Source organism: Loxodonta africana, chromosome 1 (genome assembly GCF_030014295.1).
Source record: "Loxodonta africana isolate mLoxAfr1 chromosome 1, mLoxAfr1.hap2, whole genome shotgun sequence".
NCBI lineage: Eukaryota > Metazoa > Chordata > Mammalia > Proboscidea > Elephantidae > Loxodonta > Loxodonta africana.
Window position 1 is genome coordinate 82,282,172 of NC_087342.1, and position 60,948 is coordinate 82,343,119.

General features: G+C 39.6%; 2 non-coding genes across 2 annotated transcripts; both read left to right on the top strand.

Moving 5' to 3' along the window:
- Nucleotides 1-33,179: 33,179 nt before the first annotated feature.
- On the top strand, nt 33,180-33,251 carry TRNAA-UGC (transfer RNA alanine (anticodon UGC)). The gene has a single exon. It is a non-coding gene; the product is annotated as a tRNA-Ala (tRNA).
- A 21,349-nt stretch (nt 33,252-54,600) lies between these two features.
- On the top strand, nt 54,601-54,682 carry TRNAL-AAG (transfer RNA leucine (anticodon AAG)). Its single transcript has one exon. It is a non-coding gene; the product is annotated as a tRNA-Leu (tRNA).
- The last annotated feature ends 6,266 nt before the right edge of the window (nt 54,683-60,948 follow it).

Here is a 60,948-nt window from a genome sequence, read left to right on the forward strand (position 1 = left end):
AGATACTCAGAAGTGACATATTTCTTCGAGGGCTCACTGGTCTAAGTCACTGATAATAATGATGCATCTGGGTAGAGAAATATGAGCCAAGAACTAAATCTCCAATAAAGGATTTAGATTACAGCACGAGAGAGAACACCATATGTTGGTTCATTCACACATTTTCTGCCTCAAAGATGACATGGTACTGCTCCAGGGAGCAAAGTTTGAAAGCTCAAAGAGGAGCTCCCCTTGTCAGAAATGCCAGCTTTTAACATCAGGAAAATCTTTTATTAGAATCCATTCATAACAGAGGTATTAACAAGTTGACTCTCTACCAACAAGGAGAAGAATCACCTGATATGCAGGTGAGCCAGGGTTGTGGGTCCCAAATCTCCATGTGAGAGTGCTCCTCATGTCTTTAGGTGAAGTTTGGAGGTTTCCAGGCTACTTCAAGTAGGGAGAAGAGAGTCAACATAGCTTGGAGGGACATTTGTGTCATCAAAATGCTAACCTCCCAGGTATTTTCCTTAGAATTTTTCTCTAACTTCCTTGGGGATTGAAGAGAAACCCATCCAGGGTGATTTAGTGTGACCCACCAACTATGTATTACATATTCATAAGGTATTATGTATTACATATTCAGAAATTCCTAAAGAATTTGCATTATATATTCAGAAATTCCTAAAGAAAAGCAATTGCATATTCTCTGCTTTCACATATTCTCAGTTTCTTGGAAGTGCTGAATTAATTAGGAGGAATAAACAATAGTCTTATCCCATGCCCTGTGGCATCTTTCCTCCCTAGACAGCTTAGTCTTTCCTTCATCCCAAAACTTCCCTTGTGTTCCTGGATTACGTGTATAGCATTTTTCCAGGTTTAGGTCAAAGTCACAAACTATCTTAGATCACATTATGGATGAAATATCCTAATGTACAAACTTCATCAAGAGAATTATCCTGTTCCTTTGGATGTGAGCAGTAAACAGTGAATAAGTCATAAAAAAGGAAGAGAAGAAGAAGAAGGACGAGAAGAGGGATTAGAAAGAAAATGAAAAGTAGGAGTGACTCACTCATGGTAGACATGTTGCATCATTAAGAAAAGCATGCATAGAGATGCAGAAGATTAAACCACCACCCCCCCCCCCCAAAAAAAGGAGGTAAGGTTGTGTGATCATTAAGATTGTGTGTCAACTCGGCTGGACCATGATTCTCAGTGGTTTGGCAGTTATGATGTAGTTTGGCAGTTGTATGATGATGTGATCACTTCCATGATGAGATTTGATATGTGATGACCTCCATGCTGGGATCTGCTGTGAGTAGCCAATCAGTTGAAAAAGGATTTCCTTGAGGGTGTGGTCTGCATCCGGTATAGGTGGACTCTTTGGCAAGGATCTTAAGGTTTTGCTTGTTCTGGAACCTGCAGCTGGCTTATGTTACTCTGACTTCTCTTTCTTCAAACTTGAGCTAGCAGCTTACCTGTCATCTTGCCTACTGATCTTTGGATATGCCAGTCTTCAAAGCCTGTGAGCAAGAGCCCTACTGTCTGACCTGCCAATCTTGGGTTTGCCAGCCCATGGCTACATGTATTGAGAGAAGTCTCCACACTGACCCGGAGACTTTGGACATTCCAGCCTCTACCACCCCATGAGCTATTTCCTTGGTATGACTACCTCTCTCTCCTATATATATGTATGTTTACATGCTTGACTGGTCTTGCTTCTCTAGAGAACCCAGCCTAAGACAGCTTGCTACACTTAATTTGAATGGGTAATATGATGACACACTCTGATTTATATATACATACTTTTACATACATATAGATGTACATATATGTTGTTTTACCACTAAAAAACATCTATGCAAAGAGATACACTCAAAAACTCTATAAATTAACATGGATTTTTAAAATTTCAAGTCATCTGTAAAGAGACAGTAAAAAAGAAGTAAAAAAGAAAGAGAAAGTACAAACAGAAAACAAAATGCCAACCGCAAGCTCTGGAAGAATCAACAATTACATTGAATGTAAAAGGTCTAAATACACCAATTAAAATACAGATATTGGCAAGTGGATTGTAAAATACGACTATAGGCCATCCCAGGTTATGAAATAGATCACTTTCTGACGGTGTCTGTAAGTCGAATTTGTAGGTAAGTCAAAACAGGTTGCATATGGGTCTTATTTAGCTTTCCTTTAGTGAAAAAAGACTGGAAGTCTTTTCAATGATTTAAAAGCTGTGCACACAGCATGTAAAAGAGATTGTCATGGAGAATTTGTTGGAGTAGGGTGGGTTCAATCATGAAAGTGTGGGTGAATTTCTGGTTTTCCCATTTGGTAATGTTCATATGTACTGGTCATTGTGGAACATTCCTTGGACTCGAACAGACATGGCTGTGGCAGCACATTTTGTCCATTTTTCTGCTTTTGTCTATTCTATAATATTCCTTGGAGTTGGATATGCGCAGATCTGGCGGCATGCTTGTCCATTTCCTACTTTTGTCTCTTTGAATATATGCCAAATCAAACATTCTTTTTGCTTTATTAAACTTGTGGTGTTTTTACCCTAGAACACAGCTCACCTATACTTTTACAGTGGACTTCTATACTGCTTACACCTGGTTCTTGGAAGAGTGAAGTATCAGGAAAGCCAAGGTTGCCACAAAACAAGAGTCCCTTACAAGAGTCAAACAGAAATAAATCCGTGGCTTAGGAAAGAAGAATGCACATGGGAGGGCAATGAAGAAAGTGGGTAGTGGCAAGATTTCCTCCAGGGAGGAAGAGGAATGGTCTATTAGCCACAAAGCAGTGTCTTTCAGACCATAAGCCTACCTAATGCCAAGAAGATTTTAAATCACAATTCCCTCATGTTATAGGCTTAACAACTTAGTCCTAGACCAGAAGATTGGCCTAATCACATGGTCGTGTCTGGAGAGGCAGCCGGGTCCAGGGTTCCAAATCTTTCTGTGAGGACAAAGATCACCATTACAGTCTCAGGAAATGGACACACAAAGACAGAGTGGAGGGAGGGAGCAGGCTGTCACATTAGGGAGAGAGCAATTGGGCATATGTAGCAAGGTATATATAAGTTTTTGTGTGAGAGACTGACTTGACTTGTAAACTTTCACTTAAAGCACAATAAAAATTTTTCATAAAGAGTACAGTCTCTGTTTTGAAACTTGCAGTCTCTTTTAGCTTGGATTTTGAGTTGAGGGCCACTGCGCTGTCTTACTTACCTAGTGCTGCTATGACAGAAATACCGGACGTGAACAGTATTAATAAACAGAGGCTATAAGTTCAAATTCAGGACCCTAGCTCTAGAGGATGGCTTCCTCTTGTCAGCTCTGGGGGAAACTCCTTTTCTCTTCAGGCTTTGTTTCCTGGTTCATTGCAGATCTCCATGTGGCATGGTGTGTATCTTCTCCCATCTTTGCTGGCTGAATTGCCCCTTTTATATCTAGTAAATGATTGACTCAAGGCACCCAACGCTAATTCTTCCTCATGAACACAACAAAAACTACCCATTTCCAAATGTGATTGTAAGCACAGGCATAGAGGTTGGGATTTATGACACATATTTTAGGAGGACACAGTTCAGTCTATAATAAAAAAATAATAGACACCCAAATACCTTGACCGAACTGCAGGTATTTTTGTTACCAGTCACCAATCTGACACAAAGTGTCCTTCTCTTTTCCCAAGTAAGAATACACACAAAAGACAAACTTTAACCTCAGCAAGCTTTATTTTGCTTGAGTCAAGCAAAAGGAGTCAGCAAGGATATAAGCCTTTCCAAAAGACTGGCTGAAAAAGGGAAGCAAGGCTAGGGCTTTTAGGGGTTTGGTGGAGACAATAGAGTAATGAATATTAAGTGGGCTTCTTTCAAGGGGCAGGTATTTCTCAGAATGGCAGTGTATGCTAATTAGGTTGCAGGAGCATCTGGAATCCAAGATAGAATCCCCTGATATTCAAAATGGAGTCCTCTGTGCAGCCCTTGACATGACTTATTATGGGACATACCACAAGGGCACTTGATTGCCATCTTTGGAGTGCTAAGGAAGGCCAAACAGTGGTCACACTTTGTTCTTCTCAAGTGGAGCCTATAAAGGAGGAGAGGACTAGAAAAAAATGCTAAGATGGAGATAGTAATTCATGGCTTGTTTCAATCTTATCTCATGTTGACAAGGCAGGTTCCTGTTTATCCAACTTCTAGGTGGTAATCTTTTAACAGCTGCTTTGTTCAGCCACTGACACAGTAAACCCTATCTGTCTCATTTTCACTAGAGAGCATCACTTTGCTTCTTTGTGAATTCATCCAGAAAAAATAAGCTATGTATTGTGTGACCTCCAAAGTCACCTTAACTATTGGAGGTCTTGAAAAGATGAGAAACTCTCCATGTAAGGCAAATACAACTATGGCTTGAGAATGGACAGCACACCCCAGGAGTCACTCTTACTCCTCAGCACACACCTGGCCCTTAGCATTTCCTTCTCAAATGTAGAGTAGTACTTCCCAAGTTTTACCATCAGTACACTTGGAGGGCTTGAACCACAGATTCAGTGGATCTAAGGTTGGGCCTTGAATTTGGGATTCTACTCACAGCACCCTAATTTCTCCCCATTCCTTACTCCCCTGTGCAGTATTGACTGTGGTAAAGATACTACTCTTTGCTTAAAGGGCCTAGAGAGAACACGTGGATAATAGAAAAAAAAAAAAAAAGCAAATACATGGAATAACAGCATTGCATCTGTCCATAGAATGTAATCTAAAACAGAAATATTTGGCTTCAGAAACACAGTCAACATGCAGCCAGTTAGAGGTACAAGCCAGATCGTCTCTCCACTGAGTACCTGCTATGGGTATTTGTGTTGGAGAAGAAAATGGAAAAGTAAAGGCATCACAGCTTGATAGAGGGTCAGATTTGAAGGCTGGGACAAACATCTAATCCTGTCTTCCCAAAGACCTTTGATTCAAGGAAATATGAACAATATTAGAGATAGTTTTGAAACCATTAAGCATTAGAAATCTTCAAAAGGTGCAATCAGTGGACCAGAAACCCCTAGAATTTTCCTGGTCCTACAAGGCAGATGTGATCAGACTGACCATGAAGGAACAGAGGCAGCATATCTTTCTGTGAAGGAAGCATACAGCATACCTGTGATCCAAAAAACATAAACAAGAAAGTTTGCTGGCAAGGATTTGATTCTGACTCCTAGGGACCCTGTAGGACAGAGTAGAACTGCTCTATAGGGTTTCCAAGGAGCTCCTGGTGGATTCAAACTGCCCACCTTTTGGTTCACAGCCATAGCTCTTAACCATTATGCCACCACCTGTGATCCATTCACCTTTTACTTGTAGCTGTGTTACCAATTGCCAATCTGACACAAAGGATCCTTGTCTTTTCCTGAGTAAGAATACACACAAATACAAACTTTATCTTCAGCAAGCTTTCTTTGGCTTGAGTCAAGCAAAAGGAGTCAGTGGGGATCTAGGCCTCTCCAAAAGACTGACTTGAACAGGAAAGCAAGATTAGGGCTTATATGGGTTTGTGGAGACAAGAGAGTAATGCATATTTAGTGGGCTTCTTTCAAGGGGCGGGTACTTCTCAAAATGGCGATGTATGCTCATTGGGTTGCTCAGGCATCTGGAATCTATGATGGAACCTGCTGATATTCAAGATGGAGTCCGCTTAACAGCCCTTGGCATCCCTTCTAATGGGATATAGCGCAAGCCCACTTGATGTTCAGTGCTACATCACCATCTTTGGAGGGCTAATGGAGGTTAAACAGCACGCTTGCTTTTTCTATGCATGCGGAGCCTGTAAAAGATGAGGAGACTAGAAAAACACTAAGGAGGTAGAAAATCATGGGTTTTTTCAATCTTATCTCATGTTGACAGGGTGGGTTCCTGTTTACCCAACGTCTAGATGATAATCTTTTAGCACCTCTTTTGTTCAGCTGCCAGTACGGTTAACCCTATCTGTCTCAGTAGTCCCCTACTAACGATGATGTCCCAAGTCAATTCTTAAGTAATTTTAATATCTCTTTTTTTTTTTAGTTTACATTACTGTTCCCTTTTATTGTCAATATTTTTGTAAATTTGATCTTTATTTATTTTGTGGGGTTTTCCTGAGAATGATAACATAAGCAACATTGTATTTAGGACATATTATTAACGATAACATGTACAAAATGTGGGTGGTCATTGTGGTTCATTGTAACTCAAATAAGACCTAAGGACCTGGATCTATTTTCCATTTTGACAGTGATTTAGGAAATAATACTGGAATCATTGTTCCCTCTCCTTGAGAGTAGAGAGTGTGACCCAGCTGGAGATGGGCTCACAGGAGCTCCCAAGGACTCACAAGGACATATCAATTGGGCCCTGAGATAGACAATAGATAGAATAATCTTGGAATATATCTTTTTGGGAACTTTCACAAAAGCCAGAACACAAAACTTTCCACTCTTATCTTTTTCTGTTAATGTACAGTGAATAGAAATTTCTTGGACCAATGAAGACTGTCGTTACTGAAACCTGTACCAATCATTGTCAAGAAATGCAATTCAAAATGTAGGATGACAGTTTCTAGCCAATCTGTGAAAAGGTGAAGCTTTCAATGGTTTTGGCCATTTGTAATGTTAATATATACTGATGACTCTGTAACCTTCCTTGGACTCCGACAGACATGTCTGTGGCAGCATGCTTGTCTGTTTTCCCATTCTTGTTTATTCTGTAATACTCTCTGGACTTGTGCACACGTGGCTGTGAAACGGCCTTGTCTGTTTTTCCATTCTTGCTTACTCTGTAGTATTTCCTTGGACTTGGGCAGACAGTAGCTCTGGCACCATGCTTGTCCACTTCTCAACTTTTGTCTTTTTGATTATATGTCAAATAAAACTTTCTTTTTGCTTTACTAAACTTTGTGATGTTTTTTCCCTCCAACAGTTAATGGCGTAGTCGTCAAGAGTTTCTGGAGCTACAATCCAGTCGAACTCGAGGACACATGGACTGTGGAGTAGAAGCCAACAAAAAGAGAGGTCCTATTTTCTGGACCCACGTGTTCCCACTCGACTTCCCTTCCACACTGACAGAATGATTGCTCTTGGAAAATGAGCCTTTGCTTCTTTTTTGTTCTCGATCTCATGTTTTCTTAAGCTTTGTTCAGCATATTTGTTTAGAAAACCGGTTGGTTGATTAAGGAGAATCTTTCTTAGGTTTTTGCTTGATCATTTGGCTAAGAGTGGTACTTGGTAACTCTTTAGGTTAACTGCAATTTAGGTCCAGATTCGGGTGTTTGAAACATTAAAGAGGTAGCTCTGGATCACCATAAGCCACAAAGTTTGGGCCTTTTTGTGACTCAGAAAACCTGGAAAATAGTCATCTGTTTTGCCAGATCTCCAGGGGGAGGTGGGAGCTCCTGACCTGTTTTGCCAAATTCTCAAGGGGAGGTGGCAGCTCCTGACCTGTGTTATGAAATTTGGAGGGAAAAGTGGTAGTTCTGTACCTTCTTTATGAGATCGTTTCTCAATTAAAAAATCACAGTGTTAAAATTAAAATCATCAGTAGCTTCAAAGTACTTTCCAATTGGAAGAACTAGTGTATTCATGGTTTAAAATTAGAGAATAGGTCTCTAGCCAGCAGAATGAACTAAAATCCAAAAAAGGAAACCAAAAGCTTGGACCCTAGAGCTTAATATCTTGGATAAATGAGCTTGGATTTTCCCCTCAGCTCCTGAGACACTGGTTTGGGGTTCATACTGAAAAATGCTATAAACTGAGTATACCAGAAGTAATTTGGAATTTCAGTGATCATTTTGGGAAAATGACCTTTCGTTTGTGTTGTCTTTTCTTTCCTCTTTAGAGAACTTATGCTTGATGCTCAGGTTTTGTCCAAAGTTCTAATATTCCTCCATCTGAAGCTCTGGCAAGTTAATAGGTTTTATCTAGAACCTGTTTTCTCGGTTGAATTGCGTCGATCTTACCAAAAATTACTGCATATACTTTTAGAAACTAGGATCCCCATATCCTTGTTTTGTGTGGTATTGTTCAGTGAGTTCATGTGATTTTTCTGTCTCCTTTTGTTCTAAGAGTTTGCTTCTGGTCTAGAGTGTTGTGTCTAAGTTTCTGTCTTGTATCAGATTAGAGGTTATAGCTAAGAATTATTGGTTTTTTTTTTAAGGCTGTCTTCGAACCTCAATTCCTTCCTTGTTCAGAAAACCTGCATCATGTGTCTATCTTATGATTGAGGCTTGTAGTAGTTATATGAAATGTGTTTTAGTTAAAGAAGAAGGATAGTTTTGTCTTAAAGTAAAAGTAACAGTTCCAGAACAGCAAAAGAGAAAGAAATTAGTTACTTTTGCTTTTCAAAATGTGTAGGTGGATTTAAACATAGGTAAATGAATTGAGATGATTCCCTCCTCTGCCCCTAGCCCTCAGCCACCAAGGTCAAATAGAAATCACAATGAAACACACCTTAAATGGCCTGGGAACAAAGCCAGTTAATTAAATTACTTTGGGAAAATATGAAAAATTGTAAAAGTCAAAGGAAAACTTGGAATATTTAAAGAAACTTTATTTCAATTAGTTATGTTTTATGATGCACAGGCTTAAAATAATTTCTAAGACCTTTTAGGTAACTTAGTGATGTTGAATTAATAGATACTGTCATAATTTAAGCTTGTATACTTTTGCTTTTTATACCACAAGAGAAAGGATGTATATATATTTGTGTGTGTGTGTATATTTGGGTCAGCTAATGAGTGAGTTTATTTTTGCCATTTTAAGGGATATACTATAAGAGATACACAACAAAGACAACCTTGAAGAAGTTTATTAAAAAGAAATTTATTTCATATGGTCAAAAGTTTTATCTGTCTGTCTAAAGTGTAATGGTTTAATTTATGAGGTTTTAGGAGCTTTTATAGCATATTAAACAAAGAATTAGTTTTCTTGCTGTTAAAATAAAATTTTCTTTGATTTCTGAGTTAAAGAGTTAACTTATTAGTGTAATCTGGCTCTAAAACAAAGGTTCTGTCTCTAACTAGAATAAGATTTCTGAGTCAGAAAACAAGCTACGTGGCTTTAGGGGGAAAAAAAAGCTAAGGTTTTTATTTTGAGATCTTTGTGTAAATAACTAAATTATTATTTCATAGTAACTTATGATAAACTCCTGACAAGTTTGAAACTTCATGGAAAGCCACAAAATTTTTATGAGGGAAAAGTGCTAAAAAGGTTTATTTAAGATGTTATAAATTGCATAGAACGTGTTGTTAAAATCAAGAGACGTGCCAATTCTTTCTCTTTGGGTGAAAATTTATATCTTAGTATTTCCTCTTGTGTTTTTGTCTAATCTTAGACACCAAATGAATAATATTATGTCATAATTTTATTATTTCTTCATTTCAAACTTTGTTTTTTAAATCTAACATCATCAAAGTCAAGCGTTGTACTGGAGAATTCAAATCATTTACCTTTCAAGTTATTTTTTATTACTATTTATTCCTGAATATTACTATTCAGGTATTTACAGACTTGATAATCTTGGTATATTCCTAGTATAACCTGACTATATGGTTTTATGTCTCAAGATTATTATGTGTTACACCTGAAGTTCTTTAAAAATACAGTTAAGGGCTATATTTAGAAAAAATTTTTATCTGAAGATTTTTTAATTGTTTTGGCCTTTACACTATGCTCGTAATTAATTTCTATCAGGTCTTTCACTATCAAGAGTTATGTTTATAAATTAATCATGGTCATATTTTCTCATCTGCAGATAAGTTTTTACTTTGCTGATTTTCTGAAAATATTTGAACAGAACATCTCAACAAAAAAGATGGATTATATTGAACTTGTAAAAAAGACTGTAACTAGACTCAGTCAAGATTTCCAGAACTCTAAGAGGCTGATGATTTTACAGACTGTGGTCGATCTAGAGTCACTTGCAACGGAAATTAACAACATAAGACTGAGTAAATGAAACGATACTATGGGTTTTATGTGAGAATATTTCTGATGTTTTAAGGCCTTTCTTTCTGGAAATAATACTTTACAGTCCTACTTTCTACATCTAAGAAACCATTTTCCTCTTTTCTCCTAAATTTTCTACCTAATGCGTTTAGTTATTTTAACTCTTGAATTAGAAGTTCCTGTTGGTAAACTTAGCAAAGTTGTAAATATCATAACCAGAAAAGTGTCTGAAATTTGACCTATGATTTTACAAATTAGAATAGCATTAGATTTTCTATTAGCTCTCTCAAGGGAGTTTGTGCCTTAATAGATAAATGTTGCTGTGTTTATATTACACCACAATCATGGGTTTTGCAGAATGTGGTTGCTACAGAGGCACAAGGAAACTAGTTACTGATGCTGCTTGCGCATAAATGAACACCTCATGAGATTTGTTTCTGTGGATCAAAGATCTTAGGGTCACGGTTTCATTCATTGATTATTTGAGACAATTGGCCTAGTGTTAGTGTTTCTGTTCTACCTCCTGATTTGCTGTATAGTACCTGGGATCTTAAAAACCAGATAGCGCCCAACTACCATTTACTGAATATTTTTGATCAAAGATTCTATAACAACATCATGATCCAAAGGAGGGAACCATGAAAGACTGTATATAATTCTCCTGGAATCCAGATTTCTTGCGTTCATAGAGGTTGGGGCAACCTATATAGGCCATCGCCTTTGGGTGTCCTTCTTAAACCTCGAGCCTTGAGAAACAAAAGAAACTGATTCCTGAAACCACATTGAGTCAAACAATTGTCCAGATAAACTAGCAAGACCATTTTGCTCTGGGCGTTGTGCTTTCTTTTTGAAGAATTCAGTTTGTTTTGAGAAGCTGACTCCAAAGATCAGTAAATAGAGTTATGCTTAGGGTAAATCAGTAATCAGTTTAATCAGTCTTAAAGACAATGTTGTATGAAATACCTGTCTAATGCTTGTAATCAAACTCTTACCCTCTTGCTATACAGAAAATTGTGTAACTTAAAGAAATCAGATTCTCAGAGGAGGTCGACCTCATGGCTCAGACTCCATTTTGTCTTAGACTCCATTTCTGCTTCTTAGTAAGCGACCCATGACTGTTAATAGGTAAACCAAGGAGAGGCAGCTTGCCCTCAGGGAAAACACTGAGTATATTTTGGACAGATTAACTGGAGACCTCCAAAGGAGAACTCCATCCTCTATTATCTTGGTAACCATATGTTCTTTAATAGAAACCTGTTTGTCACATGTAAATTTTTCTATACCTTCTGTTTTCTCTAGACAAACTTTGAGTGCCCTTTATAGATATATATTTTTGTGTGGAGGATCCAGCTGTACTAATTTAGATGATTCCTTTCTAGCTAATAGTGAATTTACATGGGCAATCTCTTATTTAGATTCCTGGTGAATGTGTGGGCAATGCACTTTGGGAACTTTAGGATTATCTTTAGATATTCAAAGTAAATACTAGAAAGTTAACGTTAATTTGTTATCCTTTGTAAAATGAGAGTCAGAAGAAAGCCCATTGGTCCAACACTCAGGGTATGGTTGGTAAATTTAATTCCTATTTATGGTGTATTTGAACTGGAGAAATCTTTAAGAAATTTATCAATCACTATGGGGCAAATAACAGACAAAATTGTTAGTGGGATGGAAGCAAAACAGTGATCTCTGGCCTCATTAAGCCAAGGTGGCATGAGATAACAAAATAGACTTAGATTTTTTTTATTGGTCCAAGAAAGTGTAATATGTGCTGTAGCAAATACCTCTTGTTGCATTTAGATAAATAACACAGGAGAAGAACAGGATATACAAATAGAATTGGAAAGCAAGCTAATTGGTTGCATACTGTAACACCCTTACAAACACCAGTTTTATTTGCACTACTACAAGTAATATTCTTAGTCTACATCCTAAAAGTATTAGGCATAATAACGCTTATCTTCTATTGCCTTATACACCTAAAAGGCAAAAGAAGGCCTCAGGCTAAAATGTCGAGGTACATTGAGTTTGCTCACTTTGGCAATGCGATTGATGAGAAGATCGATTGATGAGAACATCGCTTTTAGGATCCTGGTGAAGAACCGGATGGTATCTGGTGGAAAAGCAGCACTATGAGTTTAAAGAAACTGCCAAGGGCTCCATCTAGGAGCTCGACTAAGTCCAGGTATTGATCATAGATGTGTTATCTCCAATCTCCCATCAAAAGGAGGGAATGATTTAGGAAATAATATTGGAATCATTATTCCCTGTCCTTGAACATAGAGAATGTGACCCAGCTGGAGTTGGGCTCACAGGAGCTCACAAGGACACATCAATTGGACCCTGAGATAAAGACAGTATATAGAATAATCTTGGAAAATATCTTTTAGGGAAACTTTCACGTAAGCCGGAACACAGAGCACTTTCCACTCTTATCTTTTTCTGTTAACATATAGTGAATAGAAATGTGTTGCATCAATGAAGACCCTCCTGACTGCCATTACTGAAACCTGTACCAGCCATCATCAAGAAATATAATTCAAAATGTAGGATGACAGTTTCTACTGTGAAAAGGTGAAATTTTCAATGGTTTCAGCCATTTGTAATGTTCATATATACTGATGACTGTGTAACCCTCCTTAGACTTTGGAGAGACAGGGCTGCAGCAGCATGCTTGCCCATTTTCCCATTCTTGTTTATTCTGTGATATTCTCTGGACTAGGGCAGACACGGCTGGGAATCGTGCTTGTCCGTCTTCCCATTCTTGCTTACTCTGTAATATTTCCTTGGACTTAGGCAGACATTAGCTCTGGCAGCATGTTGTTCTGCTTCTCAACTTTTGTCTTTTTGAATACATGCTGAATACTGCTTTCTTTTTGCTTTACTAAACTTTGTGATGTTTTGCCCCCTACAACAACAGAAAAACCTTTCCCTGCTTCTTCACACATGCCTACCTCCTTTTGATGTTAACCGAGGTTTCCAGTAAATGTTTTTAATTAAAGACTTAAATAAGGAGGAAAATGGAGTGAGGAAATATAGGAAAATTGCTATTATGGAATATCAATTGGGAATGCGTTGATTCTACCTATTTCTTCTATTTCCTTTTTAGGAAGTCTCCTAAGTTCCTTACAAGCTTCCTTCCCTTGTCCAATATCCAAGTCAGTCACTTCTCTAAAAAGACTCTGAATAGGCAGCTGTCCATTCTCTGTTTTGCCTGAGCACCAGTAGAGAAATTGGTGGGCATATGATGGGCTTTACTGCTTCCACTCGGTCCATTGGCGCAGAAAACACAAGACACTAAAGAAAACTGTCCGCGGGGACCTTCCACCACCCCTTTTTCTGTCTTTCTGTCTCTTTAAAAACAGGGCAAATGGGAGACAAGAACCACCTCCTAATGTGCACCTTTTTGATTCGAGTGATTCCGTTGGAATCCGGTTCTTCGTTTCTCGCCTTTCTGAAAGTCTTCCTTCCTTTGTCACAGTCACCTTAGGGATGTACAGGCTCACAGCTTGTGAATGGAGGAGTATTCAAGGCAAGCCACAGGGTTGTTTTTGCTTTCTATGTGTTCAGGAATGGCATGGAAAATACCAGGAGAACTAAATCTGTATGCCTTCAAAAAAAAGAGGTTGCGGTCGAGTGGATTCCGACTCATAGTGACACCGTAGGATAACGACAGAATTGCCGTCATAGTGTTTCCAAGAGGCTGACAGTGGCATTCTGCTTAGCAGCCAACTTCTTAACAACTGTACTATCCCAGGGCTCCATACCTTAAACAGTGGGTTTAAATAGTGTTGGGACAGAGAAAAATTCTGGAGATGCCAGGGATCGAACCATGCACCTCCTGTATGCAAAGCATGTGCTCTACCACTGAGCTACATCCCCCAGCTGGGGAGGCTTTTATTAAAGGTTTTCTACACTTCAGTTCTAGTACAATCCCAAAGACTTGGAATAAAATTCTTACATTAAAAAAAAAAAAAGAAAAGAAAGGATCATTATGTACACGAAAACAAATCTGCTGAAACCCGGGATTGCAAGGGACCTTTAGATCTTCAGGCTAAGGTTCTCTCAACTGAGCTATTTCTGCTGCTTTGAGCATGATTTTTAGATATAACTTCAAAGTATTGCTTAGCCTTTTCATTTACAGAACTCTCCCCCACCTCCAAGGCTAGAGGGGACTTAATTGGATATTGCCCTTGCTGCATGCTGCATGTGACAGGCTGGAGTGGGCTGTGGTTGGATAGATTCCGTCTTCTACGTGGGTTAGGATCTGATAAAATCCTTGTTGGTTAAAATCCTTGTTGGTTAGGCTGTGATAAAATAGTTTCCCTTGAGGACAGAACTGCCTCATAGGGTTTTCCCTTTAAGATAGGGTACAATGCCCCTTTAGAGTCTCCACCACTGTAATCTTTACAGAGACAGAGAGATAAGAGCAAAAGAAAGAAGTCAAGCAGAAGGAAGGAAACAGTAAAAATAAGAACAGAAATAAATTAAATTGAAAATAAATAAAATGGAGAAAATCAATGAAAGAATAAGTTGGTCCTTTGAAAAGATGAATGTAATTAAGAAACCTCTAGCTAGACTGACAAAAACAAACTAACCAAAAAAAAAAAAGGAGGAAAACACAAAGTATCAGAATCAGAAATCAAACAGGGATATCACTATAGGCTGTACACACAAAAGAATAATAAGGCAATACTATAAACAATGCTACACACATAAATTTCATAACTTAATGGAAATGGACCAATTCCTCAAAAAACTCAAACTGCCACTACTCACCCAGTGTGAATACATATTTTCAATAGTATTGTATTAAGGATATTTGATTTAGTAATTTTAAAACTCCTCCTCCCAAAAAAATGTCACCAGGACCAGAAAAATTAATTAGAATATTCCAACAAATATTTAAAGAGTTAACACAAACTATGCACAATCATTTCCAGAAAATAGAAAAGGAGGGAATACTTCTAATTCATTTTATGAAGCCAGTATTACTCCCCCCACATGCAGCTCTCACTTTTTCCTACTGTTTTCTCAAAGTGCCTGTAGAGAGCAAGTGGATAACAGAAAGAAAAGAGCTAACACATGAAATGACTACATTACCTCCGTTGATAAAATTCACCCTAAAACCAATAATTGACCCCAGGAACACAACCAACCAGAGGCCAATCAGACTTGGAAGCCAGGCTGTCTCTCTCCTGAGTACCTCCTATGGATATTTTCTTAGAAAGGAAAATTGAGAAGGATATCAAAGATGGGAGTGCTGTGAGCAACCATCAAATTCTGTGTCTTCCTAAAGACGCTTTCATTCAACAGGAATACATACAGACGTAGAGACAGATTTGAAACCATAAAACATTAGAAAGTTACTAGCAGTGGGCTGGAAATTCGTAGAGGTTTGCTGGTCACACAAAGCAGATGTGATAAGATTGACCCTGAAGGAATAGACGCAGTGGCTGTTCTTTACAAAGAAAGCATTCAGCATACTTGTCATCCACTCAGCTTTTGTTTGTAGTAGTCCCCCAGTAAGTAAGGACGGTGTCCCAAGTCAATTCTTATGTAAGTCGAGTATCTTTTTTTTTGTTTGTTTTCGTTATTTTTGCCTTTTATTTTCAAAATTTTTATAAATTTGTTCTTTCTTTTCGGGGTTTGCATGAGAATATAACATCAGCAACATTGTACGTAGGACATATTACTAACGACAAGGTGTAAAAAAAAAAAAAAAAAAAAAAGGCGGTGGTAAGTGCGGTTCCTTTCAGCTCAAATACAGCTTAAGTCCTGAACTACCTGGATCCATTTTCCTTTTTGACAGAAGAAAACTTTCGCTGCTTCTTCACATGGGCCTGCCTCCTTTTGATGTTAACTGAGGTTTCCAGTAATGTTTTATTGAAAGATTAAAAATAAGGAGGAAAATGGAGTGCGTGAGAAATACAAGAAAATTGATAAATGAAATATCAGTTGGGGGATTAGGAAAGCTTCTAACTCCCTGACAGTCTTCATTACCTTACCCAGCGTCCAAGCCACTCGCTCGCCTAAAACGACTCGGGATCTACAGCCGTCCATCTCTAATTTTTAGACCGAGCATCGGTAAGAAATCGGTGGGCATGCGATGGGCTTCTCTGCTTTTGCTCCGTCCTTTGGCCCAGAAAACACAATGCAGGAGAGGAAACTGCCCGCGGGACCCTTCACCCAGCCCCTTTTCTGCCTTTCCGTCTCTTTAATAATAGTACAACTGGGAGCCGCGGTGAACCACCTGTTAATGTGCATGCTTTTATTTCGGGTGTTTCAAGTGATTCCGTTGGGATCCGGTTCTTCATTTCTCCCCTTTCCAAAAATCTTCCTTCCGTTATGACAGTCTCCTTAGGGGATGTACAGTCTCACACACACTGTGAATGGACGAGTTATGTTTTTACTTTCTATGTGTGCCCGAGTGGTAGGGAAAATACTGCAACTAAATCTGTATGCCTTCAAAAGAAAAAAAAAGTTGCGGTCGAGTGAATTCCGACTCATAGTAGCACTATAAACTCCAAAACCAAACAAAACCCATTGCCGTCGAGTCGATTTCGACTCATAGCGACCCTACTGGACACAGTAGAACCTCCCGATGGTTTCCAAGGAGCGCCGGGAGGATCCCAACTGCCGACCTCTTGGTTAGCAGTTGTAACACTTCATCACTACGCCACCAGCGTACCAAAACGGACTCATGCGGGACTTGAACCCGGGACCTCTCGCACCCTAAGCGAGAATCATACCCCTACACCAACGAGCCAATTGGCTTCATATCGGTAAGGCTCTGATAAAGTATTTTCCCTTGAGGACAGGCCATTGTGAAGAACAGAGCACTATTTTCAACTGGTAACTTTTCCCGCTCCCTTTGCAGGAAGAACCAGGAGATTTTTCTTTGAAGGTCAATGAGAATGTGGTGATGCAATTCAAGGTAAAACTCACAAAAGTCTGAGGCGCCCCCTAAAGCTGGGCCTCCAGGAGTTTTTCTCTCTTAAGCGAGTCTGCTCTCTGTCTCCAGCAATAAACAATTCTAACTCTGGTACCAGCTGCAGTGACCATTTCGACACCTAGTAAGCAGCGATTCTCTGTATCAGCCTGTTCGTTTCTCATTTTCAAGTTGTTGGTTTGATCTCAATTCTCTGATGTATCTATAAAGAGCTGTGAATTTTGCCACTTTTTTCTTGTCTTGAGGATGGGAGAGATGATTTCCAAGTTCTTTACATGCCAGACTGGAAACCAGAAGTCATTAATTTTTAATCGATTGCTTGATAATGTTTTGGATACATCAGTTCAATAAAGTATATTGTTAAAATTAAATTCATATGCTTATTTTTAGTCGTTTAATGTGGCTCCTGGAAAACTGGAAATTGCATAAGTGTCCCTCATTTATGGCTTGCATTATATTTCTGTTAGACAGCACTGGCTAGAGAAGATGGTACCTGAGTAGGTGTTGTCCTGGGAGAACCACTAGGCAGAGAGGACAGAGTAGGACCTACCCACATTTATGTTTCATATCTCACATGGACATGGAAATCTGGTCACATGCACGATCTCCTTCAATCTTTATAGCATCCGTTTTTACATAGCAGTCATTGGACTCATTTTTAAGATAATGAATGAAGGCTAACTACATTTCGGAAATTGCCCTGCGTTTCCCACCTCAATACAATGTAAAAGAATCCTTGCTTATTTAGGCAATAAAACACTCTATGATACTCTGTCCAATTAAGCATTTCTTAAATAAAATGCAGTCGTCTGAGCTGAGATGGGCTGTATGACCTAATGGATAAAGTATCTGCTCCCCAATCTCTGTACAGTCAACGTCCCCATCCTCATGTTGCTTCTCACTTTGTACCAATTTTCCTTTTGCAGCTTGATGTAGTTTCTGAGGTTGGAACACTGTAGGTTATTTTCTCCTGACAGTGTCCCAGTAGTTTCCAGTGGAAAACAGATACCGACTGTGTAAGCAAAACACTGAAAAGTAGAAGAAGAAGAAAAAAAAAGCACATTACCTGTTACCCTGATAAAGAATGTCAAGAAACAGGTTGATGTTAGAGTGGGAAATATGGAATATTTATACATGAGTCTTGATGACTTCACTGCCATTTGCTTTCATGGTTCAGAATTCTAGTTTCCTTCTTAAATGTTCAGCAGAATTTTTCATATAGAAATGTTTATTTTTGTTCTTTCCTCAAACAAAAATAATTTGGAAATTTGAAACAGGTGTAAGGCTGTAGGGCTGTCATCAGCAAGAAAATTCAAGATGTTCTTAAAATTGTTTAAAAATTCAAAGATGTTCAAGAAATTTCCTTATTCTAGCAGTTTAATAAAGCAGTGGACACAGGATTCAAACCTAAGATTTTTTTTATTACAAATTTTTTCTTGCATATAGCATACCCACATTTGTACACTCATACAGTATAGTGATTCTTTTTCTACAGGACTTTAAACATTTCTTGCAATTAAAAACACCCCTTCTCCCCCACCTCCCCGTACATAACATGAAAGCAGAAAAGAATCATAAGTATAACCAAAATGCATTTCTTCTAAGTCGATCCCGAATCATAGGGACTCTGTAGGACAGGGTAGAACTGCGTCCTAGGGTTTCCCCTATAATACAGGATACACTTGCCCCTATAGAGTCTCCGCAGCTGTAATCATTATGGAACCTGACTGCCATGTCTCTGTCCCTGTGAGCAGCTGGTGGGTTCAAACTACTGATCTTTCTGTGAGTAGACAAGCACTTTATAAGTGCAACATCATGTAGTATATTAGAATTTCTTACCCCACAATTTCCGTAGTAGAACCATCCCATAGGGTTTTCTAGGCTGCAATATTTACAGGAGCAATTCTCCAGGTCCTCCTCCTGCAGAGCAGCTAGATAGATTGAACCAGAGACCTTTAGGTTAGCAGCCTAGCTGGTAACCGTTGTGCCACCAGGGCTCCTAGTGTTTTTCCTTTTAATTTTAAATAAAATATTCAACACTTCATGGGAGACCATATCAATATGGAAATAAAGGAGAGGATGACAAAAATATATACGTATACAACCTGGTTGAATTTGCTAAAATCAGTAACTAGTATAGTGACATATATAGGAATATATACATGTATATAGTGACATATATAGGAATATATACATGTATGTATATTAAAAAAAAATTCTTGGCTGCATGGATTTACCACTCTTACTTCTATTACAATCTCCAAGCTGGGATGCAATTGTTATATAAGAAAAGGGTTGGTAATAATTATGCAAAGGTCAACAAAACTGCCAAAACTCAGGATTGAACAAGGGACTGTAGATTCCTCAGGCTGACACTCTCCCAGCCAAGCTATTTCAGTTATTTGAGGAGAGGATTTTCAGTAATCCTTTCAAAGTTCTGTTTTACCTTTTAACTTACAAGGCTCATGTATTTTTAAATACTGAATCTCATTCAATATTATCTACTCACTCTCCCAAAATTATATGGGTTCTGTTCCCACCCATGTCTGAAAAATGCGATCCAATTATTGGGAACCTTTGATGGGTTTGTAGAGGAGGCAGGTGAGGAAGGAGAGAAATAGTGAAAACGGGAAGAAGCTTCTGTACCTGGTAACCTCTGGCTGTTCCATGCTCCAAATGCTGCTCAGAAAACAAATGGAATTCCAAATGAAATGCAGGAGTCTGTTCTTTTTCTCCTCCTTCAGTCCTTCGTTTTCCGTCTTGCTCTTCAGTGACACTGGAAAGAGGTACAGAGGATTACTAAGCACGTTAATGTGGTGCTGGCCTTGCTTCAGAGTAGAAACGGGGAAACATTTAAAGGCAATATACTGAATAATTTGTGTATTTGCATATGAATTCACAAAACGTGTTTCCCAAAGGAGAAAAGAACAGAAATGTTGGGAACTATAAACAGCAGATGAGTTGTATGGTTTCCAAACTCCTCAAGGAAAGGACACACTCCCATTGAGCTACACCTGTCTCACCACAGGAAGGTCATGAAGATCCACTTTGAAATATTACCCCACATTTCTAAGAAGTCTTTGCAGATCTGAATCTTGGCCAGAGAAATGCTCCACTGTTTCAAATCCCACTGGACCTCCCAATCTGGTTGCATCAGAACACGCAAGACCAGAAGGAACAGGCTCACTTGTGCTCTATTTTGTGGTTACTGAGGAACAAAAAAAATAGAAGAATTGAGAGAAATTAAAGACGTCCTCGGACAATCTATTAACCATTTCGTTAACAGACCCTTTTGTGTTCTCAGTTGGGACTCTGTCAATTAAAAGACAGAAGGCTGAGGACCTACCCACTTATTCCTTCTACCCATTCCCGGTCTGACTCCCCACATCAGCCTCAGCTGGCAGTAATATTTAGGATCAATCACTATACGTGAAGGCACATCTTGCCCAAAGTCCTCTGACCCAGGAAGTAGGGAAGGGCATTTCTCAAGGAATCCTTTCCAAATAGAAAGTTGAGAAAATCATTAGCGTCCATGAAAGTAAAGGTGTGAAAGACAGGGCTGAATTGGGAGAATGCTAGACTAAAGAATTAAAAGTACCAGATCCTTTCCCAGGGTTGGAAAGGTCCTCAATTTATGTCAAAATGATGTCTTCTTCCTGCACCAAGTCACCCGAGAACAAATACCCTCCAATACTCACTTTCTCAAGTAAATTTTCTAAAGGTCTAAGACTAGGAGAGTCGGAACTGCGTGCCTCCAACCTGCTTTGCCTTCCCCAGTGTTACAAACAGTAAGACTAAAGAGCTCAACTATTTATTGAGAGATGTTTGCAAACCACTGTCAGTTCTAGAGAAACTGCTGCCATTACCGCAAAGCCTTTTTTTTTTTTGGCTTATAGACTGTTTACAATTTTCAGATTAAAGAGAATGTACATTTGGTACAGTAGTTCAGAAGACCAAGTCACAGGGAATACACAAAATCCTAGAGACACAGGTCTTGTGAAAAAGAAACTTTTAGGCTAGATATCTACCATTCTTTTCTTCAAAGTGAGCAAGGTCCTTGGGAAAACAAGAAGGAGCATTCTGGAGGGATAAACGAGGTTGATTTACAGGGGGATATTTAAGGATAATATAAATGTCCAGAAGTCTTGGAGCACAGTCCAGGCTTTGGGGAATTATTTAATTTTTATTACCGTATTTCAGTATTTTAAGTCTTTTTTTTAAATATAATTTTTATTGTGCTTTAAGTGAAAGTTTACAAATCAAGTCCGTCTCTCACACAAAAACACATATACAGCTTGGTATATACTCCCAATTACTCTCCCCCTAATGAGTCAGCCCACTTTCTCCCTCCGCTCTGTCTTTTCGTGTCCATTTCATTAGCTTCTAACCGCCTCTAGTCTCTCATCTCCCCTCCAGACAGGGGATACCAACATAGTCTCAGGTGTCCACCTGATCCAAGAAGCTCACTCCTTGCCAGCATCCCTCTCCAATCCATTGTCCAGCCTAATCCCTATCTGAAGAGGTGGCTTCAGGAATGATTCCTGTCCTGGGCCCATAGAACTTCTTGGGGCCATGACCATTGGGGTCCTTCTAGTCTCAGTCAGACCATTAATTCTGGTCTTTTTATGAGAATTTGGGGTCTGCATCCCATTGCTCTCCTGCTTCCTCAGGGGTTCTTTGATGTGTTCCCTGTCAGGGCAGTCACCGGTTATAGCTGGGTGCCATCTAGTTCTTCTCATCTCAGGATGATGTAGTATGTGGTTCACGTGGCCCTTTCTGTCCCTTGGACTCGTAATTACCTTGTGTCTTATGTCTTGGTGTTCTTCATTCTCCTTTGATCCAGGTGGGTTGAGACCAGTTGATGCATCTTAGATGGCTGCTTGCTAGTGTTTAAGACCCCAGACGCCACTCTCCAAAGTGGGATGCAGAATGTTAATAGATTTTGTTATGCCAATTGACTTAGATGTCCACTGAAGCCACAGTCCCGAAACCACCCCCCCTGCTAAGCTGGCCTTTGAAGCATTCGGTTTATTCAGGAACCTTCTTCGCTTTTGGTTCAGTCCAGTTGTGCTGACCTCTCCTGTATTGTGTGTTGTCTTTCCCTTCACCTAAAGTACTTCCTATCTACCGTCTAACTAGTGAATGCCCCTCTCCCACTCTCCCTTCCTCCCCCTCTCGTAACCACAAAAGAGTGTTTTCTTCTGTTTAAACTATTTCTCAAGTTCTTATGATTGTGGTCTTAGACAATATTTGTCCTTTTGCAACTGACTAATTTCACTCAGCATAATGCCTTCCAGGTTCCTCCATGTTATGAAATGTCTCACTGATTCCTCACTATTCTTCATGGATGCATAGTATTCCATTGTGTGAATATACCATAATTTATTTATCCATTCATCTGTTGATGGGCACCTTGGTTGCTTCCATCTTTTTGCTATTAGAAACAGTGCTGCAATAAACATGATTGTGCATATATCTGTTCATGTAAAGGCTCTTATTTCTCTAGGATATATTCTGAGGAGTGGGATTGCTGGATCGTATGGTAGTTCTATTTCTAGCTTTTGAAGGAAGAGCCAAATTGATTTCTGAAGTGGTTGTACCATTTTACATTCCCACCAGCAGTTTATAAGTGTTCCAACCTCTCCACAGCCTCTCCAACATTTATTATTTTCTGTTTTTTGGATTAATGCCAGTCTTGTTGGAGTGAGATGAATGTGATCTGCATTTTTCTAATGGCTAGTGGTTGCGAACATTTTGTCATGTATCTGTTAGCTCCCTGAATGTCTTCTTTAGTGAAGTGTCTCTTCATATCTTTTGCCCATTTTTTAATTGGGTTATTTGTCTTTCTGTAGTTGAGTTTTTGCAGTATCATGTAGATTGTAGAGATCAGGTGCTGATCAGAAATGTCATAGCTAAAAACTTTTTCCCAGTCTGTAGGCAATCTTTTCACTCTTTTGGTGAAGTCTTTGGATGAGCATAGGTGTTTGATTTTTAGGAGCTCCCAGTTATCTACTGTTTCTTCCACATTCTTAATAATGTTTTGTATACTGTTTGTGCCATGTATTAGGGCTCCTAACCTTGTCCCTATTTTTTCTTCTGTGATCTTTACCATTTTAGATTTTATTTTTTGGTCTTTTTGATCCATTTCGAGTTAGTTTTTGTGCATGGAATGAGGTATGGGTCTTCTTGCATTTTTTTGCAGATGGATATCCAGTTATGCTAACACCATTTGTTGAAAAGACTGTCTTTTCCCCCATTTAACTGTTTTGGGGTCTTTGTCAAATATGAACTGCTCATATGTCAATGGATTTATGTCTGGATTCTCAATTCTGTTCCACTGGTCTATGTATCTCTTGTTGCACAAGTACCAGTCTGCTTTGACTACTGCGGCGGTATAATAGGTTTTATAATCAGGTAAAGTAAGGCCTCCCACTTTGTCCTTCTTTTTCAGTAATGCCTTATTTATGCGGGGCCTCTTTCCCTTCCATATGAAGATGGTGATTTGTTTCTCCATTCATTAAAGAATGTCCTTGGAATTTGGATCGGAATTGCATTAAATGTATAGACCACTTTTGGTAGAATAGACATTTTTATAATGTTAATTCTTCCTATCCATGAGCAAGGTATGTTCTTCCACTTATGTAAGTCTCTTTTGGTTTCTTGCAGAAGTGTACTGCAGTTTTCTTTGTATAAGTCTTTTACATCTCTGGTAAGATTTATTCCTAAATATTTTATCTTCTTGGGGGCTACTGTAAATGGCATTGATTTGGTGATTTCCTCTTCGATGTTCTTTTTGTTGGTGTAGAGGAATCCAACTGATTTTTGTATGTTTATCTCGTATCCCAATACTTTGCTGAACTCTTCTATTACTTTCAGTAGTTTTCTTGAGGATTCATTAGGGTTTTCTGTGTATAAGATCATGTCATCTGCAATAGAGATACTTTTACTTCTTCCTTGCTAATCTGGATGCCCTTTATATCTTTATCTAGCTGAATTGCTCTTGCTACGACCTCCAACACAATGTCGAATAAGAGTGGTGATAAAGGGCATCCTTGTCTGGTTTCCGATCTCAGTGGGAATGCTTTCAGGCTCTCTCCATTTAGGGTGATATTGGCTGTTGGCTTTGTATAAAAGCCCTTTCTTATGTTGAGGAATTTTCCTTCTGTTCCTATTGTGCTGAGAGTTTTCATCATGAATGGGTGTTGAACTTTGTCAAATGCCTTTTCTGCATCAATTGATAAAATCGTGTGATTCTTGTCTTTAGTTTTATTTATGTGGTGGATTCCATCAATTCTTCTTCTAATGTTGAACCATCCCTGCATACATGGTATGAATCCCACTTGGTCATGGTGAAATACTTTTTGATATGTTGTTGAATTCTATTGGCTAGAATTTTGTTGAGGATTTTTGAATCTACGTTCATGAGGGATATAGGTCTATAATTTTCTTTTCTTGTGGCGTCTACCTGGTTTTGGTATCAGGGATATGGTGGCTTCATAGAATGAGTTTGGGAGTATTCCGTCCTTTTCTATGCTCTGAAATAACCTTTAGTAGTAGTGGTGGTAACTCTTCTCTGAATATTTGGTAGAACTCTGCAGTGAAGCCATTCAGACCAGGGCTTTTTTTGTTGGGAGTATTTCAATTACCTTTTCAATCTCTTCTTTTGTTATGGGTCTATTTAGTTGTTGTAGCTCTGTTTGTGTTAGTTTAGGTAGGTAGTGTGTTTCTAGGAATTCATCCATTTCTTCTAGGTTTTCAAATTTGTTAGAGTACAGTTTTTCATAGTAATGTGATTTGATTCTTTTAATTTCAGTTGGGTCTGTTGTAATATCGCTCATCTCATTTCAGGTTATTTGATTCCTCTCCTGTTTTTCCTTTGTCAGTTTGGCCAGTGGTTTATCAATTTTGTTGAGTTTTTCCAAAAACCAGCTTTTGGTCTTGTTGATTCTTTCAATTCTTTTTCTGTTTTCTATTTCACTTAGTTCAGCTCTAATTTTTATTATTTGTTTTCTTCTGGTGCCTGTGGGTCTCTTTTGTTGCTCTCTTTTTATTTGTACAAGTTGTAGGGATAATCCTTTGATTTTGGCCCTTTTTTCTTTTTGGATGTGTGCATTTATTGATATAAATTGGCCTCTGAGCACCGCTTTTGCTGTGTCCCAAAGGTTCTGATAGAAAGTGTTTTCATTCTCATTGGATTCTCTGAATTTCTTCATACCATCCTTAATGTCTTCTATAGTCCAGTCTTTTTTGAGCAGGGTATTGTTTAGTTTCCAAGTGTTTGATTTCTTTTCTCTGCTTTTCTTGTTACTGATTTCCACTCTTATGGCCTTATGATCAGAGAAGATGCTTTGTAACATTTCACTGTTTTGGATTCTGAAAAGGCCTGCTTTATGACTTAATACATGGTCTGTTCTAGAGAATGTTCCATGTGTTCTGGAAAAGAAAGTGTAGTTGGTTGCTGTTGGGTGGAATGTTCTGTATATGTCTACAAGGTCAAGTTGGTGGATTGTGGCATTTAGATCTTCCGTGTCTTTACTGAGCTTCTTTCTGGATGTCCTGTCCTTCACCGAAAATGGTGTGATGAAGTCTCCTACTATTATTGCGGAGCTGTCTATCTCAGTTTTCCATTCTGATAGAGTTTGTTTTATGTATCTTGCAGCCCTATCATCGGATGCATAAATATTTAATATGGTTATATCATCTTGGTGTATTGTCCCTTTAAACATTATATAGTGTCCTTCTTTATCCATTATGATGGATTTAACTTTAAAGTCAATTTTGTCAGAAATTAATATTGGCACTCCTGCTCTTTTTCGATTGTTGCTTGCTTGATATATTTTTTTCCATCCTTTGAGTTTTAGTTTGTTTGTATCTCTAAGCCTAAGGCGTGTCTCTAGTAGGCAGCATCTAGACGGATCTTGTTTTTGAATCCATTCTGTCACTCTCTCTCTCTTTATTGGTGCATTCAGTCCATTTACATTCAGTGTAATTATGGATAGGTATGAAGTTAGTGCTATCACTTTGGTGTCTTTTTTTGTGTGTTCTTGACAGTTTCTTTTTCCCACTTAATTTAATGTGCTGAGTAGAGTATCTTTATATATTGTCCTTTCCTCATATTTGTTGTTGTTGATTTTGTTTCTGCTGAGTCTCTGTTTTTTTCTTGTATTTTATTTTGATGAGTAGGAGGGTTTGTCTCCTTTGTGGCTACCTTATTATTTACCGCTCTTTTTCTAAATTTAAAACTAACTTTTATTTTTTTGTATTGCCTTATCTTCCTCTCCATAAGGAAGGTGTATGATTACATTTCTTAGTCCCTCTTTATTATTTACATGTTGTCTTCTTTTATGTAATAACATTGCTGTTACCCTGTTTTGAGCTTTTTTTTTTTGAAATAGTTTTGCTTTTTTTTTTTTTTTTTTGGATTTCCCTGTCTGGGTTGACTTCTGATTGCTCTGCCCAGAGTTCTAGTCTTGGGTTGATACCTGATATTATTGATTTTCTAACCAAAGAACTCCATTTAGTATTTCTTGTTGTTTTGGTTTGGTTTTTACCGATTTCCTCAACTTGTGTTTATCTGGAAATGTCTTAATTTCACCTTCATATTTAAGACACAGTTTTGATGGATATTTGATTCTTGGCAGGCAATTTTTTTTTTTTTTCAATTTTTTAAATCTGTCATCCCATTGCCTCCTTGCCTGCATAGTTTCTGCCATGTAGTCCAAGCTTATTCTTATTGGCTCTCCTTTGTAGGTGGCTTTTTGTTTATCCCTCGCTGCTCTTATAATTCTCTCTTTATCTTTGGTTTTGGCAAGTTTGATTATAATATGTCTTGGTGACTTTCTTTTAAGATAGACCTTATGTGGAGTTCGATGAGCATCTTGGATAGATATCTCCATCTTTCACAATATCAGGGAGGTCTTCTGCCAACAAATCTTCAACAATTGCCTCTATATTTTTTTATCCCTCTGTGTCCTGGTACTCCAGTCACTCATAGGTTATTTCTCTTGACAGAGTCCTACATGGTTCTTAATTTCATTTTTTAAAAATTCTTTTATCTGATTTTCTTCAAATATATTAGTGCCAAGTGATTTATCTTCGAGTTCAAAAATTCTAGCTTCTACTTGCTCAGTTCTGCTCCTCTGACTTTCTATTGAGTTGTCTAATTCTAAAATTTTATTGTTAATCTTTTGAATTTCTGATTGCTGTCTGTCTATGGATTTTTTTAGCTTATTAAACTTTTCATTATGTTCCTAAATAATCTTTCTAATTTCTTCAATTGCTTTATCGTGTGTTCCTTGGCTTGTTCTGTGTATTGCCCCATTTCCTTCCGGATGTCTTGAAGAGTTCCGTATATTAAACTTTTGTATTCTGGCTCTGGTAATTCCAGGAATGCACTTTCATCTAGAAGATCCCTGGATTCTTTGTTTTGAGAGCCTGTTGAGGTGATCACGGCCTGTTTCTTTATGTGACTGGATATTGGCTGTTGTCTCCGAGCCATCTATAAGTTATTGTATTAGTTTATGCTTGCTTACAGTGTTGTAGCTGCTTGCTTTGTTTTGTTTTGGTATACCTCCCTGGGTTGCTTGAGTGAGATAGCTTGATTATTTTCACCTTTGGAGCTCTGATGGCCTGTCCCCAGCTGGCTAGAGCTGTTATCAGGTATATAAGTCTAGGAATCCATTCAGTTTTTTTGTATGAATTCAACTCAGGTTTCCAGGTAGCTGATCATCAAGTGTGTGGTACAGGCTCTGTCCTACAGTCTTAGAGGGGCAGGGGTGATTGGCGTATATAGTGGTATCTGATTGCAGCAGGGGGGCACGCTCTGAACAGGGCAGGGAGCTGAGAACCGAACCCCGAGTTTCTCTGAGAACGATGCATCCCTGTTCCCTAGAGCGTGCAGGTGGGTGGGTTTTGCAGAAGGACTATGGGCACCCAAAGGTTTTGATTGAGAGGATTGCAAGGTACCAGTCCTCTTTGGACCCTGTCGTAGATGGCTGGGTGACCTGAGTGAAGCGACCAGTCCTTAGGTCCCTGATGTGCTTAGGTGAGGACCTTGCTTAATAGGCAAAGCAATGTCAAACGTCAAACACCCACCTTTCCACTGCACAGCTGAAATGGCTGGAGTTTGCCAACAAGGGCCTATTTTCCCAAAATATGCCCATACAAGTCCAGGCAAAAGGGAAAGGTGCTCAAGATCTACCGACAGTTTATCCCTGGACAGGCGCTGCTTCTATCTTGAGCTCCCCCAGTGAACGGAGCTAGCAAATTATCTTTTCCCCCAGTTGCAATTTTTTTCCTTCCCTAAGGCCAGGAGGATGGCTCTATGTGCTCAACACGGCCTACCTCAGGCCCAGGGATTCCACTGCTGGAGCCGGCTTGGCGGTGGGGGCAGAGGGGGGTGGTAAAATATATGGAAGTACTTACCTTTTGCCTGGAGTGCCGTTCTTCTGAGGTTCCAGAGGTGTGAGTAGGCTGTGTGGCTGGCTGCTTTTCCCTCAGGAAACTGCAGCCAAAGGCTAGTACCAGCCCGCCACCGTAGCTCTGGGAATGGTGCCTGAGGGCTTCCCACGATTCAGGTCCGGTAACTCCTCTCAGCTTCTGAGCAGTCTCTTCCTCCCCCTTCCCCTCTGTTTTCTAAGCTTGCCTTTGAAGCTCAGGGCTCCCAGCTTCTCACAAATATACTCCTTTCACTTGTTTTTTGGGGTCTTCCTTGCAAAGAGGGCTGGCCAGAAGACTCTGTCTATTCCGCCATCTTGGCTCCACCTCCTACAGAGACATTCTTGGAACCAAAAAGCATTTGAAAGGCACGAGCAGTGGAGTGGAAATTCCTAGAAGCTTACTGGTCATACAAACCAGATGTGATAAGATTGACCATGAAGAAACAGAGGCAGTGGCTGTTCTTTACAAAGGAAGCATTCAGCATAGCTAGGATCCATTCACTTTTATTTGTAGTGGGTCCTCAACTAATGACTGTGTCCCAAGTCAACTCTTATATAAGTCGAATTCATTTTTTGTTTGTTTTTTAGTTTTCATCATTGTTGCCTTTTGTTATCAATATTTTTATAAATTTGTTCTTCATTTTCCAGGGTTGGCATGACAATGATAACATAAGCAACCTCGTATGTAGGGCATATTATTAACGATAGGATGTACAGAATACAAAAACAAGGGTTGTGGTAAGTGGCGCGCTTTGTTACTGAAGTAGGACTTACGTCGGAACTACCTGTATCTATTTTCCTTTTTGATAGAAAAACCTTTTGGGCTGCTTCACATGGGTCTGCCTCCTTTTGATGTCAACTGAGGTTTCCAATAAATGTTTTATTTAAAGATTTAAAATAACAGGGAAAATGGAGTGAGTGAGGAAATACAGGAAAATTGATGCTATGGAATATCAACTGGGAATGTGTTGATTCTTCTACTTTCATATTAGGAAGGCTTCTAATTCCCTGATAGTCTTCCTGACCTTGCCCAGAGTGCAAGCCACTCGCTTGCCTGAAAAGACTCGGGATCTATAGCCATCCTCTGGTTTTTAGGCCCAGCACCTGCAGAGAAATCTGAAGGCATTAAGATGGGCTCCTCTGCTTTTGCTCCGTCCTTTGGCTCAGAAATCACGAGGCACTAAAGAAAACTGTCCGCTCCTCACCCCCGTCCCTTTTTCTGTCTTTCTGTCTCTTTAATAATAGAACAGATGGGAGCCAAGATGAACCACCTGTTAACATGCATGCTTTTGATTCGGGTGGCTTAAGTGATTCCGTTGATATCCGGTTCTTCGTTTCTTCCCTTTCCGAAAGTCTTCCTTCCTTTGCCACAGTACCTTTAGGGGATGTAGAGGCTCACAGCCCATGAATGGAAGAGCATTCAAGGCAGTTCACCGGGTTATGCTTTTACTTTCTATGTGTGCAGGAATGGAATGGAAAATATTAGGAGAACTAAATCTGTATTCCTTCAAGGAAAAAAAAAAAAAAGATTGCCGTGGAGTTGATTCCAACTGATAGTGACACTATAGGACACGATAGAATTGCCCATACTGTTTCCTAGAATATGCCAGTGGCCTTTTGTTTAATAGCCCAATACTTAACTACCGCAGGGCTCCATTCCTTAATTAATACTGTTAATAGTGTTGGATCAGAGAAAAACTGCGGAAGTGACTGGGATCGAACCTGGCACTTCATACCTGCAAGGAATGCCCTCTCCCACTGAGCTATGTTCCACACTCAGGGTCAGCTAGCGGAAATTTAGCTTCACTTAGTTGTATTACAATCCTAAGGTCTTGGAATGCAATTGTCATATTAAAAATGGATGACAATAATTACACATAGGTAAACAAAACGGCCAAATCCAGGAATTAAACCAGGGACCTTCAGATCTTCAGTGTAGCTGCTCTCCTAACTGAGGTATCTTGCCTGCTAGACACATGACCTCAGTTATACCTCAAAGTACTGTGTAGAAGACTAGTGTACTTTTAAATACAAATTTCAGTCAATATTATCTATTCACACACCCAAAATTGCATGAGGTCTGTTGCCACCCATGTCTGAACAATATGATCCAATTATTGGAGACTTTGGATGGGTTGGTAGAAGAAGAATACAAGGAATAGAAAATAAAACAGGGAGAAGCTTCTCTCCTTGGTAACTTCAGGCTCTCCTATGCTTTAAATACTGCTTAAAAAACTAAGGAAATTCCAAATGAAATGATCAAGCCTGTTCTTTCTCTCCTCTTTCATTCCAGTCCTTCTTCTTCTGTCTTGCTCTTTGGTGACACTGGAATGGGGAACAGAGGATTAATGAGCACATTAATGTGCTGGTGAGGTTCTGGCTTCTGAGTAGAAAGGGGAAACATTTAAAAGCAGTTCATCAAATAATGTGTTTATTTCCATATGAATACGCCAAATGTGTTTTCAAAGGGAGAAAAGAATGGAAATATGGAAATTGTAAAAAGCAGATGAGTGTTTATGGTTCTGAACCCTCTCAAGGAATGGACACACTCCCATTCAGCCACACCTCTCTCACGACTGAAAGAGCATGAAGATCTTCCTTGAAATATTAGCTATATTTCTATGATATCTTCGCAGATCTGATAGTTGGCCAGGGAGAAACTCCACTGTTTCAAATCCACTGTACCTTCCAAGGTGGTTCCATCAGAACAAGCAAGAAGAGAAGGAAAAAGAGAAAGTGGAAAGATCATGCTCACTTGAGCTCCAGTTTGTGGGATCAATTATATGTATATGTATAGAAGGATTGAAAGGAAAGTAAATACATCCTTGGAGAATCTGTCAATGATCTTTGTTGACAGATCCCTTTGTGTTCTTAGTTGGAACTGTGTCATTTAAAAGACAGAAGGCTGAGCACATACCCACTGATTCTCTCTATCCCTTCCCCCTCTGATTCACTGTCTCCTTCTCTGCTGGCAGTAATATTTAGGATCAATCACCCTACGGCTTGGCAGGTGGTTTCCCAAATTCATTTGAGCAAGGAAATAGGGAATGAGATTTCTCTAGGAAAGCTTTCCAAAGAGAAAGCTGAGGAAATTATTAGCCACAATGAAAGTAAATGTGTGACAGACATAGCTCACTTGGGAGAGTCCTAAGGGTCTAAAAGTCTCAGATCCATTCCCAGGATTATACAGGTCCTAAATTGCTGTCAAAATGATGTAACCCTCATGCCCCAAGTCACCGTGCAGTGAATACCTTCCAGCACTCACTTTCTCTAAGACAAAGAGAATTGGAACTACTTGCTTCTGACCTTCTTTGCCTTCACCGGTATTAAAAACTACAAGACTAAAGAGCTCGACTATTTGTTGAGTGAGCGAAAGAGGAAAGGAGAGATATTTGCAAACGGGCAATAAGTTCTAGAGAAATTGCTGGGCCTATTTCAAAGCCGTTTTTTGCTTATATGTCCTTTACAATCTTGTGGTAAAAAAAGAATGTACAGTTGATACAGTAGTGCAGAAGAATAAGTCGCATGGAACACACAAAATCCTAGAGATACAGGTTTTGGGGAAAAAAAAATTTTATGTTAGGCATGTACCACATGATACTCCAAAGTGAGCAAACATCCTTGGGAAAACAAGAAGGGGCATTCTAGAGGGATTACTGAGCTTGGTTGACAGATGGATGTTTAATGATAAAGTGCCCAGAAGTTTTGAAGTATTGTGCAGGCTTCTGGGGAATTGTTTAATTTCAACAGCAGTAAATACTTAAATTCAGTATTGTAAGTCTTTAAATAAAGACCTGCCTGCAATATGCTCCTCAATACCACATGGAGGATCTTGGATCAATAGGCTTTGGACTCACTGTACAGATCATCCGCCATACATGCTAAGCTGAAAGCATCTCAGTGAAAGAAAAGTCCTTGCTTAAGTTCTTCCCTGGCCAGTCCAACCCCATCTGTTTAGTATCACTGAGGACCTCCTCGTATTTTCAGGTTCACCAATGGCATATTTTGATGACTTCCAGGGCTCTTTGACTTTTTCCTTTCAAACATCTGTATCTGAAGGAAGCTTTACATTTATGTCACTGGGTTGTCAGAGGGAAAGGAGTTTGACAGGTTTGCTTTGTTGTTGCTATGCAGTTCCTGACTCTGCATTTGACCTGTAGATTCTACCAGTCTAGAAAAAAGTCACTTCATGCAAAGCTGATGGAGTTTTGAAGTTTCCCCACCTTTAAAATCATTTGTGGACGCGATTCTTAAGCGAGGGATAGAGATGGAGTGTGGAAGCAGATCTAAGGACCAGCTCAGAAGGTGTGAAGTGACAGGAGCAATGAGAGTCAGCTGGAAAGGATGGTGGCAGGGCACTGACCCAAGTAGAAAAAAAGTAGAAGTGAAGTTCAATTAACCATTTCCACTAACGTCTGCGGCTGCCAGTGATCTAAGGAGCTACCCATTTGGAGTCATTATCAGTGTGATAGATATTAGAGAGATGTGATTTTCTTGGAACTTTCCTGGTGGAGGCAAGTAACTTTCATTTAAAGAGTCTGCTGGCAAGTATGCCTTGGAGAGGACTACCGGAGTGGAAAGATCCTAGGACCAGAAAAGGTTATTCAAACAACGATCCAGTTAACCTTCTCCATCTATCACCACTAGACAGTATCCACACTACTAATTCCAGAAAGTGTGGAATTTAACCCTGTGGTTTTATTTATTTATTTTAGTGTGTTGGTCTTATTCTAGGCAAAGTTTTGTTTTGTTTTGGGGGGGATGGGAAGAAGGAACCACACAGAAAAATATCAGTATGCTTTTATGAAAAGAAAAGTCATCATCAAGCTAGTCAGTCTTCAGGGGGTGTAGCTCAGTGGTAGAGCATGTGCTTTGCATGTACAAGGTCCCTGGTTCAATTCCTGGCACCTCCACTTCACCATTTAGCAACCTCAACCTCTAATTTCCTTTATCATGTTTGTTCTGCTCACAGGAAAAGAAAGCCAATGGTCCAAACAGTTGCTTTTAGTGTTCTTCCATTTATACTTGTTGGGGCTTAACATCTCCCTCGGCAGGATATCAGCAGAAGGAAGACAAGAAGGAAGAGACAGAGAAGGAACCAGCCCTTGCCCCAAAGCAAGAAGACTTTCACCACAACATGTAATCAATTAATATTCAGTTTTAGTTAGCATATCATGGATAATCAAAGTAGAAGAACAAGGACAGAGAGAAAGGAGAAAAGGAAATGGCCCTCCGAAAACCCCTTAATGCTTTTAATCATTGAAAGTCAGACTAGAGGAAAGTTTCCAGCTGATTTTCTGGCCCTTAGTGGCACCGTGGTTAAGAGTTCGTCTGCTAACCAAAAGGTGGACAGTTCCAGTCCTTCAGCCTCTCCTTGGAAACCCTATGGGGCAGTTCTCTCTGCCCAATATGGACTTTAGGAGTCAGAATTGACTCAGTCTCAATGGGTTAAAATGGCCCTCTATTGCAATCTTTAACAGAGCGGTCAATGGGGGATGAGTGATTAGAGGACATTGGACAACCCAAACAACAGCTCTCAAGACACACAGAGATATTCAACATGAACATTGCAACTATAATCCAAATTTTAGCGACCGACGGTATCACTGGCCACAATAGTTCAATTTGGGAGTAGATTAGCTTTAAGGTCTTAAAAGTTTCTTGTGCCACTTCTGGTTTTAGCAGAGCAGTTATTCTCGTTCATCGTAAAATGACTTTCATTGGAGAATTTCAAACACCATGTTGTAGAAAATATCCCACACTGCACACACACCTAGCTAAATTAAAATGATATATGAGCATTGGCAAGTACCCTATTAAAATTCCTTCCCTTCTACATTTCTTATATTTGGCTACAGAATCCCACTTTCTTGTCTTTAGAACTTTAAATAAAGTCACATAAGATATTCATTTCACACCACACCAAAGATTTTGAGGGAGATGCATCCAAAGGACTATGTAGAAGGGTGAGGAGAAAGAGAGCAGAGAAGGGTAAAAATCGATAGATGCATCTCAGCTGCTTGTGTTTCCTATAACAAACACTTTCAATTGGAAGCCATTTCAAGAAGCTTCTACTTCTTGCCAAACCAGAAGTAAGGCACTAAGAAGGGGTTCCAACCCTCAATATCGGACCTGGAATCAGAGGCCTTATCCTCTGGGCCACAGGACTGATACACTAAAAATGTAGTCCAAATCTGAAAGGAAAGTGTTGCTCGGGAGCATGTGGTTTCTGTTTTCAAATGCTTAACTTTGAAATTGAAAGAGAATTTAACGACTTTCAAAAAGGAATCAAGTAGCAGCTGAAACCACTGAAAACAATTACATAGCATTAATAAACTTTGCAATGATCAGGAGTGATGGATTTCTTCCAGGGTGTTCTTCTCTAAGTCACTGATAATAATGATACTTTGGGTGGAGAAATACAAGCCAAGAAGTAAACTCTTCGATAAAGGGGTGCAGATGACAGCATGAGAAGAAGGAGCTCCAAAGATTAGTATGTTCAGGCCTCTCCTGCCTCAAAGATAAGATGGCAATGCCCCAAGGAGAATGGTCTGGAAGCTCAAACAAGAGCTTCCCCTCTCAGAAATGCCTATTTTTAAAGCCAGGAAAAAAATGTATTTTAATCCATTTGTAACATGGATTTTAACAACTTAATCCTCTATCAACAAGTAGAAGAATCACCTGACATGGAGGCAGAACTAAATAGTGGGTCCCTTACCTCACTTGGTGAGAGGTTTAGAGGTCTGATGTGCAATTGGGTGACTTCCAAGCTACTTTAAGCGGGAGAAGAGAGCCAAAATAGCTGGGAGGGGTCCTTCTCTCATTGAAATGCTAACCTCTGAGGTACTTTGCTTAAAAGTCATCCCTGAATTGTCTTGGTATTGATCTACAAAGGAATCCAAGGCACTTATGTGTGACCCACCCCCAACTATGCCTTATAAGGCCATAGACTAGGAGAAAAGAGAAATCCACAAATAACTAAAGTAGAGCAATTACAAATTCTCTCAGTTTTCAAATAGCCTTGGTTTCTTGAAAGTACTGAGATTTTTTTTTAGAAGTAAACAATACTCTTTTCACAGAGGAAATACTCTGTCTTTCCTCACCAGAGAGGTTAGTCATTCCTTCACAACAAAACTTCCCCATTTGTTCCCAGATTCCCTGTACATTATTTTCCCCAGGTTTAGGTCAAGACTAATGAACTGTCTTGGGTCATACTCTGGAAGATATGTAATAATGTACATTAATTCCTCAAGATAAATACCCTTTTTTCTTTGAATGTGGCAGGAAACAGTGCATAAAGACATGAAGAAGGAAGAGGAAGGAGAGAAAGAAACTGAGAAGGAGTGGCTCACGTTGGTAGGCAAGGTGCATCATTAAGAAAGGCAAGTACAGAAATGTAGAATATTATATCCAGGCTTCTTTGCATCTGCATCGTTATTGTACATTTTCATAGGTCCTCGAAATCTCTCCACCGCTTTTCTCGTGTTTCCCAAAGCTGCCAGAAAGAGGTACAAGACAATGCAGAGGGCTAAGAAGAAGAGTAGCATTCATGTTGCTTTCAGAAAAATAGGTGCAGGTGGGGAACTAAGAACAAAGGGATAAAATCACAACATTTGGCAAGTAATGAAGTCCTCCTTGTCTAGCTGTATGATCATGAACTGGCAGTGATTTGTTTAGGGGTCACCACTCTGGTTATTAAAATCTAAAGAGATACAAGGCAAAGACAGAAGGAAGACCAATGATCCAATGAATGACAGCACCTCTTTCAAACAAAATATTCTTCCCAACAAAGAGAATTCAAAGAAAACTATCTGAACACTTGAAATAAGAAACCAATTGGCCACATATAACCAAAAAAACTAACCTGCTACCATCGAGTCAATTCTGACTCATAGAGAACCTGTAGCACAGAGAAGGCCACCACAGGATTACGAAAGAGCAGCTAGTACATTGCAACTGCCATATAAAAGCCTAAAGGAGGTAGTCAGAAATACCATATACAGAGGCCTGGGTAGCTCAGTTGGTAGAGTACGAGACTTTTAATCTGAGGGTTCAGGGTTCAAGTCCCTGTTCTTGCAATCTTTATTCTACTCTCAATTATTTCTCTTACATAAAAGCCCTTCATTTTACCCTAGTTACCTATTCTGGAAGCTTTGCTTCTTCACTACTCTCTTCCTGCTCTTAGCTCTGAAGAAAACCAGAACAGAAAAAGAAATGGTAGCCATTCCTAACTGTGTGTTTAAGTCTTTAATTCAAATCTGTAGATAAACATCAGCTTGAGAACAGAAGAACTCGATGTTGCCCAGCTACAACCAATAACTTCCGTAACAGGGAACACGACAGAGAATCCGTGAAGAAGTAGGAGAGAAGTGGGATGCAGACCTCAAATTCTCCTAAAAAGACCAGACTTAATGGTCTGGCTGAGACTAGAAGGACCCCACAGATCATGGTCTGCAGACCTTCTGTTAGCCCAACACAGGAACCATTCCCAAAGCCAACTCTTCAGACAGGGATTGGACTGGAGTATAAGGTAGAAAATGGTACTGGTGAGGAGTGAGCTTCTTGGATCAAGTAGACACATGAGACTATATGGGCAGCTCCTGTCTGAAGGGGAGATAAGAAGGCAGAGGGGGACAGAAGCTGACAGAATGGGCATGGAAATACAGGGGAGAAAGGAGTGTGCTGTCTCATTAAGGGGAAGAAAAACTAGGAGTATATAAAAAAAAAAACCCGGTGCCGAGTTGATTCCAACTCATAGCAACCCTACAGGACAGAGTAGAACTGCCCCATAGAGTTTCCAAGGAGCACCTGGCGGGTTTGAACTTCTTACCCTTTGGTGTAGCAGCTGTAGCACTTACCACTATGCCACCAGGGTTTCCAGAGTATATAGCATGGTGTATATAAATTTTTATGAGAGACTGACTTGATTTGTAAACCTTCACTTACACCACAATAAAAATGTTTTAAAAAATTTGTAGGTAAGTCAAAACAAGTGCCTATGGTTCTTATTTAGGCTTCTTTTAGTGCAAGAAAAGGCTAGAAGCCTTTTCAATGATTTAAAAGCTGTACAGGCAGCATGTAAATGTGATTGTGGTGAAAAATTTGGTGGAGGAGTGCCGGGGGCCAGCCTCAGCAAAGAACAGGGTCACCAGAGGAAGGGTAGAGTTTGGCGAAAAAAGAATGAGACGTAGTGTGTCTTATATTTTCATTCTGCAGAAAAAAAAGCCTCCTCTTTATTTTTTACATGGTCTTTTATATCATAAGCTTACATAAGCATAACATCGCATGATCAACAAAGGGGCAGTACAAGATATAATCATCATAGATAACATCATTTTCCAGAGACATAATTTTCCAAGTGACACATAGTACAGTTCTGCATGCGCACACAAATACAATGAGTTTTTGTTTAGTTGAAGAGAACATTTTGTTGATTTATTTTTACACAAAGTAACAATTGACTTCATACTGCTTTACACTTTTGCTTAATCTTGCAATACCTTCCACAGTTTTTATAACAATGAATCTTTTTGTAAAACCATTGCCACATAGGCTTTGTCCATCTTGTCCAGGGTGGCCAAGTTCTTGAAGTCCAGCCACTTTGGGTTACATCATATTGTCCACGATTATGCCAAGGACAATTAGCCCAATCTCTACACCCCCAAGCCGGTTTTGGAGTAATAAAACTTCCTTCTACTCTATATGGTCTCCAATCAGCGTCATAATCCCAATTTCTTGCCAATAGAAATTCAAAATATTGTTTTTCCACTTTTATGGGATCATGTGTGGGTGGTGGTTTAATCACAAAAGGGCCTCGGTAAGTACCAGGATTCCACCATCCTGTTTTTTTTTTCCATAGTCGAGCTATTCGTTTTCCCCCTAAGACAACTTCATGTTGATCCCCAGGTAATACACGGGCTGTCCCTACCTGGGATTTCACCAGGGGATTATGAGTAGGACGCCCCCCTCCAAAGGTCCCTAAATCTATAATGGAATTTTATGCTTATACATTCTGCTATACACAGGCTGAAAATGAAACAGAAACATAACACAGATGACAGAGATATTCCTGACTTTTCAAGAATTCTTCGATGTTTATGCTGGGGGCAGTGGGTGCAGAGGGGCCGCCCTTGCAGCCTGGCTCCCAGCAGAGTAGGATTGACTCAGTCATTTCAAAGTGAGAGCAAATTTACCCAACACAAAAGGGCAAAAGGAGTTCTCCTGAAGTCAGAGGTGTATAACCTGGGGACTGCCTGTATAAGTTGTCTACAAGGAACTCATTTCATATATGTAACTATATTCCAAAACCAAACCCACTGCCATCAAGTCGATTCCGACTGATAGCGAACCTATAGGACAGAGTAGAACTCCCCCATAGAGTTTCCAAGGAGTGCCTGGCAGATTTGAACTGCTGACCTCTTGGTTAGCAGCCGAAGCACTTAGCCACTACACAACCAGGGTTTCCCCATGTAACTATATAAAAAAAATATATATATATAGTTAGGTAGAAATTAAAGAGAATTTTTAAAAAGATATATCATACAAACAATCAAGAGAAAACAAAAGTGGCTATATTTATATTAAATAATGAAAACTTCAGAACAAAAAAGTAACAGGGACAGAGATAGCTTAATGATAAAAGGATCAATCCACAAAAGGAATAGGAAGTCATTATTTTTTACTGCTGTCATATTCCACTGAATTAGTACTGTCGTTGATGTTGTCAGTTGCCTATATAAAGAATAGCTGCTTCCTCTGTTTCTTCACAGTCAATCTGATCACTTGGTAAACAGTGCTGAAAAGAACATGGGTGTGCATATGTCTGTTCGTGTACACACTCTTATTTCTCTAGGGTGTATTCCAAGGAGTGTGACTGTTGGATCATATGGTAGTTCTATTTCTAGCTTTTTGAGGAAGCACCAAATTTATTTCCAAAGTGGTTGTAACATTTTAGGTTCCCATCAGCAGTGTATAAGTGTTCCAGCCTCTCCACAATCTCTCCAACATTTATTATTTTGTGTTTTCTGGATTAATGCCAGCCTTGTTGGAGTGAGATGCAAGCTCATTGTGGTTTTGATTTGCATTTCTCTAATCGCTAATGATCTTGAGCATTTCCCCATGTATCTCTTAACTCCCTGAATGTCTTCTTTAGTGAAGTGCCTGTTCATATCCTTTGCACATTTTTTGATTGGGTTACTTGTCTTTTTGTTGTTGACTTTTTGCAGTATCATGTAGATTTTAGAGATAAGGCGCTGATCAGAAATGTCATAGCTAAGAACTTTTTCCCAGTCTGTAGGTAATCTTTTCACTCTTTTGGTGAAGTCTTGGGTTGAGCATAGGTGTTTGATTTTCAAGAACTCCCAGTTATCTAGTTTCTCTTCTGCTGTTTTTGCATTGTTAGTAATGATTTGTATACTGCTTTATGCCATGCATTAGGGCTCCTAGCATTGTCCCTATTTTTTCTTCCAAGATCTTTATCATTTCAGATTTTATATTTAAGTCTGTGATCCATTTTGAGTTCATTTTTGTGGATGGTGTGGGGTATGTATCTTCTTTCATTTTTTTGCAGATGGATATCCAGTTATGCCAGCACCATTTGTTAAGGAAACTGTCTTTTCCCCATTTAACTGACTTTGGGCCTTTGTCAAATGTCAGCTGCTCTTATGTGGATGGATTTATGTCTGGGTTCTCAATTCCGTTCCATTGGTCTATGTATCTGTTGTTGTAGCATTACCAGGCTGTTTTGACTACTGTGGTGGTGTAATAGGTTCTAAAATCAGGTAGTTGGAGGCCTCCCACTTTGTTCTTCTTTTTCAGTAAGTAAGATGTTACTTATCTGGAGCCTCTTTCCCTTCCATATGAAGTTGGTGATTTGTTTCTCCATCCCATTAAAAAATGCTGTTGGAATTGGGATCAGAATTGCATCGCATTTATACATCACTTTTGTCAGTATAGACATTTTTACAATGTTCAGTCTTCCTATCCATGAGCAGCGCATGTTTTTCCACTTATGTAGGTCTCTTTTGATTTCTTGCAGTAGTGTCTTCTAGTTTTCTTTCTATAGGTCTTTTACATTTCTGGTTAGATTTATTCTTAAGTATTTTATCTTCTTGGGTGCTACTGTAAATGGTACCCATTTGGTGATTTCCTCTTCAATGTTCTTTTTGTTGGTGCAGAGAAATCCAACTGATTTTTGTATGTTTAGCTTGTATCCTAATACTCTGCTGAACTCTTCTATTAGTCTCAGTAGTTTTCTTGAGGATTCTTTAGGGTTTTCTGTGTATAAGACCATGTCATCTGCAAATAGAGATACTTTCACTACTTCCTTACCTATCTGGATTCCCTTTATTTCGTTATCTAGCCTAATTGCTCTGGCTGGGACCTCCAGCACAATGTTGAATAAGAGTGTTGATAAAGGGCATCTTTGTCTGTTTCCTGATCCAAAGGGGAATGCTTTCAGACTCTCTCCATTTAGGATGATGTTGGCTGTTGGCTTTGTAGAAATAAATGCCCTTTATAATGTTCAGGAATTTTCCCTCTATTCCTATTTTGCTGAGAGTTTTTATCATGAACCCATGTTGGACTTTGTCAAATGCCTTTTCCACATCACTTGATAAGTTCATGTGGTTTTTGTCTTTTGTTTTATTTATATGATGGATCCCATTAATTGTTTTTCTAATGTTGAACCATCGCTGCATACCTGGTATGAATCCCCCTTGGTCATGGTGAATTATTTTTTTGATATGTTGTTGAATCTATTGCCTAGAATTTTGTTGAGGATTTTTGCATCTAAATTCATGAGGGATATAGGTCTGTAATTTTTTTTTGTGTGTGTGTGTGTGGTGTTTTTACCTGGTTTTGGTATCAGGGATATGCTGGCTTCCTAGAATGAGGGTGGCAGTATTCCGTCCTTTTGTATGCTCTGAAATACCTTCAGTAGAAGTAGTGTTAACTCTTCTCTGAAAGTTTGGTAGAAACCTGCAGTGACGCCATCAGGGCCAGGGTTTTTTTTTTTCCCTGAGTGTTTCTTATTTACCTTTTCAATCTGTTCTTTCGTTATGGGTTTGTTTAGTTGTTCTACCTCTGTTTGTGTTAGTTTAGGTAGATAGTGTGTTTCTAGAAATTCATCCATTTTTTCTAGGTTTTCAAATTTGTTGAAGCACAATTTTTCACAGTTATCTCATATGATTCTTTTACTTTCAGTTGAGTTCTGCTGTGATATTGCCATCTCTTTTCTTATTCAGTTTATGTGCTTCCTCTCCTGTTTTCCTTTTCTCAGTTTGGCCAATGGCTTATAAGTTTTGTTAATTTTTTTAAAGAACCAGTTTTGGTCTTGTTAACTCTTTCAATTGTTTTTCTGTTTTCTATTTCATTGAATTCTGCTTTAATTTTTATTGCTTGCTTTCTTCTGGTGCCTGAGGGTTTCTTTTTTTTGCTCTCTTTCTATTTGTTCAGGTTGTAGGGACAATTCTTTGATTCTGACCCTTTCTTCTTCTTCCATGTGTGCATTTATTGATGTAAATTTACCTCTGAACTCTGCTTTTGCTGTGTCCCTAAGGTTCTGATAGGAAGTGTTTTCATCGTCATTGGAGTCCATGAATTTCTTTATTTCATCCTTAATGTCTTCTACAACTCAGTGGTTTTTGAGCAGGGTATCGTTCAGTTTCCAAGTGTTTGATTTCTTTTCCCTGCTTTTTCTTTTATTGATTTCTACTTTTACGGCCTTATTGTCAGAGAAAATGCTTTGTAATATTTCGATGTTTTGGATTCTGCCAAGGCTTGCCTTATGACCTAATATGTGGTCTATTCTAAGGAATGTTGCATCCGCCCTGGAAAAGAAAGTATACTTGACTGCTTTTGGGTGGCAAACCTAGTACCATTGAGCCAATTCCAACTCATAGCAACCCTATAGGACAGAGTAGAACTGCTCCATAGAGTTTCCAAGGAGCTTCTGGCAGATTTGAACTGCCAAATCTTTGGTTAGTAGCTGTAGCACTTAACCACTATGCCACCAGGGTTTCTGCTGTTGGTCGGAGTGTTCAGTATATGTCTATGAGGTCAAGTTGGTTGATTGTGGGGTTTAGCTCTCCCATGTCTTTATTGAGCTACTTTCTGGATATTCTGTCCTTCACTGAAAGTGGTGTATTGAAGTCTGCTACTATTATTGTACTATTATTATTGTTGTGGAGCTGTCTATCTCAATTTTCAATGCTGTTAGAGTTTGTTTTACATGTCTTGAAGCTCTGTCATTGGGTGCATAAATACGAAATAGGGTTTTATCCCCCTGGTATATTGTCCATTTAATCATTATATAGTGTCCTTCCTTATCCTGGGAAACCTTGGTGGTGTAGTGGTTAAGAGCTATGGCTGCTAACCAAAGGTCAGCAGTTTGAATCCACCAGGAGCCCCTCGGAAACTCTGTGGAGCAGTTCTTCTCTGTTCTATAGGGCCGCTATGGGCTGGAATCAACTCAGCGGTGGTGGGTTTGGTTTGGTTTTCATTTTCCTTAACCTTTTTGGGGGATTTAATTTTAAAGTCTATTTTGTCAGAAGTTAATATTGGCACTCCTGCTCTTTTTTGACTGTTGTTTGCTTGATATATTTTTTCCATCCTTTGAGTTTTTGTTTGTGTCTGTAAGTTTAAGGTGTGTCTCTTGTAGGCAATATATAGACAGATCATGTTTTTTCATCCATTCTGTCACTTTTTTGTCTCTTTGTTGGTGCATTTACTCCATTTACATTCAGCATAATTATGGATAGGTACGTGTTTAGTGCTGTCATTTTGATGTGTTTTTTTGTGTGTGTTGTTGACATTTTCTTTTTCCCACTTAATTTTTTGTGCCGAGTAGTTTATCTTTATATATTGTCTTTTCCTCTTATTTGTTGTTGTTGATTTTGATTTTGCTAAGACTTAATTTTTTTCTATGTGTTTTATTTTTATGAGTAGGATTGTTAGTCTCCTTTGGGGTTACCTTAATATTTACCCCTATTTTTCTTAGTTTAACCCTAATTTTTATTGCTTTATGTCATCTTGACTTCCTCTCCATATGAAAGATCTATGACTGCATTTCTTAATCCCTGTATATTGATTTAATGTTGTCTCCTTCAACATAAATGACATAATTTTTTCCCTGTTTTGTGTATTTTTTTTATCTTGATTTATTTTTCTCATTTCCCTATCTGGGTTGACCACTGGATACTCTGTCCTGAGTTCTAGTCTTGGGTCGTTATCTGATATTATTGATTTTCTAACCGGAGATCTCCTTTTGTAGTTCTTGTAGTTTTGGTTTGGATTTTATAAATTCCCTAAACTTCTGTTTATCTAAAAATGTCCTAATTTCTCCTTCATATTTGAGAGACGGTTTTGCTGTCCCTCAAATTTTGATTCTTGGCTGACAATTTTTTTCCTTCAACACTTTATATAAGTTATCCCTTTGACTTTGTGCCTGCGTGGTTTCTGCAGAGCAGTCTGAGCTTATTCTTATTGACTCTCCATTTTTAGGTGGGTTTTCATTTATCCCTAGCCACTCTTAAGATTCTCTCTTTATCTGTGGTTTTGGCAAGTTTGATTATAATATGTCTTGGCAACTTTCTTTTGAGATCTACCTTACATGGAGTTTGATGAGCATCTTGAATAGATATCTTCTCCTCTTTCATGATATCAGGGCAGTTTTCTGCCAACAAATCAGCTAAATAGGGAAGTAAAATAAATATTTATAAGTAATTTGAATTTCCATGTGGGAAACAAGGTTAGGAAGGCTAGAGAAGCCAGAAGATACCTAGTGTATGTGCTAGAGTGTTGTAGTCTGAAAACAGGCCTTGGTGTGACTGAAAATAAAGACAATAGAGAACTAATAAAAATGTTCATCTGGGTGACAGCTCATCTTTCAGAATTGGCCTCTCTGGAATGAATGAGGAAATTGCACCAACAGAGATCTCCCAATTTCTGTGTACGGATGTGGTAGGAGCAGAGTTGAGAGTAATATCAGATGACCCAGCTGCTTTGAGATTAATCACCACCACAACTGATCAAATTTGTTAGATTTTGCTTGAAATGCAAAGAGTAAAAAAACCAAATTCGTGTCTGTTTGTTCCACGTATTTCTACACTTAGATGAAATCTACTGAAAATGAACTTTTTCCTAAAGAATTCTATCTGGCTCCTCTACAGTTCACATACTGCTCTTAGCTCAAAAGGAGTCTAAAGAGGGGGACTGTAGCCACAGAAAGTCAGAGACTCTGTACAATCAATAATAACTACATACTCAGGCACCTTTTCCTCAGTCCTATCCCTGGTAGAGCAATGGTTAAGCCTTCAATCTGCTAACCAAAAGGTCAGTAGTTCAAATCAATTACCCAATCCACTGAAACTTTTGGGGATAGTTCTACTCTATCCTGTAGGGTCCCTATGAGTTGGAATTGATTCAAAGGCAACTTTTTTTTTTTTTTTTTTTAAATATAGGTGTGGACCCGGTGTTGGTGGTTAATAGTTTGGCTGCTAACTGTAAGGACAGCAGTTTAAATCTATCAGTTTTTGGAAGGCCAATGGATAGGGTCATTATAACTCGGAATTCACTTGACGGTATCAGGTCGGGTTTTCTTGTTTGTTTGTTTTTGGTTTTTTTGGTTACTATGGGTGCAGAAGCAAAGTAGGTGAGTCCTTTGCAAGTCAAGTAGGTGACCTCAAAATGGGCTTAGGAGTGGCCTGTGACAGAAGGATAGAAGGTGGATAGTTGCAGCTTTTGGAAAGAAGAGAAAAGGGGATGATGCAGTATGAAAGGTCTCCAGTCTCTTGGATTCTCACCTCCACTATCATAACCGATTCCCGGTTTCCTATGGACAAACTAGCCTTTTTTCACCTGTGAGCCTTCCTCTACAAGGTCTCTCTATAGGATTTTCTCCAGGTTTAGGGAAAAACACAAAGAAGCCTTTTAGTTCATCTTCTGGACTGCAGGATCAAATTTACATTGATTCATCAAGGTTATTTTTATTCTCAGCTCAACAATTGAAAATGTTTATAAGGAAACTAAGATCATTCAACAAGGATGTGGCAACTGTCCTGAAACAATGTAGACCTTATCTGAGGTCTTTGGGTTAATGTGACTGTTCTCTCTTCTTTTGACCCTTGAGTGTTTAGGATTTGTACTCCATTTCTGTTTTGTAGCTTCTTCAAAGATGGGACTCCCCCAACCACACCCAGACACTGAGTTCACTCAGGTCAGGTAGAGAAAGAAGTTGCTATGCACTTTGATGGCTTATTTCTGCTCCATATCCATGACCATGAATGAGAGGTAGGCAAGACAGGGTGTTGAGTCTTTGCATCTCCAGCTCAAATCTGGGTTGAACATCTACTTCTCAATATCTTAGAACATGCCAGAAGACAAAATAGGATGAGAAAATGGCTCTCCTCTTTGGCAGGAATGAATTCTTCTTTACCTAACATTATTTCAGAATTTTCTATTGTCCATCCCAAAGAAGGAACAATGGTATTTCCCAAGCGTTGGAACAGGTTTCGCTTCTTTCAAATTCTCTGTCTTCTTGACACTCGATGTTTCCCCAAATCGTCTCAACAGTCTGCTTAGTCTTTGGGATGTGCAGCTGGTGGCCCATGTACCAGTGAGTAATGAGAGTGCTTGGAGAGAATGCATGAATAAGAATGACACCAAAGAACTTTATGAGAGCACCAATGTCCCGACAAGTCAGTAAAGATTGAAACACCAAGGACAAAATGAGTCAGATTAAGAAAGAAGCAACTTTCTGAGACTAAGACGATGAATGACTAGGCTTTGACAGGAAAGAAGGATGGAGGTACTAGGGATCGGACCCAGGACCTCTTGCATGCTAAGCACGCACTCTTCCACTGAGGTATACCCCGGGTAAAAACAATATTTCAGAGGAATCAGCATGACTGTTGGCCTAATCTTAGAGGACTGTTGTTAAGATAAAATTACCTCATGGTCAGCTTTCCTGTTTCCAAACTCCCTACACTGCACCCTCTCAGACACGGATACACCAAGAGAAGGATGTCTTAGTGCTAGAAAGAAAGACACTGTTCCTGGTGGGTGGTCTTCCACCAGACTGCCCGGAACCTGCTTCCGTTCTTCCCATCACCTGGCTGAGTCCTGGGATAAAACATTCTTTTGTAACTTGTCTGAATGTAAGTTTCTGTATCCTTTTGAGTCTTGGAAAGATATTAATATTTCACACAGGCAAATAAATAAATAAAACTAAGTCAAATGTGTGTGAGAATGCTCTAAATATGAATGCAAATGGAACACATCTAAAATATTTCAAAGGAATTACATGTCCATATATGAGAAAAAAGAGAACTGATTCAAGAAAATGTTTTACACAATGTTTCATCCTCATTGTAAGAAAAAAAAAACTCAAATATTAAACTCTACTTAGCTGAGTTTTGTTTTTGTTTTTAATAGTGCTATGGGTGTAGCAATTCTGATATTACTTCGTGCAAGTTTTAGGCTTCAGTAAATGAGTACACATATTGAGGTTCTTGTAAACCAGGGCTCTCACTGTGGGCGATAGAAGGAAAACACGAAACTGAAATGGGGGAAGGTAAGAAATTCCGTTGTTGTTCTGGATGGGTGTTCCTGTTCCCATCAAGGTTGATTTTGACTCATGGAGACCCCACGTGTAAACAGAGGAGAACTGCTGCTCAGTAGGTTTTCCTAGGCTTCAGTCTTTATGGGGAAACCTGGTGGTACACTGGTTAAGCGCTCAGCTGCCAGCTAAAAAGATCTGCGGCTGGACCCCACCACTGCGCTCTGCGGGTGAAAGACTTGGCAGTCTACTTCTGCAAAGGTTACAGCTCTGAATAGACTCCAAGGTAGTGGGCGCGGTTTCTTGGATTTCACCTTTAATGGAACCAAAGGGGCATAAATGCGCTAGAGTGCTAACCTAGATTGTTAGTTCCAGCGGTAGTAAAGGCCTGGCCTTCTGCGTATGTTAAGATTTCAGCCAACACATGGAGTCACCTTGAGTCGGTAACATCTCCATAAAAAAACCGAAACCAAACCCAGTGCCGTCAAATCGATTCCCGCTCATAGCGACATGTGGATACCGAGCAACAATTCATAAGGAAGCAGATGCCCAGAATTTTTCTTCCACGGTGCCGCTGAGTGAATTCCAACTGGCCACCTTTCCATTACCAGTAGGTACCGAGCCCAAACCTTCCGCGCCACGCAGAAACCTTCCTCGTACAGTGTACTGATTCTTTTTCTACAGAACTTTCTCACATTTCTTCTGATTAAAAACATTCCTCATCCCCTCCGCCACATAATACGTAATATCAAAGCAGAAATGGATATTAAGTGCAAAAGCATGTAGCAAAATGGAATTTATTCCAACAGTTCCTAGGTATTCTCACTGAATTTCAGTTTCTTTTTTTTTTTTTTTAATTTTAAATAAAATACACAAAACTTCTCTTAGCACTTCGTGTAAGACCTCAAAACCAAACCATACTCCTGGCTGTCGAGTCTGTTCCGACTCGTAACGACCCAAGGAACAAGTACATAAGGGAGGGGATGATAAAAATATATATGCATACACCTTGATTGCATTTGCCAAAATAAGTAAAAAGTGTCAAAACCTACCATTTGCTGTCGAGTCCGTTCCGATTCATAAGGATTTGGAAGATTTACTCGGTAGGGTTTCCAGGCCTGGCACAGCGGTTAAATCTATCGACCACTAACTGTAAAGCTCTGCGGCCCGAAACTGACATTGGCTTCCGCAGGAGGAAAAATGCGGAACTCTGCTTCTGTAAAGGTTGACAGTCTTGGAAACCCTAAGGGGTACCTATGAGTAGGACTCGACAGCAGTGGGTTTGCTTCTGTTGTTTTTAATTTTTACGGAAGCGCTGCCACGTTAATCACTGAGCCACCAGGACTCCTAAACATAGATACAGACTTAAAACAAACAAAAACCACATAGTTCTGTGTTGTATAGATGTACTACTCATTTCCATTAGAATCCTACGCCTTGCAATGCACCTGTTTTATAAGAAAGTAATTATGCAAAACTAACTAAAGCCGCTGAAATCCAGGATCTTTAGATCTTCCAGTCCAATGGTCTTTCACTTCAGCACTTTCCTCTACCTGTAAAGGCTATTTCAGTCATTCCTAAAAATATTATCAAGGTTCCTGTGTTTTCAAATACTGTCTTAACTTATTCCGTATTATCCACTCAGCCAAAATTATATGGATTCAGTTGCTATCCACGTCTGAAAATGGGATCCAATTTCAAGAGATGGTGAATGATTGGTAGAGTAGGAGAAAGGCAAGACATGGGAGGAATAGGTAAAACAGGAAGAAGCTTTGCTTCTTGGTAAACGCAGGTGGTTCCATACTCCAAACACTGCTTATCAACCTAAAGAAATTTCCATTGAAATGATCCAGCCTGTTCTTTCTCCCTTCTTTCAATCTTTCTTTTTCTGTCTTGCTCTTGAATGACACTGGAAAGGGTAACAAGTGATTACTGAGCACACTGAAAACTTGGCATCAAGATTGGAGGAAGACTACTTAACAACCTGAGATATGCAGATGAAACAACCTTGCTAGCTGAAAGCCAAAGGATTTTAAAGTACTTACTGATGAACACCAAAGACTATAGCCTTCAGTATGAATTACCTCTCTATGTAAAGAAAACAAAAAATCCTCAAAATTGAACCAATATGCCAAATCATGATAAATGGAAAAACTATTGAAGTTGTCAAGGACTTCATTTTACCTGGACCCACAATCAACACTGATGGAAGCAGCAATCAAGAAATCAAATGATGGGTTGCACTGGGCAAAACTGCTACAAAGAAATTCTTTAAAGTGTTACAAAGCAAAAATGTCACCTTGAAGACCAAGGTGCACTTGACCCAAGCAGAGGTGTTTTCAGTCGCCTCCTATGCATACAAAAGCTGGACAATGAATAAGGAAGATCGAAGAAGAATTGAGGACTTTGATTATGGTGTTGGCCAAGAATATTGACTATACCATGGACTGCCAGAAGAAAGAACAAATCTGTCTTGGAAAAACTACAGCCAGAATACTCCTTAGAAGGAAGGATGACTAGATTCGGTCTCACATACTTTAGACGTGTTATCAGGAGGGACCAGTTCCTGGAGAAGGACATCAGTCTTGGTAAAATAGAGGGTCATTAAAAAAGAGGAAGACCCTCACTGGGATGGATTGACACAGTGGCTACAATATCGGGTTCAAGCATAACACTGATTCTGAGGATGGCACAGGACCAGGCAGTGTTTCATTTTGTTTTGTATAGGGTCACTATGAGTCAAAATCAACTTGACAGCACCAAATAACCACAGTACATGATCTTGGTACTTCAAAAAACTATTTTCCCATTTTCTTTTTACAACCACTGGACCCAACCACCCCATGGTTTATCTGTATTACCTTCTCCAGTAAATTGCCCTTGGTTTGGAGTCATCTGGTAGATTATGCCACCACTCCATTTCCAGCAGCAGCCAATGACTGACTGGAGGGAATAGAAGGTGCAAAATTTCAAACCCCTTGACTCAAGGACAACTGTGCTATGGGATTTACATCCCAGCACCCTTGTCGCATGGGTCATGCTAACTCTAGGCTTCACCCAAGAGAACATTATTGTTTGGCTTCTTTCCTTCTCCCATCCTGAAGAGCACTCCCTTAATAAATCATGTACCCCTGAATTCCTGTAGCAGACTCCTAATATTCTATAGACAGGAAATAGGCCGATAAAACTACTCGGAAGCAAACACATGCTTTGTTGTTATTCTTGTTAGGTGCTGTCCAATCAGTTCCAACTCATAGCAACCCTAGTTATAACAGAAAGAAACACTTCCCAGACTGTTTAAGCCCATTGTTGCAGCCACTGTGGCAATCTATGTCATTGAGGGCCTTCTTTTTTTGTCTACCTGCTTTACCAAGCTAGATATCCTGCTCCAGGGATAAGTCCCTCCTGAAAACATGCCCAAAATATGTGAGATGAAATCTTGCCATCCTTGCTTCTAAGGAACATTCTGGCTGTATTTCTTCCAAGACAGATTTGTTCTTTCTTTTGGCAGTCTATAGTATATTCAAAATTCTTCACCAACATCATACTTCAAAGGTATCCGTTCTTCTCCGCCTTCCTTACTCATTGTCCAGCTTTCACATGCTTATGAGGTAATTGAAAATACTATGGCTTGGGTCAGCTGCACCTCAGTCCTCCTCAAAGTGACATCATTGCTTTCTAACACTTTAAAGAGGCCTTTTGCAGCAGATTTGCCCAACACAGTGCGTCTTTTGATTTCTTGACTGTTGTTTCCATGGGCGTTGATTCTGGACCCAAGTAAAATGAAATCCTTAACACCTTCATTATTTTCTCCCTTTTCATAACTTCTCTTATTGGTCTAGCTGTGAGGATTTTTCATTTCCTTTTTTTATATTGAGGTTCAATCCATACTGAAGGCTGTGGACTTTGATTTTCATCAGTAAGTGCTTCATATCCCGCCCCCCTTTCAGCAGGCAACGTTGTGTCATCTGCATATGGAAAGTCGTTAATGAGTCTTTCTTCAGTCCTTATGCTCTGTTTTTCTTCATAGAGTACAGTTTCTGGTATTATTTGCTCAGCATAGAGATTGAATAAGTATGGTGAAAGAATACAACCTTCATACACACTTCTTCGGATTTTAAAACAGGCAATATCCCCTTCTTCCGTTCAAACAACTGTCTGTTGGTCTATGCACATGTTCTCCATGAGCACAACTGAATGTTCTGGAATTCCCATTTTTCACAATGCCATCCATAATTTGTTATGATCCACACAGTTATATGTCTTTGCATAGTTAATAAAACACAGGGGAACATCTTTCTGGTATTCTCTGCTTTCAGCCGAGATCCATCTAACATCAGCAATGATGTCCTTCATTCCATGTCCTATTTTGAATCTGGCTTAAATTTCTGCTGGTTCCTTGTCGATGTACTGCTGCCACCATTTTAGAAATAGCTTCAGCAAAATTTTACTTTTGAGTGCTATTAATGATATTGCTCAATAATTTCTGCATTCTATTGGATCACCTTTCTTTGGAATGGGAACAAATATGGATCACTTCTAGGAGGTGGACCAGGTAACTGTCTTCCAAATTTTCTGGCAGAGATGAGTGAGTGCTTTCAGGGTTGCATCTGCTTTTCTTTTTTTTTTTTTTGAAATATCTCAATTGGTATTCTGTCAGTTCTGGAGACGTGTTTTTTTTCAACACATTCAGAGCAGCTTAAACTTGTTCTTACACTCTCCTTGGCTCTTGATCACATGCTGCCTCCTGAAATGGTTGACATTTGTACAGTTTTCTTTGCTATACTTACTCTATGTATTCCTTCCATCTTCTTCTGATGCTTCCTGCATCAGTCAATATTTTGCCCATACAACCCTTCAATATTACAACTTGAGACTTGAATTTTTTCCTCAGTTCTTTCAGATTGAGAAAAGCCAAGTGTGTTCTTCCCTTTTGGTTTTCTAACACCAGGACTTCGCACATTTCATCATAATTCTTTGCTTTATCTTCCTGAGCTGCCCCTTGAAAACTTCTGTTTAGATTTCACTTGAGTTCTTTTACTTCATCATTTCCTCCATTCTCTTTAGCTAGTCAACATTCAAGGACAAGTTTCAGAGTCTCTTCTGGCATCCATTTTTGTCTTTCCTTTCTTTTTAAGGACTTCTTGCTTTCTTCACGTATGATGTCCTTGATGTCATCCCATAACTTTTCTGGTCCTTGGTCATTAGTGTTCAATGTGTCAAATCTATTCTTGAGATGGTTTCAAAATGTGGATAGGATATGCTCAAGTTCACACTTTGTTCTCATGGACTTGTTTTAATTTTCTTCAGCTTCAGCTTGAACTTGCATATAATAAATTCACCGATTATTCCTCCGTCTGCCCTGGCCTTGTTCCGACTGCTGATATTCAGCTTCTCCATCATTTCCTTCCACAGATTTATTCAATTTGATTCCTATGTATTCCATCTGGTTAGTTTCATGTGCATGGTAACCATTTATGTTGGTGAAAAAATGGTATGTACAATGAAGAAGTCGTTGGTCTTGCAAAATTCTGTCATGCGATCTTCAGCACTATTTCTATCACCAAGGCCATATTTTACAGCTACTTGTCCTTCTTCTTTGTTTCCAACTGTCACAATTCAATTACCAGTAAAAAATTTTTTTCAAGGTACATTGATTGCATGTTTGATCGATTTCAGAATGCAGAAGTTGGTAAAAACATGTGCTCTTCACTTTTCATGTAAGTGGAAAGATGATTTTGAGAGGATGACTCTGATGGCAGAGCCATTAAACCACAGAGCATTAACTCCAAGCCTTGATAACTAATGTTATTTACCTGGCTGGATTTAGACACTTCTTGGGACCAGTGGCTCCTTTTTGTCTTTCAATTTCTTCCCTTCTTTAATCGAAATGTCTAAAAGTCTTACCCTATGCCTGTCTCACACTGCATTTTGAGGAGCAGATAATTTGTTTGTTGAATTTCACAGATTCACAGAAAAACAGTAATTGTATCTCAGGAGGGATTATACCAGAGCCTCACCCATACTTATTTAGAGGGTATAGATAATAGAAGATTTAGGACTTTTGGGCTGATGAGATTTAGATGAGAATTTTGGTCTTTGAGTTGATGCTGTAATGGGTTGCTATTTGGGGGGATGCTGGGATGAAGTGAATGTTTTTACATGTGGGACAGTTGTGAATCTTCGTAGACCAGAAGGAAGACTGTACCATGTGTAGTTATATCCCCATAAACTATCCTCATCCTAATATCCAAAAACTGTGAATCTGTTACCTTCCATGGCAAAAGGTATTTTGCACACTTGATTAAGTGAAGGATGTTTAGATGGAAAAAAATGTCTGCATTTTCTGGGTGGGCCCAATATAGTCACAAGATCCTTATCAGAGGTAGACAGGTGGTTCACCGTTAGAAAAAGCAATGCGACAACAGAACCACAGATCAGCATAAAGTAGACTTGAGCAAAAGAGTGTGAGTGGAGTCAGATGCCGGGAAACACAAGGAGTGTATTCTCTACCATAGTCTCCAGAGACAATGCAACTCCGCCAACATTTTGAGTTTAGTTCCCTAGGACCCATTTCAGGCTTCTGACCTCCAGAACTGAAAATAATAAATTTGTGTTTTTTGAAGCCGTTAAATTTGTGATAATTTCCTACAGTAGCAATAGGTAACTAATCCAGAGTTTGGTATTAGGTTGTACTGTAGTCAGCGTATTGAAAAGCTGTCTGGCTACAAAAAGAAATTGATAAAGTTTTTTAAGGATTCCTTGGCAGAGTGTTAAAAATTACAGGTCCTGCTCCCTACCTATAATCACATCACTCAGGATTACTCGGAGATACTTCTGGAATCTGCGTTTTGTACTCAAAAACTTGATCAGTGTTACAATTTTTCTTACTACGTTTCTTTTTCAAAAGGGTTTAGTAGAAGAGACAAGAAAAACCTTGGTACTCTCTCTAAGGCTTGAAATCAGGATCCTCAGATTATGAGACTGACTGGCTACCTGCTGTGCTAAGAAGGCACCACTTAAATTCCTTTTAGTAAATTTCTCCACACTGGGAACATTTCAAGCATCAGTGAAATTACCGAAATATTAGACTTCCATATACCATGCTCCGACCAGTGGAACCCTGATTGCACAGTGATCGAGAGTTGGGTTAGTAACCAAAAGGCCAAGCAGTTGGAGTCCATCAGCTCCTCCTTGGGAGCCCTTTGGGTACTCCTGCTCTGTCCTATAAGGTCGACTGGATGACAATGGCTTTCCTGGTTTTTTTAATACGTCTCCATTCCCCAAAAGCAATCAGTGCTAAGTCATACATAAGTTTGCTGTTGCTCTGTTTGTCACATAGCCTTCATCAAAATCATTTCAGAATTTTACCACCGACTGAATAAATATACAACACAGTGAAGTTTTCCACTACTGCTTTAAACATCACTTACAGCTGGGTGACATTCAGCAGGTTACTGATTATCTCTGTATCTGGTAATCTCCAGCAGGAAAATGCAGATCATAGTAACAGTACCTACCACTGAGGCAGTTTATAGGACTGAATGACAGTAAATGTAAGGTAAGTGCATGGCACGTAATAAATTTCCAATAAATTTTAGTTTTGGACCAGTACCGTGTAGAAATGTTCTAGGAAAAGTATAACGTCATGGAAAACACTCTTGTATCTTCCTAAATATAATGATTTAAGAGTTTCTCGGGAGCACGGTAGCGTGGCCGAGCGGTCCAAGGCGCTGGATTAAGGTTCCAGTCCCTGCGGGGGCGTGGGTTCGAATCCCACCGCTGCCAACTCTATTGGAAATGGAATCCATCAGAGAACGAAATTACCAAAAACTTTACCCGCTTTGATTCAGTCACTTCCGACTCGTAGCGAGCCTATACAGCACAGCGCGAAACTGCCCCATAAAGTTTCCAAGGAGCGGCTGCTGAATTTAGGCTTCTGTTTGGCAGCCGAGCCCTCAACTAGGGAGCCCTTGAAGAACATAAGCAAGACATTTGTCTCCCTAATAATAGGTTAAGATCAATCTAAGAGCAGTAGTTCGTGTCCAAGGATTCAATCTTTATGGTTTTTAAAATGTTTATATATTTAAACAAATATAACTCATATATTTCCAAATTACAAAAACGTAAGACTTTATACACGGTGAAACTCTTCCACCACCTCCCCTCCCCATTCCACCTGCATCGGATTCTGCCTACGCAAACCCAAAAAACCAATCCCATTGCCGCCGAGTCGATTGCGACTCATAGCGCCCCTATAGGACAGTGTAGAACTGCCACCATGGAGTTTCCAAAGAGCGCCTGTTGGATTCGAACTGCCAAGCTTTTGGTGAGCAGCCATAGCACTTAACCGGTATGGCGCCAGCGTTCCCTTTACCTACCCGGGCAAGTAGCCTGGGGTTAGTCTGGGGTTACCTGCAACGAATATTATTTGCATAAGCAAGCTAATATGCAGTTGCCATGGAGTCAGCTCTGACTCCTGAAGACTCCAGGTATATCAGAGTTGAACTGTGCTCCCTAAGGTTTCCTTTCGTTTTTTTTTTTTTTTTTTACAGCGTTCTTTTCATAGGCTCTGTGCTTGGAATAGCTGGGCCGGAAGTTTCTTAGTTTAAAACACCAACGAATACGAAGTCCTGCCAATTGCTAAGGTTTTGATTACACAATCAGGGCCTCTGAAAAAGCTTCCAGATAATAAAACAAGCAGGGCCAATGGCCTGGGTTTCAGTTTCTCCTTCTTTTTCCTCTACTGGAAGCCTCTGGGGCAATGTGGCTCTCCTCCATTAGCCTGGAGAACCCGTGGTGGCCCTTCCCCTCTGGCTTTCTTGCTTAATCTGAAGATGGACTCATGTGACATAGCACTTTTTTTCAGAGTCTAAGCCCATTGGTAATAATTTAAGTCCGCTTCAATGCCAGATTCATTTCATTACCTAATGCTAAGTAAAAATGAACAACTCGCCTGCCTGTTGAAGGCTGTGTATAGCAGCATCATTGGACACGGTGTTTGGAGGTGAGTATTCCATACGGTTTTTGATGGCTGATTTTTTGGAAGTAGATGACCAGGGTTTTCTTCTGAGGTGCCTATGGGCGGACTCCAACTTCCATTCTTTCAGTTAACATCCCAGCCAATTAATAGTTTGCTCCACTCAGGGACACATAAGCCAATAGGAAACTTCCCCCCCCCCGCCCCGCCCCCCACACTGCGCACTTTCCAAACCTACTCTATTGCACATTACACTTTAGGGAAACTAATATTTCCCAGTTATGTAGTAGGGAAATTACAAATATTTTTTCCATGAGGTATTCTTTTCTTTTATTTTTTTTTCCACTCTTCTTGTAGGTTGTTTGGGTTTTTGGTTGTTGTTTCTTTTTGTCTCATCTTGTGTTTTTTTTTTTTTTTTTTAAGAGAATGGAGGTGTATTCAGGTAGAATTTTTTTAATGTACTGAATTATGTCAAGGTTTCATTGTTTCTATGTTTTGTGTAAAAATTGGTTTTCTACCCAAAGCTATGTAATCTCTCCAGTACTTATATTTGGTTTTATTTTTCATTTTTTACCTTTAAATTTTATGTGTATTTTGAATTTAAGTTTCGTCGATGACATATTGATATAAACTTTCATTTTCCTAGATGGCTACCCAGTTAGTCCAACATCATTCATCTGAAGTTTCCATTTTGCTACATCATTTACAAGTGGAACTTAAATAGCGATTTATTTTCCAATTTCTGGGTGGCTCCGTTGGACCAAGCAACATCAAGGTGGACTAACAATGGCTTGTTTACTGTATGCTATAATATCTGAAAGTGTTATTTACCCAAAGAATCCAATTGACTGCAACTAGTTTGGATTGTTTCGTTTGTTTGTGTTATGTCGGCATAAAGGTCTCTTAGTGACAAAAACGGTTTGCACTCAACTAGTAACCTAACGAATAGTGGCTGGGACCCACACAGTGGCACTGCAGAAGAAAGGCCTGGCAATCTAACTCCATGAACATTAAAGCAACAGTTTGCTGTTGCTTTCAGTTTGTCACATAGCCTTGACCAAAATCACTTCAGGATTTTAACCCATACTGACTAAATATACAAGAAAGTGAAGTCTCCCACTACCGCTTTAAACATCACTTACTGCTGGATGACATTCAGCAAGTTACTTAATATCTCTGTTCCTCATATTCTTCATCAGGAAAATGGAAATCATAGTAAAAAGCACCTATCACTGTGGCAATTTAGAGGACTGAATGACAGTAAAAGTAAGGACAATGCATGGCAGGTACTAAATTTCCAATAAGTTTTAGTTATTATTTGTTGGTGTTTTGGATGACTACCATGTAGAAGTATTCTAGGAAAAGAATAAGGTGGTGGATAACAATCTTGTGTCTTGGTAAATCTGATTGAAACATCCTGGGCATTATGGCAGTGTGTCTGAGAGGTCTAAGGCCTTTGATTAAGGCTCCAGTCTCTGTGGGGCCATTCAGTTGGAATCCCACCGATGCCGAATCTATTGTAAATTGAATCTATCTGAGGACGAAATTTCCAGAAACTTAGCCCGTTTTGATCGAATCCTCTAACTGGACGATAAAAAATCCAAGGGTTTGAACTTTTGGTTGGCAGCCAAGCTCTCAACTAGGGCACCCTTGGAGAACATAAGTGAGCTCTCAACTAGGGCGCCTTTGGAGAACATAAGCAAAGTAACTATCTCCCTAATAGTAGGTTAAGATCGATTATGGTCTATTAAAGAAAATGAGACTCTCGTCATTTCTGACTATTCTTTATATGTAAGAACGGTATTTCGTGTCCAAAGGATAAATCTTTATGGGCTAACCTAAAGGTTACTGGTTTGGACCCATAGAGTCTCACAGAAAAGAAAGGCAAGAAAGGCCTGACAATCTGCCTCTGTGAATGTTAAAGCCAAGAACACCCTGTGGAGCAGTTCTACCCTGTAACACATGGGGTCACCGTGAGCCAGAATCAATCCAATAGAATACAATAGGTTTCCTCTTATTGTTACTAGTATAGTAATCCAAAGTGGTTGCAATAGTGTGAGAAACCAGACCATTGTGGCATGCTGGTGGGAATGTATATTAGGCAAGATCCAACAGAATTACCATCACACTATTACATAGACTGCTTCAGCAATTCCATGAATAGAAAGTACTCACATCCACTTGCCATGTCAGATAAGGAATATTATTTACTGCAGCTTGTTTGTATGGGCAAGATATATATTGTCAAACATCCATAAAACGAATTCTATGCCGTCAAGCAAGAAAGAAGCTCTTTCTGTATTGGTTTGGAAATCACTCCACCATACCTCAAGTGAAAATGCCCTACAATGGTTTGCAATTTCCTTATTTGTATAAAAAATGGAGGAAATAATATCCCCGAGAGACTATGTTTGCTGTGCAAGGAGAGACTGGGGGACTGGGAAGGTTGAGGGAGAGTGAAGGATGAGATTTTCACACTTCTTCCAGCGGCGAAGAGTTTGATATTCGGTTCAAGCCGGGACACTGGAGACTTGAGTTTTCTTCCTTTGCTGTGTGCTTATGATACCCGAATATCATAAAGCACGAAGACAGACGAATTAAAAAAAAAAAAATCCATCAAATTCCAGGAGAGAAAAAAAGATTCATCTTCAGAAAATTATTAAAACTCATTGCGTACGCACAGATGGGACTGTGACCAGGCGGAGGTGAAGCCTCTTGTCAGCTGTGCCTGGGGGTTGGGGGTGGGCAGCGGGATTTTATTCTCTGTGTCCGTAACCAGAGAACAGAGAGCTCTGGTCTCGCCCACATGGACATCCAGTCATGGTTGTGTGCGAGTGTGTAAAGGTACGCGTTTGTGAGAGAGTTTCCTTATTGTGGCAACAGATCTTCCAGTTTTTGCTGCATGTGTGGACGGTCTTATTTCCCAGATCTCAGAGGAGACATCAGTTTGCAATTGACCCGTGTCTTGGCATCTTCCCCAGGCGCTGAGAGGATGCATTCTGCCAGTTCTCACACCCCCAAGGAGACTAGGGCGAGGTCGCTGGAACTCGCCTCCCCTGTGGACCTCCCTTACTCATCCCCTCAGGCATTTCAGTACCCGCGAGTCCTAGGGGCCCGGGGCCCCTGTAGCCTCACTTCGAAATCCCTGGCCCTTGTACAATCCCACGCGGGACCTTCTCTGTGGCGCAGAGCTCCGGGCAGGTTCACAGCTACCTGATCCAGCCCTCTGAGCTTTGAGAGGATGGGGCATGCAACTAGGGTGGATGGGTGGGTGGGGCGATCCCCGCAGGGTGCAAGTGCGGGATTGAAACCAGATGAGTGGGTGACCTAATGTGCCTCAAACCAGGCTTAGGTGAGTAGAAGGCATTGTGGGGTTTCGCAGGAGCCATAGGGCTCTACACTTTAGGAGGACTGTACCTGGATCCAGGAACCCCGTGTGGCCAGCAGGCCTCACTTCCCCTTCCCTTCCCCCAAGAGGCTCTGCACTTCTGGATTTCTGATTAGAGTCATTATAGCGCTGGATTTTGCCCCTGTGGGATTTTAGGGGAGCTAGGGTTTTGAGGGAGATTCAGTACCTGAATTCAACCCTCTCAGCCTTTTCTTCTCCTCCATTCCCTCCCCTCCAAATCACTGCTTCCTGTGAGTGCAAGTGATGATCACTTGGCAGTCTGAGTCTCAGTGGAATTCCTTCAGTTAGAGACCCTCACTTAGGGCATCCTAATGAAGAGCCTAAATTACAAAAGATGAGGCGAAAAACAGCGAAGTTGGTTTTTTGAAACCTATATCCCATTTGGAACCATTGCGCTGCCTCTGCTTTTGCTGGTGGTTATCCTTGGACTAATTGAATTCTTGGCACTGACGCTCAAGCAGCTCGAAACTTTTCCTGCTTTAGTAGTTCTACAGCACATGTGACTAAGCAAAATGTCTTCTTGTGTTTGTCTGTATTCTCACAGTAAACTGGTCTGGATCCTGTAGATTTTGTAGCAAAAATATTTCGTCTAATCAGACAGGAGAAAAACAGTACTAAGCCATGCCTTTGTACAAGCACTATGGCTTATTGGTTCAAAGTCTTCTCTTGTAAATAACAGATCCTGGGTTCCAGTCCTAGTAGGACCTTGATTTTTTCCTCTCCATGGAAAACCAGTCTCCTCTCTATCTCCCCACCCCTAAATTCTCTACCTCACTTACTGTAAGTTCTGATTCTATTGATCAAAACCACTTGTGAATCCAGGATTCTCACTCCCAAAAGAAACGTGATAAGCCCTAAGTAACTTTTCATGAGTTTGCATTAAATTATGCCAGTTCTTTTTCTCCAACATACGTTCACTGAGCTTCTATTATGTGATATGCACAGATTCAAAACTTACACAGCTGTAGCTAGAAAAATGTTATTTGCATTTATCCTCCCAACCAGCAAGCCTTTTGTTAGCAATCAATTCAAAATACACATGGGTAAAAATACAAGATGAAATAGGATCATGCCTAATCTTTTTAAATTTTATAATAGAAAAAGTCAAAAAATAAACCACAGGTTGGTTAATCGGGAACTGTTTCAATAATCTCTGTTATATACAGCTGTGTTATGGATTCAGTTGTGTCCCACCCAAAAAGATAAGTTGAAGCCCTAACTCCCAGTATCCGAGAATGTGATCTTGTTTGGAAATAGGTTCTTCGAAGATGTGATCAGCTAACTTGACGTGACATCATATTGGATTAGTGTGGGCCCTAATCCCATCTGAGTGGTATCCTTACAAAAGAGGGGAAAAGACAGAGACACAGACAGAGGAAAGACTGCCACAGAGTTATGCTACGGATATAAACCAAGGGACACCTGTGTTTACAAGAACCTGGAAGAAATAAAAAAGGATCTTCCCCTGAAGCCTCTATGAAAATATAGCCCTGCTGTCACAGTGGTTAAGCGCTCAGCAACTAACCAGAAGATTGATGGTTGGAACCCACCAGCCACTGTGGGGAGAAAGATGTGGCACTCTGCTGCCATAAATATTAAACCCCCCATTGGATCAAGTGGATTCTGATTCACAGTGAACCTATAAGATAAGAGTAGAACTGCCCC